The 55,012-nt window shown below is 44.5% G+C and overlaps 1 long non-coding RNA gene across 6 annotated transcripts; it reads left to right on the top strand.

Annotated features, from left to right (window-relative positions):
* Nucleotides 1–26,761: 26,761 nt before the first annotated feature.
* LOC125507911 lies at nucleotides 26,762–29,822 on the top strand. Of its 6 annotated transcripts, XR_007283126.1 has the most exons (4): nucleotides 26,768–27,400; nucleotides 27,580–27,861; nucleotides 27,940–28,160; nucleotides 28,602–29,822. It is a non-coding gene; the product is annotated as an uncharacterized LOC125507911 (long non-coding RNA). The 6 variants fall into 6 exon arrangements; XR_007283130.1 differs by having other exon boundaries at nucleotides 26,762–27,400; nucleotides 27,930–29,822; XR_007283129.1 differs by having other exon boundaries at nucleotides 26,764–27,400; nucleotides 27,543–27,861; nucleotides 27,940–29,822.
* Nucleotides 29,823–55,012: the final 25,190 nt, after the last annotated feature.

Genomic DNA, 55,012 nt, shown 5'->3' with positions numbered 1-55,012 from the left:
GAAGCAGTGTGATCCCACCATTCTCATCTCTCAACAGCTTGATGTTTAAGATAACATCAGCTACTCCTAGATCCTTCATCTCAAAGCAGCGAGATAAGAAATCCTCAACCTCCTTGATTAAATCAAGTTTGGTTCCAAAGATCAGTATGTCGTTGACATACAGACAAAGAATAACTCCTTCGCCCCCACCATGGCGATAGTACACACATTTGTCACCATTGTTTACTACAAAGCCGACAATAGTTAATGTACTTTCGAACTTCTCATGCCACTCCTTAGGAGCTTGTTTAAGGCCATATAAAGACTTTAATAACTTGCACACCTTTCCTTCCCGACCAGGTACTACAAAACCATCTGGCTGATCCATGTAAATTTCCTCCTTCAACTCTCCATTGAGGAAAGCCGTCTTAACGTCCATTTGATGAACGAGAAGACCATGTGAGGCAGCTAGTGATAGTAGCACCCGAATTGTGGTCAGTCTAGCCACAAGTGAGTAAGTATTAAAGAAGTCTTCACCTTCTTTCTGGGTATAACCCTTATCCACAAGCCATGCCTTGTACTTTTCAATCGTACCATCAGGTCTAAACTTCTTCTTGAACACCCACTTACATCCTACAGGTTTGCACCCATAAGGACGGTCAGTGATCTCCCAGGTTCCGTTAGCTAAGATGGAATTCATCTCGCTACGTACAACTTCCTTCCAGTAGTCAGCATCAGGAGATGCATAGGCTTCTGAAATAGTCCTGGGTGTGTCATCCACGAGGTACACAATGAAATCATCACCAAAGGACTTTGCAGTCCTCTGTCTCTTACTCCTCACAGGAGTTCCATTGTCACCCTCAACAGGATTCTCAACGTGTTCCAGCGCAATGGTGGGTTTAGGAATTACATCGAATTCCTCACTAGATGGAGTAGGTATCTCCTGATTTGATGAACTCGACATATCCTTCATAGGAAATATGTCCTCAAAGAAAGTTGCACCATTCGACTCCATAATCGTACCAACATGCATATCGGATACCTCAGATTTTATTATCAAAAATCTATATCCGATGCTATGAAAAGCATAGCCCAGAAGAACAAAATCCACGATTTTTGGTCCAAGCTTGCGCTTCTTGGGAATTGGTATATTGACTTTCACCAAACAACCCCAAGTACGTAGGTAAGAGAGTTTCAATCTTTTCCTTTCCCATTCCTCAAATGGAGTCATGGTCTTATGCTTTGTGGGAACTCGGTTTAGGACATGACACACAGTCATTAACGCCTCCCCCACCATTCCTTGGAGAGACCCGAAGTGTATAACATGGTGTTAACCATATCAATTAGAGTTCGGTTCTTTTTTTCGGCTACCCCATTTGACTGGGGTGATTAGGGAGGTGTCCTCTCATGGATTATACCATGTTCCGCACAAAACAAATCAAATTCATTGGAAAATACTCTCCACCACGATCAGACCTAAGCCGTTAATTTTTTGATCAAGTTGGTTCTCTGCTTCAGCTTTATAGTTTTTGAAGAAATTTAAAGCCTCATCTTTTGATTTCATAAGATACATGTAACAATATCTAGTGGAGTCATCAATCAACGTCATGAAGTATCTCTTTCCACCTTTTGTCAACACGCCATTCATCTCACAAAGATCAGAATGTATGAGCTCTAGTGGCGCCAAGTCTATTGCCTCTGCAGTCTTATGGGACTTGCGAGGTTGCTTAGCTTGCACACATACTTGGCACTTGGAGCCTTTGACAGTAGAGATTTTCGGAATTAAATTCGTATTGGCTAGCCGCGTCATGCAACCAAAGTTAATGTGACAAAGTCATGAATGCCAAATATCAGACTCATTATTGTGGCAAACATTATTAATAAATTTAGTGCAAATATCTAACAAAGACAGGCGGAATAAGCCTCTGCTCTCATAGCCTTTTCCAACAAATCGTCCATACTTAGAAATTACAAATTTATTGGATTCGAAAACTAACTTAAAACCATATCGACATAAACGGGAACCGCTAACGAGATTTTTATTGATGGACGACACATGATGAACGTTCTTCAGACGCACGGTCTTTCCCGAAGTAAACTTCAGATCGACCGTACCAACACCTCGAACGATGGCATGTGACCCGTCCCCCATCAGCACGGGAGAAGTCCCTATGACCTGGTAAGAAGAAAACATGGAGGCATCAACACAAACATGTACATTGGCACCAGTGTCAATTAACCAACCAGGAGATTGAAATACTGAAAGGATGGTAGGAAGAATACCATACCCAGATTCCTTCATATCAGTATCACCGATGACAACATTAGCGGACTTGCCACTCTTCTCATGTTCGCGCTCCTCAAAGTGGTTAGGACACTTCGGAGCCCAGTGATTAGGATCACTGGAGACATGGAAAAGTCCCTTCCCTTTCTTATGAGAATTCTTCTTGAAGTTGGTAGAATGCGACGGCTTGTTCTTTGTATCAAACTTGCCTTTGCCCTGAGTTTTGTTCTTGTTGTTTTTGAACTTGTTGGGCTAGAAGTTCTTCTTCTGTACCATGTGGGCACTAGAAGCTCCCTCAGCAACTCGAGCACGCGTGTCCTTTGCTCTCACCTTCTCTTCAACATCAAGAGTACCAGTGAGATTCGCAACGGAAAACTCTTGTCTCTTGTGTTTCAGGGAAGTAGCAAAATTGTTCCACGAAGGTGGAAGCTTGGCAATGATGCCTCCGGCGACAAACTTGTCCGGCAGCACACACTTGAAGTACTCAAGTTCTTTTGCGGGCGACTGTATCTCATGAGCCTGCTGTACAACAGAGCGCTCATCAGTCATCTTGTAGTCATAGAATTGCTCCATGACGTACAACTCGCTGCCGGCGTCCGAGGCACCAAACTTGGCCTTGAGCGCAGCCCACATGTCCTTGCCGTTGTCAAACGACATATACGAATCCACAATGGAGTCATCAAGAACACTCAGAAGAGCGCCTTTAAAGAGAGTGTCGATCTTCTCAAAAGCTTCCAGCTGTGCTGGATTAAGATCGCCCTCAGGCTTGCCCTTGGTGACGTCATAGCAGCCCATGGTCTGAAACCAGTAGACTACTCTCGTGCGCCACCTCTTATATTGCACCCCCTTAAAGGCAAGCGGCTTCAGATGCGCAGCAAAACCACTCGGAGTAAATTGCCTATAATCAGGTTTTTGGATTGTTGGAAATATGAGCAAATTACTACGAGATTTAATCCGAATGAACAAAAGATAAATCATGACAGCAATAACAGAGATTAAACTAATCATGCGAACTAGCATAGTAGATGAACAGATCACATCTAGGGCACATATTAGAAACATGAATTCTACCATGATCTCGAACGGGAAGGATAGAATCACATACGGTGCAGCGGGAGTAGCACCGCCGACGTTGACTTTTTCGCCCATGTCGTCGAGGATGAGGTTGCCGAGGTCGGGGAAGAAGTCATCGTTCGCGAAGTCATCGCTGCCAGCAGTCGTGCGAGTGCGCTCCCCAAAAATTTGATCGCCCCTCACCTGTACAGGATCACGAGAGGCGGGGTTCCGGAGGCCCGCTGTCCCTTCTCCCGGTGCACGCCGAAAGAAGGGATGGAGAAGACTTGCTTGGCGGCGCAATGATCTGGAACGGTGGTGAGAAACCATACGAAGCAGCGGTGGCTAGGGTAGACGTCTGCCTGACTATATAGTGCGGGCAGGGTAGGTCGTGGGAGTAAACCCCACGTCCAAGTCGTCATGATCCAAAAGAATCGGAAACGGTTCAGTAATTAGCGCGTCCGTTAATTATTAATTAGTGACTCATTAATTTTTTCCGAGCAGCAAAAATTAGACAACGTGCATAGCTCTGTCCTCGGCTCGGCTCAATCCCGCAACCCGTGGAGCGGCGCGACGCGTCGTGACGAGGCGAGCGAGGAGGAGGAGCGCGCGTGTAGGTCTCCTCTTCTCATGCTCATACAAGTGGTAGAAGAGCTCACCTTATAAAGAGGTGCAACTCTCTCTCAACTTTCAGGATGGGACTAAACTTTAGTCTCACTCACTCCACTCACATGTGTGCATGAATGGGCCAAGAAAATTTCAGAATTTTAATTGGGCTTTCGGCCAAAGGCCTACTAGCAAAGTTCCAACACCGACGATCGATGACCTCAATGAAAGAAGCAAGAAAGGTGCTGGTGCCAATGATCGATGCCTTCAACGAAAAAAGCAGCAACAACTGGCCGCTGGCCTCACGAGGACGTCGTCTGCCTCCCGTGCGCAGTGGCGCCCAAGGCCGTCGTCTTCCTGCTTGGGATACAGTTGGTGAGATGCCGAGCCCGTCGGCCTTCACGGCTGTTTTGGCCACACCAACGAGAACGATATGTGTTAGAACGATCTTGTGAAGTGAGTCCATTCGCCTATCTATGTGCGATTGAGGACGCCGCCATGTTCCGTTTCTTTCCCTGACTGCTGTGGTGGCTTGCTGTGTTACTGACTTCTTGATTTGGGTGCATGGTTGTGCGCTCTTGACTTCTTGTGCATGTGTGTGCTGGGTGTTTTTACTTCCGAAAGATGCAAGGCCATATTGTGTGTTGATGCTTGCATGACACGTCCCTTTTGAATTTTTTTGTAGAGATTAATCCCTTGCATGCATATGTTTATGGTTCAACAAGCTTCAAGAAGTTGCCCACGCAATCGCCTTGGGATTCGGCTAAAGCATCCTGGAGCATGTGCGCCTCCGTCGATAGTGCTCCTGCTTGTCCCGTTGAAGTTCCTAGCATGATGGCCCCAATGCCTTTTTTGACTATTTACTGTGAAGCAATAGCTCCACATTCTTTTATTCAAATAAATAAAGAGGAGTCCACATATTTACAAAGGGAGCCAAGGAGGGAAAGAATGTACAAAACTTACCTACTTACCTATGAAACAAACTACATTAGCTAAGGTAGGTTATTAACCCAAGACAAGAATACATGTTTAACATTCTCCCTCACTCTATGATACAACAGGGAGATATCATGAACAAATTTACTCCTCCAAACACCAAAAGATGCCCTTTCTGATCTGGAGATCTTTCCATTCCTGGTAGTCCAGATGCACCAGGCAGCAGTGAGCATAACCTCAAAGAAAAAAGGGTCTTGGAAACTCCTCTTAGCATGCATTAGGCAGGAGGTCAAGTCATGGCCCCCCGACTAGTCAATCTGGAGGTAAGACCATACCCGGTGGCTAAAATTGCAACTGAAGAAAAGGTGAAACCTATCTTCATGCAGATGTGTGGGACAGAGAACACATAAATTATCATCTTAGTCTGTCCTCCAGTGCCTCCGGAGAAGGAGATCCCGTGTATTCAAGCGATCAAAGAACATCAACCAACCAAAAACCTTGATTTTCAACGTGCAGGAACTTTGCCATAGCCAAACACATGGTTGAATGGTTGGTAGGTGGGTATGCATGATGGTATAGAAACTCTTTGCAGAATATCCAGACTTGGACGGCCAAGACCACACTTCTGGTATCGAGGTATCCATATGCAAAGATGTAACTCAGTGGAGGAGATGCTGTAATTCAGAAGCAGTTGTATTTGAAATTGGCAAGTGAAACATTGATGCAACATCCTCAGACTCCAGAAACTCCATGGCAGAGATCTTATCATCTTTGACAAAAGAGAACAAATGAGGCAGACGATATCTTAGAGGTCCAGTGGAGTTATTCAGTATCCAACTGTCTGACCAAAACAAAACTGAATCTCCCTGATTAACTGTGGCTGAAGAGATAGCTTTATAAGAGTCAGCAAGTTTAAAGACATCCCTCCACCAAATAGAGCCAAATAGAATAGTTTCTTGGGGTACCACTCCATCATAATATGTATTCCAAATGAGTGAGACCCAAGGAACATCTTCCTTGTTAAAAAACTTATGGAGGTGCTTGATAAGCAAACCCTTGTTCTGCAAATGCAAATTCATAATGCCAAGACCACCCTTGTCCTTGGGTCTACAAACCAAATCCCATCTGCAAGGGACTGCCTTGGGTGTCAGAATTACCATGCCAAAGGCATTGCCTCTCAATTCTTTCCAGCTACTTAATTGTGCCAATTGGGATGTCCAATGTACAGAGGAAATATATGGGCATGGAAGACAACACAGAAGTAAGCAACTGAAGTCTAGAACCGTGATTCAACATGGCAGAGCTGGCTGAAAGCCTTCTCTCAACTCTGTCAACCAAGGGCATAAGATCTTGAATCCTTGGCTTGGTAGTTCCCATAGGAAGGCTCAAATATGTGAAGGGAAGTGTTCCCAAGGAGCAGTCAAACACAACAGCAAGCCTAGTGGCCTCAGCATCATCCACATCAAGGGGCACCATTGTGGATTTTTGAAAATTTACCTTGAGACCAGTTGAAGCATAAAAAACATCAAGCATCTCCTTGAGGGCAATGAGTTGAGAATCCACTGCAGGTACAATTAGGATGGTATTGTCTGCATACTGAATGATAGAAAATGTGGATCATGGGATGGTATTGGCAGGGTTAAAACTCCATCAGCCAACATTATGTTAACCACTGATTGCAAAAGATCAGCTGCAATCGCAAATATCAAAGGAGATAAGGGGTCCCCTTGCCCAACCCCACACTTGCACTGAAACTATTTACCTAGCACACCATTCAACAAGACAGAATAAGAGACAGAAAAAAGAATTTCCCTGACCCAAGCTAGCCACTTAACATCAAAACCCTTATGTTCTAAGATTTGCAAGATGGCCTCATGCTCAATAGTATCAAAAGCTTCAGCAAAATCAAGCTTTAGGATCAAAATAGGTCTCTTAGATTGTTGGCACTGGTGAATGTACTCAAAATCCCATGCTAGACAGTCCAGAATGGATCTCGACTTCAAAAACACATACTGATTTTTGTGGATGCAATTAAGAATTACAGACTGTAACTGATTGGCAAGCAACTCGGTTAAAAACTTCAGACATGTGTTAATCAAGAGATTGGTCTGAAATCTCCCGGGCCTTGAGGAACAAGCATTTTAGGTATAAGGGTAATCAAAGACCCATTAATCCTCTTGAGGCTAAGAGAACCAGTTGCAAACTGATGTATCAGATTCAAAAAATCCTTTTGAATAATGGGCCAACATTTCTTAACAAAAAGCCCATTAAACCCATCAGGGCCTGGTGCCCTATCCATTGGCATTTCCTTCAGAACCATGTCAATTTCTGTTTGTGAGGAAGGCCTTGAAAGATCATGCAGGCCATCAATGGGCTGGATCAAATCAGATAGATAGAAGCCCATTTGCATGCCCCTAGTTTGGCCCATCCTAGATTTGAACGAGTGCCAAAGGACTCCCGCCAGTTGGTGGTGATCATGAACAGTGACACCGTCATCGGACACCAAGCTAGCAATACTTTTTTTGAGCCTTTCTGGCGCCATGTCATGGAAAAACTTGGAGTTTTCCTCCCCCACCTTGATGTATCGAATGGTGCATCTTTGCTTCCAATAAATATATTGCAACCTTAGCAGATCCTCATGGCGAAGCTTCAAAATTTTCCTGAAGTTGAACTCCGGAATGGTGAGGGGTCTGCACTCTTCCAAAGTATCCAAACAGAGAATCACCTTGGAGCAGTTGAGAATAACTTTTTTAATGGAGGCAGGGTTAATATGCCATCTCTTAAGATCACTCCTAAGACGCTTGAACTTTTTTGATATAACAGCAGTTGCCGATCCAAAGCAAGCTAAAGGAGTATTCCATGAGGTTGTGACACACTCCATGAAACCAGGAAAATCAATCTAGTAGTTTTCAAAATGAAAAACCTTAGCCTGTGGGATAGTGGTGTCAATGGATACCAAACACAGTATATGATCAAAGCCAGTGCGTGCCAGGGGATGAACAACCATATTAGGGTATACGGAGATCCATGAACTAGTCATGAAGAACCGGTCCAGCTGTTCAAGCAGAGGTTGTTGCTGCATATTTGACCATGTATACGCCCTTCCCTTCAGTGGCAGTTCTAACAAACCAAGATGTCCAATAATCTCATTAAACAGGAAGATATCATTAACATTACCAACTGGTAGATTTCTATTTTCCAAGGATCTGATAAAATTAAACCCCCCCAGCAACAGCCAGTTATCATCAGCGGGTATTTGGAGGTGATATAACTAAAGCACAAAATCATCTCACAGAGGGCCATCACATGGACCATATGTAGAGACCAGCGTCCAAACTTTAGAATTATGAACTGAAGTAAGCGAGACAACAACAACAACAAAATGCTGGATTTCAATGAGGGAACCGGTTGAGAAGATGGCAGAATTCCACACTACTAAAATGCCTCTTGATGCCCCATGCGAGGGAGAAAACGCAAAATTATCGAATCTCCTCAGGCAAAACTGACGGATAAACTTGAGGTCGAAAGATTCACACTTTGTTTCTTGCAGACAAATGATAGAACAATTACTTTCCTCAATCTTAGCACGAACATCCATCTGACGTTTCTCAGAATTTAAACCACGCACATACCAACATAAAACTTTCCAATTACGAAAATGTGGATTATCCATAAAAACTAATAAGGAGGTAGCCAAACATCTCTACTACATAACAGGGGAGATAACTATCGATAGTGCCATACAGGACAATAAAAAACTGAAGTTCAGGCATGGACCATATAATAGTTCTGACAGAGCGAAGTTTAGAAGATATAACTAATGAAGAAGCAACACAGAGATAAACAAAGGAAAGTTCACACTGATAATATAAATAAAGCACTGACGAACACCAATCCCAATGCAAAAAAGGAATGACCAAACATCCCCGCCCATAAAACTGCTTGAAGCTTCACTTATCATCATGGTCCTTGGGTTGGACTTCTTTCTCAAGACTTGCCATAAGCTTGTCCTTTGTAAGCTTCTTTGGTGAGATCCCTAGGACGCCCCAATGTTCTGCATGAGACAATCAGTGTTGGTGGCAGAACTACTGGGTCTGGTCCATGGTCTTGCATCGTCGCTGCAGTCAAGCTCTCCTCCTGTGATGCAGAACCATACCTGGGCTTTTTTGCCCTTGGTCGCCGAAGAGCAGATGGTTTGCTGGGAATAGCAGAGGTAGGTTTAAAGCCAGATTTCTTAGCACAACTACATGTCATCCTTCTAGTGGAGAAATCCTCTGGAGTACGAACCAGTTTAGCTCCCTCACGAGGACCACATTTATGCTTTCCCAACAGAGAAGGTGTTTTTGAGGTGAACTCAAATTCATCCTCCTGCACTGAATCCACAGAGAGGTACACATGGTTTGCAAAAGAATCCTCAACCGTACCAGCTCTGTCCTTGCAAATCAAATTCTGCATAGATTGCTCGAACTCTTGTGGCCAAATCCTCATGGGCAGAATAGCACGTGGAAGCACAGAGAGACAAATTGTCCTATGTATGTTCTGAACCTCAAAATCTGGCAGAAGGTTTCGGAAGCTTCTCTCCCACACCATGGCAGGTGGCAAAACAGGGCCAAACACCACCCTAACAATACCCAAGTGAATTGGATCAAGATTAACAACTAGGGGAGGGTGAACAATTGTAGGATAATAAGGAACAATTGCCCGCTCCAAATTCTCCTGGACAACAACCTGCTAGACAACTTCAACGTTAGCTTGCTGGCTTTCAGAGGAGCTGCTGGAATCCAAGGGGTGTTTAACACCATGGAGTTCAGATCCTGAGCAATTTGCACTTCAGGCTCTTGAGGTTGATCATTCTGAGCAGCCATAGGTACATCCCAAGGGCCCCATCCTTCAACATTTTGATCTGGATCATGAGGTTGCTCTGGTTGTTCCGCACCCCATGCATTATGCTAATTTGGAACATGGGGGGGGGGGTTGGCCATTTGCCGAAACAACGTCCCATCCCAAAGCGGGAAAAGGCGGCATTCCCCAGAAGGGTTGTGGTGGTACATGCCCTGTCATAGGATGAGGGTTTCCATCCAAGGGCATGGGATCTTCATCAGCACCCAACATTGCTTCAGCAAAATTATCTGTGAGAATGTACACAGTAGCAGACCAAGAGACAATAATACCTCCCCAATTTGCATATTCACGAAAAACCACTGATCGGGGCACCATAATGTTATTTGGAAAAGAAGCATAGACCAGGGACCTAACAAGACGCAGGTCTGGTTCAAGTGCTAACAACATTATATAGGTATTGGGTATTTCTGTAATCCAATGGCACACCGATGAACATTAACCAGCCAGTTCTGTGCCCATGAATGGCCCTATAGCCCTCCCTTGATTGTGTGGTATAAAACGCACAAAGAACTCATTGCCGTCCTCATCTAATCCAAGAGGAAATGGGGGATGTCGAGTAAACCAAGATCTCATAACTGGACTAGCAACCTCAGACAAACCAACTCCCTGGAACCAGGTCTGAGCCGAGTGGACAATTACCTAAAGATCAACTTGCATGAAGTGCAGCACTTGCTCTCGTCTGATAGCCACCAGATGCGCCAGTGATAGAGGTCTGACGATGGCTACCATGAACTGCTCATGAACTCTGGGGGGAGCCTGCATAGGGGTGTAGTAGTTCCTTGGCAGGCGCTCTGCCCCCCCCCCCCGTCGATGATGTCATGGCCAGCAGGAAGGAATCGCCGGGGATCGAGCTTGTAAACTGCCATCGATGGGGGTGGTGGTGTGTCAGCTGTAGTCGGTGATGGTGGTGGCGATTGAGGTTTTTGAGGGGATTGCTTCTGCGGAGGGGAGGCAGGGGAGGTGGGCAGTGAAGGCAGCGAACCCGAAGCACCAGGAGGGTTTTTTGTCAAAGCTCGAGGCTCGAAACCTGGCGATGGGACTTTAGGGACCCAAATAGTGGAACCGGTATTAATACCAGGGCAATCTTTCTTAATGTGTCCGGACCGGAAACATAATCTGCAACATACATGATTCGTGCACGTATCGAAGAGGTGTCCCATGCCAAGACAATGCTGGCAATCCCAATATTTGGCAGCCAAATCCTCAATCATCTCATTGAAACTCTATAAATCATCCACAATCTCCTGTGGTGATGGAAGGTAAACCGGAGATTGAATATCAGGTGAGCCTTCATCAGATAACAGAATTGGGCTGTCCAAGGAGGATCCATGGGCCAGGCCCAAAGTACGTGGTGGAGTGCAAGGGTTGTCCGAAAGGATAGTTGCCGTTGGAATGGGCCCAGAAGATTTTGAGATCCCGGGAGATCCGGAGTTACCGCTCAACGAGCCAACAGACCGCGGGGAAGGCGGAAAAGATCCAAACTGAATGGCCACCGGCGGTGCGATTGGAGTTGGGATGGACGGTAGCAAGGATTGAAGTGGGCGGCTTCCCACAGCGGGAAGGCCGGGTTTTCATGAGAATCCACCATGTAGCCAGCCTCGCGAACAGTCAGTACTTCATCAGCAGTAGGGCAATAGCGATATCCCTTACAAGCATCATACACTATAAAAAAAAGATACATCCATGACATTTTGGGCCAAACGAATTTTTTTCCTGTCATGCTTATGACACTTCTATGACGATAATTGTGACAAAACTCGGTGTCATCATAGATGTGGTGGGCTCCTACTTCTATGACAAAAAATCATGACAGAAAATGGGCTTTTCATCCTGGGCGGGCCGGAGACGCAGCTGCATGACATTCTTTGGGCCATCCATGACGGAAAAAACCATGGTAGAAGCGAGGGCGAGGAAAATATCAGGGAGTTCCTGGTTACGGTGGGTGGTCAAGGCCGAGCGATATGTGTTTCTCTCGTACACGTACGCGCGTGTGTGCGAGGCATTGCGCTCTATCTGAACCCAATCGAGGCGTTGGGCTCTATAACTGAACCCGAGCGATTGCACTAGCTATGTTACTGAACCCCGATCGATCCCTTGCTGTTAACTGAACCCGAGTGATTCCTTCGCTACTGCTGCTAACTGAAGCCGATCGATGCTGCCTCTGGATGAACAGTGAGCGTTGTGGGGGGGGGGGTTGGATGAACAGTTCCCGGTGGGGGTTGGATGAATAGGACCCCGTGGTAGTAGAGGCCATTGCCGCTGGATGAACAGGACCCCAATCGAGCCGGTTGGGGGTGGATGAACAGGCCCCCGTGGAGGGCTGGATGAACAGGACCCGTGGAGGACTGGTTGAATAGTAGCCGGTGGAGGGCTGGATGAACAGTAGCCCGTGGAGGGGTGGTTGAACAGGACCCCGTGGAGAGGGCTGGTTGAACAGTAGTCGGTGGAGGAGTGGTGGAGGCTGGATGAACAGGAGCCCGTGGATGAACAGTCGCAGGTGGAGGCTGGAGGAGGTCGACGGTGGATGAACAGTAGCCCGTGGAGGCTGGAGGAGGTCGACGGTGGAGATGAACAGTATCCCGTGGATTCCTGTTTTGCGGTACGCCACACCCCTCCCGATGAACAAGACCGCTGTTTCGACCGTAGCGCTCCAACAAAAGTCCGTTTCCTCCGTTTTGCGGTACGCCACACCCCTCCCGATCAACATGACCCCGTTTCGATCGTAGGAGGTCCAAGAGAAGTCCGCTTCCTCCGTTTTGCGGTACGCCAGACCCCTCCTGATGAACAGGATCCCGTTTCGACCATGGCCGGTCGAACACAAGGCCGTTTCCTCCATTCTGTGGTACGCCAGGCCTCGTTTCGATCAGCTGTTCCATCCAAGCCGGTTGGCTCCCAATGAACATGAAATATTCCGTTGCCTCCTGATGAACACGACGCATTCCGTTGCCTCCCCATGAACACGACGACGATGCAGTTTCTCTATTCTGACCTAGCCGGTTGGCTTCCGATGAACAGGATTAGTCGTCGTATGCGTTAGAGACCCCTCCCATATGTACGTACGTAGCCGTATTTACTATGTTGCTGCGTGGTCGTACGTATGTGTACACGATATAGACGGGACTGCGTGACATGCTACGTCGGCGCCTCTACTTCAACACGTGCCGCTCCTTACTCGACCACGGTATGTCGCTGCAGAGACACCGATCGACCGCTATGTACGTACACATTCGCGGCCGGACAGATAACGCTACCTTCGCTTCAACCTGGTGATGTCTACTATGTAACTTTATTCTTGTAGACACGTGTTGGGCCTCCAAGCGTAGAGTTTTGTAGGACAGTAGCAATTTTCTCTCAAGTGGATGACCTAAGGTTTATCAATCCGTGAGAGGTGTAGGATGAAGATGGTCTCTCTCAAACGACCCTGCAACCAAATACAAGAAATCTCTTATGTCCCCAACACACCCAATACAATGGAAAATTGTATAGGTGCACTAGTTCGACGAAGAGATGGTGATAAAAGTGTAATATGGATGGGAGAAATATATTTTTATAATCTGAATAATTAAAAACAAAAAGGTAGCAAACAGTAAACGGGCACAAAAACGGTGTTGCAATGCTTAAAAACAAGGCCTAGGGCCCGTACTTTCTCTAGTGCAATCTCTCAACAGTGCTAACATAGTTGGATCATATGATTATCCATCAAAGTGTAACGACGAATCACTCCCGAGTTTCTATTAGCGGAGAACAAAAGATAGAAATTGTTTGTAGGGTATGAAACCACCTCAAAGCTATTCTTTCCGTTTGATTTATTCAAGAGTTCGTACTAAAATAACACAAAGCAATTGTTTCTGTTCGATCTATCATAGAGTTCGTACTAGAATAACACCAAGCAAATTCATATTCATAATACTCAATCCACACAAAGAACCACAAAGAATGCCCCAAGATTTCTACCGGAAAAACAAAGACAAGAACGTGTATCAACCCCTATGCATAGATTACCCCAAGGTCACCGCGGGAACCCGCAAGTTGAGTGCCAAAACATATATCAAGTGAATCAATACGATACCCCATTGTCACCACGAGTATTCAATTGCAAGACTATCAAGTGTTCTCAAATCCATAAAAGTATTCAATCCAATAACCACGAAATCTCAAAGGGAAAAACTCAATTCATCACAACAAGATAGAGAGGGGAAAACACCATATGATCCGACTATATTAACAAAGCCCGCGATACATCAAGATCGTGACATATGAAGAACACGAGAGAGAGAGAGAGATTAAACACATAGCTACTGGTACAAACCCTTAGCCCCGAGGGTGGACTACTCCCTCCTCATCGTGGTGGCCACTGGGATGATGAAGATGGCCACCGGAGATGATTCCCCCCTCCGGCAGGGTGCCAGAATGGGTCTAGATTAGTTTTCGGTGGCTACGGAGCCCTGCGGCGGCGGGACTTCTGATCTAGGTTAACCTCGAAGGGTTTCATAATATTTGGGAATTTATAGTGCAAAGAAGGGGTACGGGAGGCCACCGAGGTGGGCACAACCCACCTGGGCACACCAGGGGGCCCTGGCGTGCCCTGGTGGGTTGTGCCCCCTTGGGGCACCCCCCTGGTGCAGCTCTGGCCCATTGGGTTCCTTCTGGTCCAAAAAAAATCTCCGTAAAGTTGTTTGGACTCCGTTTGATATTGATTTCCTGTGATGTAAAAAACAAGCAAAAAACAGCAACTGGCACTGGGCACTGGGTCAATAGGTTAGTCCCAAAAATGATATAAAGTTGCTATAAAATGATTGTAAAACATCCAAGAATGATAATATATTGGCATGAGTACTTCATAAATTATAGATACGTTGGAGACGTATCACCTGGTGGGTCCCAGCTATCAGGGGGTAAGAAGGAAGTTCCTTCCGTGCGAAGATAAAGCCGGTGGGTCCCAACTGTTAGGGGGGAAACATTTTTTTCACGAAATACAAAGGCCCTTCTGGTAGGTCCGAGGTGTCAGGTGGAGGAATCATTATTTTGCGCGTAATAAGGAGGCACTTCCTTGCATGCGGCCATGGACCCAGCTGTCAGCCTCTCCACTTATAGTCCTCTTCTGATGGCTGTCGTTCATTGGCTGCGTTGACGATGCTGTACCGCCCGAGAGCATCAAGGTGGTGGACGATGGCGTGACCTAGGAAGGGAACGACCCAGAGCCGGGGAATTCGCAACAGTGGATGCCCACGCGGAGGGTAGTACGAGGGTTGACTGCTTCGGCTGCGGTTTGAGGCTGCCGTCTCTGGAGAATAACAAGGGGTGTGGGTGAGTAGAGGGAAGGCCTGGCCAATAGTAGTATGGTCGGGAGGTGAGGCCTGCGCGGCAGCACAGCCGGCCACGGGAGGCTGGAGCAGGCGGTACGGCGGGCGCATGTTTGGGTGGCTGGAGAAACAAGACCAGAGGTTGAAGACGCAGCTTGGCCGTTGGATTAACATCGAACGGTCAGTGCATCTAGAATCGTTTATTGACTAAGTTGACAAAGCCCTGTGTACGCATTAACTGAGTAGACCCACAAGTTAGCCTACAAATCTGATGGGTCCCAGCTAGCAAGGGGAATCAATTTTTTTTGCGTAATAAGGTAGCACTTCCTTGCGTGCGGAGATGTTTTCTGGTTTTTTTATTTCTTATTTTTCGAGTTAGAATAAAAAGAAAACAATTTAGGATCTTCAGTACAATCTATATTTTCACAAGCTGGTGGGCCCGAGCTGTCATGGAGAGGAAACTTTTTATTTCCGCCTAATAAAGGAAATAATATATGGACTGGATATTTGATCGACATCTGTGGCAAAGAACATATAGCCCATTTACGATTTGTAATAGTGTACAAATATTTTTTGAATTCTAATGGAATTTACTACAACCCATTTACAGTCTGTTAAAATTACATCCCATTTTCTAGCCAGGACAATGATTAATAATTTAAACCAACCTCTCAAAACAGAATTCAACCAAAAAACCCACATTTTGATGGGATCCGAAAAAAATTATCTCGAAATTTTGAGTCAGATTAAATATAATTTCAAAATGAATTTGTATTAGGTAAAAATCTAAAAAACACTGCGGGCGCAATAAGTAATGAAATGAAAATTTCAAAATTCAAACAATAATATTTTTGAAACTAATTACCTGCTTGGTGCATTTTTGTATCTTTATAGCCCAGTTTTTATAATTACATCCCATTTATTATTTCTTAAAGCCCATTTTCTTGTTAGGCCTAATAGGAAAGATTTACATCCCAACGGGGCGGAGAATAACAAGTTGACCTGGGTTGGGTATTCCACAAAAAAAGTATAGTTGGGCTGGCCATTTTCACCTTGAAAAAATATTATCTGGGCTGGATATTTAGTCGACATAAAATAATAGCCCGGGCTAGACGGGACACAGCCCGCCCAGTTGATACCCTACTCCTTTGAATAACAACAAAAACACCGCTCAAGAAAAACTCCGCTTACACCTAAAAAAACAAATAATGCTCTAGCTGCTAGGTCCCAACTGTCGGCCGCTCCTTGTGCAATTCTCTCGTTTATTGACTATATAGGTTGACGATGGTGTGGGACCGTGATGTCAGGAAACCAGGAGGAAGCAAAAAAATAGTTGTATATAATAAGGCCGTGCTTGGGAGCTCTGGTTTATTTCACACCTGTATTAAGATACAAGTGTAATTTACTCGTCATCAGAAACAACACATAAAATACAGGCGAGGCGTAATGAAACCGAGGGCCCGAGGTCTATAACGAAAACTGGCGTGTTACGCGTGTAATTTGAGAGACCAGTGTACATTTTACTAGTCGAAATCAACTAACCAAGCGCTTCGCCTGAGACCATCTGCTTTTATTTACAAGCGTCAGTTTTACAAGCGGTTTTGGTTGGAAAACGACGATCCAATCACGGCCTAAGATGATGAGTTGATCGAAAGATCATATGGTTTCACCTCTAACCTACCCGAGTTGTCATATAGGCTATGAATGAAACATAAGACAATGAACTTCTTAAGCATAGAAACAACAAAAGAGGATGATCTTCTTAACATGCAAATCACAGGCATTAGCTCAACATGAAAAACAATATGAAGAATTATTTCAGAACAAATTCTTAAAATACCTTACATAAGTCAACATTCATGTGACTATGCATCTCAGCAGAGTAAATATTAACTTCTGAACTGAAGACAGGAATAGGAAAAAACGATCGATGTTGCTCACAGCAAAGGGCGTCCCACTCAAGAATATCAAATGCATGTCTTCTGGCTAACATCAATGAGCAAAATTTGACAAGGTTTTCCAATTCCAGTATATTAAACTAATGTCTTCTTGCTAAGATCAATGATAAACTTTGACAAGATTTTCCCATTCAAAATATGTAATGCCTATGATTGTGGAACAGGCAGGGTTTGTTATCAGTTTGTCATCTGATAGTCCGGTGGCTCAAGGTGACAACGAATGATTAGAGAAACATTTGATGTATTGTGCATGATGAAGTATTATGGAGGACACGAACCATCTGAACATTTTGTGCAGTTCCACTAAAATCAAGCTGAGCATCCCTGTGGATTTCATATTTATATGCTGCAAGAAAACAAAGACACATCAGCACAGCCATGAATATTGGCCCCAATGTCAACCCACCAATCGGTGGACTAACAAACTAAAAGTACGGTAAACAGATTACAATACCAAGATGCCCCATCATTGTTGCTTAGAATGACATTGACAGACTTGGAGTCCTTTCCTGGCTTCTTGTACTTGTTTGGGCACTTTTTGCCCAGTACACTCCACGTGTTGTAGAGTTGCCTATGCTCTCTGCAGACTAGTCATGTCACCAGCGTCTACTAATACTCTGCAAAACTTCTCGATCATTCCTTCTGTAACGTAGCACAAACAGTGATTGCTTCTTTATGCAAAGTGGTAAGACCAACTGGACCCACTAATGTAGCAGTTTGCCTTAGACAAATTGGCTCCTTTTGTGCAGTTCAACTAAAATCAAAGTCGGAATAAAACCGAGCTTCAATTTTGATATCCCTGTATGCAACAATAGGTATAAGGGAAACAATTATTGAGAAATAACGGTTGATGACTTGTACTCCTAGAAGAAAAACATCTACTGATCTACCTTATCTTAATGGGAAACAAAGCAGGAGAGTAGCAATTCTCAATCAGTGTGATTCATTCATATTAACTGAGACATTATCTTAACAATGCCTTGTTTCAACATGTACAAAGAACGACAAAGCAGAAAAGTACCATTCCTAAAACAATGCGAATGATTCATTTTAACAGAGACATTATCTTAACAATACCTTGGTGAAACATTTAGAAAGAACTACAAAGCAGGATAGTACCATTTGTAAAACACTGTAATTGATATATAATAACAGAGACATTATCTGAACAATACATTTCTTAAACATGTACTCCAACCGATCCCTAACAGAAATGCTACTCCCACCAATCCCTAACAAGTGTTGCAGTTTTGGACTAATATTCAGTAGTTTATTCTGAGGAAAGTCGGTACTGACCTTTCAATACCAAGATTTGAAACAACTCATGAGGAAGACTGAAGGAGGATGAAACATGCGGCCAAAAAATGGTAATCCCGCCAATCCCTAACAAGTGTTTGAGTTTTGAACTAAGATTCAGTAGTTAATTCTGAGAGTGGCATTGCTTAATTTTACTAGCGGCATTAGATTAACAAAAAGCATAAACAGTTCCAGGGGAGAGTGGGCACAACAACACCATGTGCTTCCATGTACTTATAAACTGGGTGATGCAGAGTTTGTTGTAACAAAGCAACAAGCATCTGAAGGAAATATGCCCTAAAGGAAATAATAAAGTTATTATTTATTTCCTCATATCATGATAAATGTTTATTATTCATGCTAGAATTGTATTAACTGGAAACACAATACATGTGTGAATACATAGAAAAACATAGTGTCACTAGTATGCCTCTACTTGACTAGATCGTTGATCAAAGATGGTTATGTTTCCTAACCATAGACATGAGTTGTCATTTGATAAACGGGATAACATCATTAGGAGAATGATGTGATTGAGTTGACCCATTCCGTTAGCTTAGCACTTGATCGTTTTGGTTTACTGCTATTGCTTTCTTCATGACTTATACATGTTCCTATGACTATGAGATTATGCAACTCCCGATTACAGGAGGAACACTTTGTGTGCTACCAAACGTCACAACGTAACTGGGTGATTATAAAGGTGCTCTACAGGTGTCTCCGATGGTACTTGTTGAGTTGGCATAGATCGAGTTTAGGATTTGTCACTCCGATTGTCGGAGAGGTATCTCTGGGCCCTCTCGGTAATGCACATCACTACAAGCCTTGCAAGCAATGTGACTAATGAGTTATTTATGTGATGATGCATTACGGAACGAGTAAAGAGACTTGCCGGTAACGAGATTGAACTAGGTATTGAGACACTGACGATCGAATCTCGGGCAAGTAACATACCGATGACAAAGGGAATAACGTATATTGTTATGCGGTTCGACCGATAAAGATATTCGTAGAATATGTAGGAGCCAATATGGGCATCCAGGTTCCGCTATTGGTTATTGACTAGAGAAGTGTCTCGGTCATGTCTACATAGTTCTCGAACATGTAGGGTCCGCATGCTTAACGTTCGTTGACGATATAGTATGAGTTATGTATGTTGGTAACCGAATGTTGTTCGGAGTTCCGGATAAGATCACGGACATGACGAGGAACTCCAGAATGGTCCGGAGATAAAGTTTGATATATGAGATAATAGTGTTTGGTCTCCAGAAGGGTTCCTGAATTCACCGGAAGGGGTTCCGGATGTTTCCCGAAATGTTTGGGTACGAGAACACTTTATTTGGGCCAAAGGGGAAAGCCCACAAGGTTTTTGGAAAGCGCAAAAGGAAGTTTTGCGGAGTCCAGGGGCCAGACGCTAGGGTCCCTGGCGTCTGGGTCCAGATGCCGGGAACCATGGCATCTGGCCCCGAAGTCCGAGAAGGACTCTTGCCTTTCGGGTGAAACCGATTTTTTGGAGGCTTTTACTCCAAGTTTCGACCCCAAGGCTCAACTTATAAATAGAGGGGTTGGGCTAGCACCCAAGACACATCAAGAAACAACAAGCCATTTGCCGGCAACCCCATCCCCTCTAGTTTATCCTCCGTAATAGTTTTCGCAGTGGCGAAGCCCTGCGGAGATTGTTCTTCACAAACACCGTCACCACGCCGTCGTGCTGCCGGAACTCATCTACTACTTCGCCCCTCTTGCTGGATAAAGTAGGCGAGGACGTCATCGAGCTGAACGTGTGCTGAACGCGGAGGTGTCGTACGTTTGGTACTTGATCGGGACGGATCATGAAGGTGTACGACTACATCAACCACGTTGATAAATGCTTCCGCTTTCGGTCTACAAGGGTACGTAGACATACTCTCCCCTCTCGTTGCTATGCATCACCATGATCTTGCGTGTGCGTAGGATTTTTTTTTGAAATTACTACGTTCCCCAACAACATCATGTCTGGGTTGGTCCCATTTTTGTTCACTACTTAATGGGAAAGGAGAGCAATTCAATAGCTTCAATTCAACATTTATTTAAAACAGTACCAATACAAGTAGCACAACATCTCAAAGCACACTGCACAATCATGTGGATGAAGGCCTGTACTGACCTTTCATGAGACAGACAAGATAAAATACAAATCTACCAACACGAATAGGAATTCCAATCTCGTTTTGTGCAGTTGCACTGAAATCAAGCAAAGTTGCCGGTGTGACATTTAAGTTCGCTATAACAATTAGTTGAATAGATATCCCTGTTTTAACAGAGGCAAAAAAGGAAACATTTACTGGCCAATAAAGGAGGATGAAATATACAGCGACAAAAAGAAGTTTCTAACTTATCTTGATGGAAAACAAAGTAGGATAGTAGCATTTCTAAAATGGTTGCACTGATTTATATTAACAGAGACATTCTCTTAAAACAGCATTCGCTAAAAATGCAATTTACTTTTAATAGTGGCATTGCTTCAATTTTCCAGCACCATTTTTAGTTTAACAACAACAAAATAGTTGTATGCGACATGGGACATGGGACATGCCAGCACCATGTGCGTCCACACGTATAAATGGGTGATGCAGAGTATGTAGCCAAGCAGCATATTTGTGTTGGTCCCATATTTTTTCTCTTTGAACCTTTTTCCTATGTGAGGGCAGCAAATCTAGTCCTGCACGAACTACCCAACCCCCCCCCCAGTTTCTTTCCTTTTTCAACAAGGAGATTGGTTCCTTACAGATGTGTGTACTGGGTTACCCCCTTTTCCCTTTTCGACCAACAAAGCGGCTGCATAGCCAGTCTATGCTACTTTCCCTCCCTCCTTTCCTCATTGAAACCATGTCCTAGATTCATGCTCCACCCCACCGCGCCCTTCTTTCCTCTTTGAACCAAGACCTAGATTCGACTACAGAATCGAAAAGGATCCGCATGCAGCTAGAGCAATGACGGTTTCAAAGAAACTTATACCTTAGGGTCATCGGGATGTGGCAAGGCGTGCAGCGGGAGGCCGAATCTGCCCACACTACATATGACAGCGAGGAAGAAGGGGTCGGTGGCCCTCTCGCACAGGCACTGGGTGAAAGAGAACAACGCAGCCGGTAGTGGATTGCCTCCCTCGCCGAAGGCGATAGAGTGAATGCTGCACCTCCTCCCCTTCCAAGTGCGACGGGATCCAGATGCCTCCTTCACCAGCTGTGAGGGGGGAGAGAGAGACAGAGGCCAATGCAGTCTTGTTTAGATCTGGTGAAGAGGGTGAGAGACCATGAATATAGCAAACCCTAGCAAAGGAACGCAGAGCCTCCAACGTGTATATATATATGTAGTGCGGCGAGAGTGTGGAGAGTGCGAACCCTAGCGAACAAGCGCTGAGGCTCCAGCTCATATAGTACTCCTACATATATACTGTAGAATGGGCTGAGCTCCGGTGCCTTAACTGTACCTGCCTTTGGCTGTATGACAGGTGGGCCAGCCACATTTTGGGCCCACCTGTCATACACCCAAAGGCAGGTGCACTAAGTCAATGAAGCTGCGTCCATATTGTACTCGTGTATACTACTAATATATAGTGGAGTGGTTTTCTTATTCTCTCCATAACAATCGTTTTAAATTGTATAAGTACGAAACGAAACTCTTTATTTAACGCACTAGTGAAGAAAACTACTACTTCCGATGAACTAACGATCCACGCGTCCTGATCGCACTTCCTGTCCTTCATGTGCGGTACACTACCCTCCCTTAAGTGAGCAACCACACATGTGCCAAATTATCGGAAATGTGTGAGAGTGTACAAATAAAGAATTTCAATTTCAATTATCGGAAAGGTTTGAGAGTATGTACAGTTTGCCCTCTCTCAATAATTATGGTTTTTTATGTTCGGCCTAAACTTGGTCAAACTTTACAAAGTTCGACTTCAGTCAAATCTAATATGCGGAGTAAATAAAAATGGAGGGCTACTACGTCCATCCGGGTTTTTAGTCCACACCATTTTTTAAATCAAAGTTAATAGCTGGACAAATAAAATTACAGGGGAGCTGAAGACAAAGTTGTGAGAAGGCTTTGAAATCAATACAAAACTTATGCTCTTAGTACCAACGTCGATCCTTCTTCGAGGAAACATTTGGTTCATAGCCAATTGTGTGATAAAATTGCACCAATGTGAAAGACGACTGCGTCTCCAACGCAACCAAGGTGAACTGATGAAGGATATCATCTTTGTGGGTAACAAGCAAAGAGCACTTATGGAAGACATCTTGTTTTTCATTGAAAATCGATCAGCTTCATGAACCAATGCAACCATGTGGCGCAACCATGAGCATCGATAGGTCATCGTGGTGATGCATCATCCATTTGGCATCAAGTTTGGGTGAGGCACCTATGAAGTTCGACAAATCCACACTATGGTCTGTTCTTCTCAGTAATCAAGCTTGAGGAAGGAAGAACCACGTGGCAAAGGATAGTGAGGCGGAACAACAATGGCCATCCAATTTTGTGTAGTTCCACTAAAATTGAGGAAGACATGCCCGGGTATGGATAGATGCATCGCTGTTTGCAAAAATATAAAAAAGGGATATAGCGTTGTTACTTTGTTTTGGAAGTGGTACAAGATTAACAGCAACATCTCAATTGTCAATCAGAATTAATGAAAAGTACACCAACAAACAGAAGCATCATGATTATCTTGATGGGAACTAAACCAGGATACCCGAGAAAAAAACATTTCTTCATTTAACCAGTGATAGTATTAGATTAGCAGTAGCAATAGGAGCATATGGACAATGACCGCACAACCACCATTTACTTTTTGTCGAAACAACATGTATACCTCCACCGAGGCATATACCAGGACAACTTTTCGAGTGGCATTTCCTCTATAATAGTAGGTGATGTTGGACCAGCCGACGAACCCTAGTTATTGTACATGGGGAGCTGGGGAGTAGTCGCATAGAAGAAAACCCGCATGCAGCGACCTGGGGAGCTGGACCAGTACAAGGAGTTATACCTTAGGTGGGCGAGATGTCGCTTAGGCGGGCGGGCGGGATCTGCCCATGCGATGGCAGCGAACAAGGGCGCGGAGGACCTTCGTCCGCGCCAGCGCCGGCTCAGAGAGGACGGTGCACATTGGCTTCCTCCAGCCGACGGCGGCAACGTCAACGCTGCACCTCCTCACCTCCCACATCAGACATGATTTGGCCGAATCTGTGACCACCGGTGAGGAGAGAGATAGAGTGGTGATAACCCACAAGTATAGGGGATCGCAATAGTTTTCGAGGGTAGAGTATTCGACCCAAATTTATTGATTCGACACAAGGGGAACCAAAGAATATTCTTAAGTATTAGCAGCTGAGTTGTTAATTCAACCACACCTGGAAACTTAATATCTACATCAAAGTGTTTAGTAGAAAAGTAATATGATAGTAATGGTAGCGGTAGCAAAAGGTAACGGTAGCAAAAGTAATGTTTTTGGTATTTTGTAGTGATGATGGCAATAGCAACAGAAAAGTAAATAAGCGAAGAACAATATATGGAAAGCTCGTAGGCAATGGATCAGTGATGAAGAATTATGCCGATGCGGTTCATCATGTAACAATCATAACATAGGGTGACACAGAACTAGCTCCAATTCATCAATGTAATGTAGGCATGTATTCCGAATATAGTCATACGTGCTTATGGAAAAGAACTTGCATGACATCTTTTGTCCTACCCTCCCGTGGCAGCGGGGTCCTAATGGAAACTAAGGGATATTAAGGCCTCCTTTTAATAGAGTACCGGAACAAAGCATTAGCACATAGTGAATACATGAACTCCTCAAACTATGGTCATCACCGGTAAGCATCCCGATTATTGTCACTCCGGAGTTAACGGATCATAACACATAATAGGTGACTATAGACTTGTAATATAGGATCAAGAACTCTCATATATTGATGAAAACATAATAGGTTCAGATCTGAAATCATGGCACTCGGGCCCTAGTGACAAGCATTAAGCATAGCAAAGTCATAGCAACATCAATCTTAGAACATAGTGGATACTAGGGATCAAACCCTTACAAAATTAACTCGATTACATGATAGATCTCATCCAACCCATCACCGTCCAGCAAGCCTACGATGGAATTACTCACGCACGGCGGTGAGCATCATGAAATTGGTGATGGAGGATGGTTGATGATAACGATGGTGACGGATTCCCCTCTCCGGAGCCCCGAACGGACTCCAGATCAGCCCTCCCGAGAGGTTTTAGGGCTTGGCGGCGGCTCCGTATCATAAAACGCGAATGATTTCTTCTCTTTGATTTTTCTCCCGAAACACAATATATAGAGTTGGAGTTGGAGTTGGAGTCGGAGGAGCTCTAGGGGGCCCACGAGGTAGGGGGTGCGCCCTAGGGGGCAGGCGCGCCCCCATCCTCGTGGACAGGTGGTGGGCCCCTGGCCTTCATCTTTTGCAGGTATTTTTTATATTTTCCAAAAAGTTGCTCTGTGAAGTTTCAGGTCATTCCGAGAACGTTTGTTTCTGCACATAAATAACACCATGGTAATTCTGCTAAAAACAACGTCAGTCCGGATTAGTTCCATTCAAATCATGCAAGTTAGAGTCCAAAACAAGGGCAAAAGTGTTTGGAAAAGTAGATACGACAGAGATGTAACAACTACCCCAAGCTTAAACCTTTGCTTGTCCTCAAGCAATTCAGTTGATAAACTGAAAGTGATAAAGAAAAACTTTTACAAACTCTATTTGCTCTTATTGTTGTAAATATGTAAAGCCAGCATTCAAGTTTTCAGCAAAGATTATAACTAACCACATTCGCAATAACGCTTAGGTCTTAAGTTTACTCATATCAATAGCATAATCAACTAGCGAGCAATAATAATAAATCTCGGATGACAACACTTTCTCAAAACAATCATAATATGATATAATAAGATGGTATCTCGCTAGCCCTTTCTGAGACCGCAAAACATAAATGCAGAGCACCTTTAAAGACCAAGGACTGACTAGACATTGTAATTCATGGTAAAAGAGATCCAGTCAAGTCATACTCAATGTAAACTAACAATAATGAATGCAAATGACAGCGGTGCTCTCCAACTGGTGCTTTTTAATAAGAGGATGATGACTCAGCATAAAAGTAAATAGATAGGCCCTTCACAGAGGGAAGCAGGGATTTGTACAGGTGCCAGAGCTCGGTTTTGAAATAGAGATGAATAATATTTTGAGCGGTATACTTTCATTGTCAACATAACAACCAAGAGATGGCGGTATCTTCCATGCTACACACATTATAGGCGGTTCCCAAAAAGAATGGTAAAGTTTATACTCCCCCTTCCACCAACAAGCATCAGTCCATGGCTTGCTCGAAACAACGAGTGACTCCAACTAACAAGAGTCCCAGGGAGAGTTTTGTTTGCAATTATTTTGATTTAGTTTGCATAAAGCATGGGACTTGGCATCCCGGTGACCAGCCACTTTCTCGTGAGTGAGGAGCGGAGTCCACTCCTCTTGAGAATAAACTGCTTAAAATGGAAGACACAAAAATCCCTAGTTGATACATGAGCTATTCGAGCATACAAAACATGATATTTATTTGAAGGTTTAGAGTTTGGCACATACAAATTTTCTTGGAACGACAGGTGGATACCGTATATAGGTAGGTATAGTGGACTCATGTGAAATAACTTTGGGGTTTAAGGGATTAGATGCACAAGCAGTATTCCCGCTTAGTACAGATGAAGGCTAGAAAAAGACTGAGAAGCGACCAGCTAGAGAGCGACAACAGTCATGAACATGCATTAAAATTAATCAACACCGAATGCAAGCATGAATAGGATATAATCCACCACGAACATAAATATCGTGAAGGCTATGTTGATTTTGTTTCAATTACATGCGTGAACATGCGCCAAGTCAAGTCACTTAAATCATTTAGAGGAGGATACCACCCTATCATACCACATCACAACCATTTTAATAGCAAGTTGACAGGCAAGATAAACCATTATAACTCATAGCTAATCAAGCATGGCACAAGAACTATGATCTCTAGTTGTCATTGCAAACATATTTATTCATAATAGATTGAATCAGGAACGATGAACTAATCATATTTACAAAAACAAAAGAGGTCGAGTTCATACCAATTTTTCTCATCTCAGTCAGTCCATCATATATCGTCATAATTGCCTTTCATTTGCATGACCGAACGATGTGAATCTTTTCCTAATAATAAAGCACGGATTGACTCCGTGGGTTCACCGTCACAATATGTTTCTTCCCATGAATTTACGTTTTCAGTTTTTTCATCTATATTATTTTCGCTATCCGAGGTGATACTATTTACGTGGAATTTTTATCTGTCGTTCGTGCACTAAGAAAATTTAATACGTTTCGTTTTTCTTGTTCTTACTGACGTTGGTAAGCGGCATGGGCTTCGGGCACACATCGTTGGCCTGCACTGCCGCCTTCGCAGACCCACGTTTCTCTCCCCGCTTTGTCTGGTTTCCTCCAGAAAAAAGAAACAATTCATTTACACCTCGGACTAGATTCGTTTGGCAGCCGGAGATTTGCAACAAAAAAAAGGGAGACGAAGAGGATAAGGTGAAATCGGCGGCACCGCTGCCGCCGCTACAGGGCACGAGCATGGAGGCGGCCGGGATGGTGTGGTGCCGCCGCCGCTACGGGACACGAGCACGGAGGCGGCTGGAATAGTGCGGTTAGGGAGTTGGGAGAGAAACAGGGGGGGGGGGGGGGGGGGGGGGGGGGGGGGGGGGGGGGGGGACGATGGCGGCCTGAGGGGCGGCGCTGGGCGCCATGGGGTTCAACATCTCGCCGGCCTTGACTCGCGCACGTCCCGTTTCGCTCAGAGCACATCCTGCCTCAGCAGCCACACCTCTCCCTCCAAGCACAGAGCTTGCTGCCCCACCCCCGTACAATGAACGAGCATGCCAAGGAGAGGAGCTCCATGTGTATGGGAGACCAGCCGCTCCCCAATCTTCAGATCTGACCAACGTGGGAGGAATTGTTGGAGAACAACCAAATCCAAACGCCTCACCGGTGAGCACCATCATTGCCTGAAGCTTGGAGAGTATTACGAATTGCTTGCTATTCATTATTGCCTGAAGCGAGAGAACAATTTAGTTATTTCTCCGGTAATTGATAGTTTTTATATTATATACTTGTGTTTTCTTTACTGTAGAGACCACTGATTATTCACCCACTGATTATTCACCCAGAGTATAATGTTTGTGACTAACACCTATTTATCAACACATGGGATGACCATGTCGTGGGTGAAGAAGTTTGCGTGGGTGAAGAAGTTTGCAATGGATCAACCTTGAAGACACTCGGAACATTTACTTCGAGTGAAGACTCTCGCGGCGCAATTGCCACTGCCCCGACCTCGCCGATTGTTTACCTCGCTGGCTTGACAGCGGCCTTTGTGATTTTGAACATATGTGCTACTCTCCTGGACACCATCGACTCAGGTCCTACTCTCCCGGACGCCGCCAACTCAGGTGCCATCTCTGCCCAAGATTTCATAATAATTTTTTATGCATCAAGACATTCTTATATCTACATGTAGCTTCTATCAGGTTATATCTACATGTAGCGTTGGAGAATATTATGCTGAATGGGCCATATCGGTCTTTTTCTGCACGCATTATTATATCCTCTTCTTATCTCCCCCGCTTGTGCCACCGGAGAATATCAAGGATGTGGCGTCGGCACTGAGCCGCCACTGGTAGGCAAGGGCATGTGGCCTGGCCATGAACGATGAGATTGGGGTCGGCACACACCAAAGCGACACACAGAGGTAGAGTTCTATAAAAAAAAAGAAATCCATCTAATTCTACTTGACAACCTTCCAACACGAGGTAACATCATTTGTGGCATGGGTATATCTTATATCTACTAAATATCACTTCTAGATATTGGTGTTACGTACCAAGTGCATCTATATTGCCAATGCTTCTGCGCTTTTGATAATTAGTCAATATTTTCATGTATTTGTTACAACAGTATGGTGTTAGCAAGCGTATTGTCTTGTGAAAAATTGGTGATTGCATCTGCACTTCGTATCTAATTGTGTTATTTCAGAGCTAATATTTTTACTAATTATTCTATTCTTTCCACTTCTTGTATAAACAGACCAGGACCAGTATTCTGAACCTCATACCATTAAGATAATCAGCTAAGTTTTTTTATAGATGCACTAACTGATTGCTAATTTCAGCTTTGTTCTTCATTACTGCAGGGCATATCTGTATTCTAAAGAAAATTCGTACACCTGGTAATTCTTTCTTGACATGGCTATTCCATCGAGGTTTAATCCTATGATACACAACTAATAGTTTGTTGGTATGCATAACTATCTTGCCAAAGGTTTTGCCTCACTTTGTAGTTGAAAGTGTTTGCTGCAATCATTATGAGCATCATGTTTGCCTTTTTGTGGAAAAATAGTGTAGAACTCTTCTTGCTACTATCATCAACTCTCAACGAGTTAGTGATGGACAGGATTATTATTCATGTATTTGAACAATTGATTCAGGGTCTATTCATAGATGCGTTAATTTGTTTTTGCATGACTCCTTTCTTCCATCAATGTTTTTACATCCAAATGAACTGCACTAAATAAATGATTATCCACGGTTATCAGGGAGGGAGGGAGAGGGAGAGCGAGATGGAGAGATAGATAGAGAGAGAGAACGCATTTAATATTTGATAGCTTCCCTTACTAAATCACCTCTCTGATGGAGCTGCAGTTTTGCATGTTTAAAATGAATGAGTATGTAAAGATTAGCGACATTTTCTTACAAGCACCTGAAATATTTGCATAAAATGCTTTCCCAGGGCTGGTCAACTCTTTTTATTTCTGTCATAGTACACATGTCTAACACCACAAATTGCCATATGGTTTTCAACGGTACATGAGCTATGAGTTGCCCTATTATTTTAAGAGTTCATAAGTTGGGTTGACTGTGAGACTCTAAATACATGATACATGGTCTTGTACAATTTATATTACTGTCCATCGAAGTGTTTTATACTCGGTATTAAAGTTGCAGGCTATTCCTTTGAATGATCTAAGAAATATATTTGGATTAGGGAAGCATGAAGCACAAGCAATCACCTCAGATATTGAATCTCGAGCATACAGAAATAAGCTTATAAAATCCTTTAGTACTGATTTGGCTGCTGCTCCTAACAAAGCATCATTCCTCCAAAATCTCTGTCAGGAGTTACAGTTTGATCCTGAACTTGCTAGCAAGATGCATAAAGATACCAAGCTGACACTTGTTTTTTGTATTACATCATTAATTTTACAGCATAGTTCTATGTTAGCTCAAAATTTGATCTTGCTCCTGCTAGCAAGATGTGTACCATATTAGCTACAGTTTGAAGGATATAATCCTTTTGTTTCAAGACTGATGGTTAAACATTCCTCCAATGTGAAAGTTATTATTTTCTGTTCAAATTTCTTCGTTACATTCCTTCTGTGTGAAAGTTATTAGTTTCAGTTTGAAGGATATAATTTTAACTATATGTATTTGGCTATCAAACAGCTTTTCTACTATCCGATTTTGTTTTTGCAAAAGTTGCTTCTGTTCTATATAGGTGTACAGTTTTCATGCTAACTGGAAAGTACTAAAGTACCAAAGTGAATACTAGGGATCAAACCCTAACAAAACTAACATCTTGTTTTGATATGGAGAGGGTGAGAGAGGGAGACGCGAGAAACCCTATCAAACAAGAGGCTATATATACAGTGGAGTAAAAAAAATCTCTCCATAGTTGTGGTTTTAAATAGAATACATGCGTTCTTGGAAAAAAGAAACAAAAACCGGCGGACAATTTTTAACGTATCAAGAAAGAGAACTCGATCAAAAACATGCCCCCGCTTCCAGGTCGCGAGAGTCATCGCGCACACAAACAGACATAGGCATGAATATCCGTGTTGATGTAAAATTCCATCTCCATCTCCATCTCCAATCATATTTGTCCAACTAGCACATTATTTATGTTGTTAATTATATACACAACAATATTAACCTACATCATCTCTTGTTTGCGGGCATCCGGACCGCTGCCACGCCCGCTCCTGACCAACCCGAACCCTCTTCATCATCTGCGCGTGCTTCCCGCCCGAAACGGTCAGTGCCGCATTCATGCCCGGCTAGAGTGGATGCGACCTCTCACTGGCGCCGGCATTGAAGTGGCGTGCCAGCCAAGAGAGCGTTGCCCTCGCCGCTTCCCGGTGCACGCGACTGCTTCGCGTTCAAAGGTCGCAATAGCCGGCCACAACACGCATGTAAAAAGTTCTTGGGAGTCCGTGCTACAGCTAGCTGTCCTCCCCCAACTCGCCAATCTCTTTCAGTAGTGCTAGTACTCCATGGCGCGATCCATTGACAAGCATACGGGAAAGTTATCATATACTCGGTTTGCGGTGAGTGGCATGCCGAGCGACCGTGTGGGGTGGAGCCGTGGAGGGGGGTGAGACACGAACGCGACAGGCGTGATTTAAACATTGGTTTTGCTCGATGGCATGATCCAACGAAACGAAACGTTGGTTTCTCTCCGTTTCCATTTTTTCTCCGGAAAAATGGAAACTTCCCACTCCATTTTCATTCCTACTCCAAGGTTGCCCCATTACAACATTCCATCAAATACAAAGGAAAACTAACACGCATGCTGATGCATCTCAATGATTCACAGATCATAGCCAATATTTACTTCACAACTAAAGACAAAAGTTGTGAGAGCGTGTACAAAAGATAAACTACTGATGGGGTCACTACGACTTAAACCCTAAACCCTAAACATGATTTAATTTCCTGGCTAGGTAGAACCTGTCGAACGAAAGACGGCTGGCACCCTCGGATCATATGATGCTTTTCTGCAGTTCCACGAAAATCAAGCTGAGCATCCCTGATGGCAAAGATATTGAAGAAGTGTGATTAGAATAATAGTACTGGCACTAGTTCATGAGACATAAACTCATCACAAACAGAAGCCGGTAGAAGTAGAGAAATATCAACATGAAGATGGAGCTACGACAGTGGAGCAAGCCGAGTCCAAAAGGAAGATGTACCTGGGACGCCGGGCTGTAGCTAGAAGGGCGGTTGGGACACGGCATCAGCCCATACCGCGGGAACCCCCGATTGGGACGCACCGACTGTGGTTTTCTCCCTCGCTGATGTCGACCGCGTCTACACAGAACATCGTTCCCTTCCCCCAGCGGCGGGATCAGGCCAGATTTGTGACCAGCGGTGTCGGGGATATACCCCGCGGCGTAAACCGGCCGGAAGTATAACCCGGCCGGACTAGGCGTTTCATTGGTAAACCGCCAGAGGATTGGCGGTTTACATGATTGGCGGTGTAAATCGGCCGGAAGTTAACCCGACCGGACTTGGCGGATTATCTGAAGACCCCGCTGACACTTGGCGAGTTACTGGCGACCCGCCTTGACCTGGCGGTTTACAAGCAACCCACCTGGTCATTATGACTCACTGGTGATCCGGTGTGCGGGACAAACAGATGACAAGGCCCAAGACCCAGAAGGCCGGTTCACGTTTAATGGTGGGCCGGTTTAAGAGGAAAGGCAGGAGGAATATTATCTTACAAGGAGCTAAGACGTGGACTTGTATCCGGTTTGTATTAGAGATAGACTAGTCCTAGTCCTAATAGGACTCTACATGTAACCCGCCCCTTCAACATATATAAGGAGGGGCAGGGCTCCCCAAAAGGGACAAGACTCACAAGTTCCGCAAGTTGGACAAGTTAGGTTTAGACAATAGCTCTCGAAACAGAGCACTCTTGTAACCGTGATCATCATCATCAATATCAATGAAGCAGGATGTAGGCTTTTACCTCCACCGTGAGGGGACGAACCTGGGTAAAACATCGTGTCTCTCGTCCCGCTCAACCCCTCTCAAGCTACCACATAGATGCATTGGCCTCGCGACTAAGTCCTGACACTAAGGACATCTGCCGTGACAATTCCACGACAGTTGGCGCCTACCGTGGGGCCTGCGCACGGTGGTGTTGAGTTCTTGGAGGGCGCTATCTCAGGGATCGAGAAGCTCCGTCCGGCTCAATGAAAAAGTTCCGGTCGGTTTGTCGGAGAGTTCCAGCCGGCTCGCTGAAAAAGTTCCGTCAGGCTCATCGAAACGTTCCGCCGGTTCGTCGGAAATTTCCGGCCGAATCATTGAAAAGTTCCGACCGTCTCGACGAAAGGTTCTGTCTGAATCATCAAAAAGTTCCGATCGCCTCGACGAAAAGTTCAGTCCGAATCGCCGAAGGGTTCCAGCCGCATCGCCGAAAGGTTCTGTTCGAGTCGTCAAAGAGTTCCGACTTCAGTTACAGAAAAGTTCCGAATTATCAAATACTTCTGGATTAGTAAAAAGTTCCGGCCGGATTATCAAGAGGTTCCAGCTCAAAAGGTTCCGGATTATCAAAAGTTCCGGCCGGATTATCAAGAGGTTCCAGCTGAAAAGGTTCCGGATTATCAAAAATTCAGGTTGGATTATCAAGAGGTTCCGGTTCAAAAGTTCTGGATTATCAAAAGTTTCGGCCGGGTTATACAGAGTTTCCAGCTCAAAAGGTTCCGGATTATCAAAAATTCCGGTTGGATTATCAAGAGGTTCCGGTTCAAAAGTTCCGGATTATCAAAAGTTCCGGCTGGATTATCAAGAAACTCCGGTTCCAGAAATTCCGGTTCAAAAAATTCCAGCCAGGTTATGTGGAGACCTCAGGCATTACAAGACACAGAACCAATCAACTCTTTTGTCAAAACAAAAGCAGCACTATGCATTATCCGGCGCCAGCGTCCGGCAAAAAATACCAGGTGCTATCGTTTCTATGTATTTTATCAGTACATGTTAATTCATCCGACAACAATTACTCTGGCCTGTAATATTTTTACGCAGGCAACTATTAAAAGAAAAAGGGGTGGTGTTATACCACGGATGCACGTTCGACTGTATCGCGAGGCTTCACGGACAGGGTGTCACGGTCCGGTTTACATCAACGTACCGGCTGACTCGCCCGTCTGCACCACCTTACAACACCACAGACGACTCGCCCGTCCGCCATGGCCACCGGTTCATGCGTCCACGCCGGCTTACAACGTGGAGGACAACTTGCTCGGCCGCACCGGCTTACAACGCCGGGCCGACTCATCTGTCTGCTCCTACGGTTAACTCGGCCGTGATTAATTTTAGCATCACTATGGTGATCATCAACTCGATGGCGGATAATTTCCGGCCTAGCACATCAGGTGATATCCATCTAAAATATATTTTATTAGCACATATTATTTTTGTCAAAGAACAATTTACCTTTGCCTTGGTCTGCAATATTGTTTATGCAGGACAATTGTTCATTGCAAAAGCTATGGCTGTGTCATGGATGTATAAACTCGCGCAACCATTATGAATGCGCTAGTATCTTACCATGCCATCAAGCTCGGTGAATATATGTGCAAACCGCCATTCTGTAGACCGGTTTACATCAATATGACGTGGCTAATTCGCCCGTCCACGCCGGTTTACAATGCCGACTCATCTGTCTGTGCCGCCTTTGAAAGCCGCGGTCGTCTTTGCTATCCGTCTCTCACGGCCTGGTCTACATCAACATACCAGACCGCACCTGTCTGGAGGAACTGTTTGAGCAAGTCACATCTTGGGTAGCCCGGTTTTCTTTCAACAAATTGGAGGCAAATTATTATATACTATCAACTGCCGTCTGCACTGATGGTTCAATGGACATGCGCACAAATCGCTGCCACTACAGTTTGGTCAACTTCAAATAGCCAGTTGGAAGGAACCATTGGCCGAGTTGCCGACACGGCTCATACGAGATCATTTATAACCCGCCGCAGTCACCTCAATCTTCTGTGGATTCATATCACGTTATCAACACCAATGATATACAAGTTATGCCGGTTTATATCACGGTTAAATCTGGATAATCTCAAGCCAACTCCTCGAGTCACCTTGAGACTTGGGGGCTACAATGATATGACTTAGCAAACGTTGCCGGTTTTCAGTGAAGTCAAGAACCCCAATACGTTGGAGGGAAAGATAACCCGGTCCCGGATTCACATTGTGCTGTCAGAAGATTTCCGGATTAGAAAGTATATGACAGTTACAAAATCCCGGCTCAATGAAGAAGTTTCAGGTCATCAGAAAAGGATTCCGGTTTACAATCCGGTACAAGGGAAATTTGTTCTCCGACAAAGCTCTGAAGCTCTCAAATCCGGTTTAAGAAATTCCGGTTCAAAAAGGAATTAACTTCTCGCAAGTTCGAGTTTAAAGGCCGTCAGAAAATTTCCGGCTAAAAATGAAGATTCCGGTTTAAAATCCGGTTCAAGGGAAAGATGTCTCCCACAAAGCTTTGAAGATCTCAATATTCGGTTCAAGAAGAATTTATCTCTTGCAAAAAGTTAAAAATTGCTGAAGAGGACCTGCTGCCATGATGCGCGGTTCAAACATGGGTATCCCGCCTTACTGGCCTGACATATTATTGATCACATGGGGGCTTCTGCTTCATAAAGCGGGGTCTCTGTTCTTTTACATCATGCATGGTTACACGGAGTTGTTCTGTTTTAAAGCGGCCTCCGGTTTACCCCTTGAAAATTTTATAAACATCACTTGGGGGCTTGGTCGTGTCCGAACCAATGCAATACCTCTTGATAGGCGAGAGCCACCAGATCACTTGGGGACTTGGTCACGTCTGAACCAGTCATGCCTCTTGATCGGCCTAAGGCCACAGAATCACTTGGGGGCTTGGTCGAACCCGAACCATTGCCATGCCACTTGATCGGCATAAATGCCACTGTTTCATTTGGGGACCTGGCTGACTTGAACCATAGCTACACCTATCGGGAGCTTGGTCGTGTCCGACCATGGTAACGCCATCTGATCAGCTCAAATAAGCCTCTTTTTGCAAATGGTTTTATCGTTGCCTTTGCTTCAATATTTTCCTTGGTAACTGTTTCTTTTATTTTTGTTGCGTTTTTAAACCGACAAAGTTTTAAACCGGCCCAAACTGTCAATTACAAATTGACGGAACACAGTCAAATCTTAATCCGGAGACTATCTGCCCGGTTTGATTTTCTGTTACCATCCTATTATGGAGTAAACCGACGTTTATCACAACCCGACACAGTTTTATCATAAACCGGCACAATATGGAAGGAGTTATCAGTACTCAAGATTTGGGTTATCACCCTTACTACAAAAAGTTGGTAAAGCCAACAATGTGATTCAGTGTCACAGGTATGATATATTTCATATTTGATTATTCTTAAGTGCAGCCTTGGTTATAAATCCAGGTTATATGTTGGGCATTATGACCCGTCCGGCGGTAAACCACCAAGACACTTCAAACTTGTTGTATGCAGAAACAGGTTTGAATAAAGTATGAGGATAAATTATCCGGTTTTTATTAAGCCGGCCTGGCTTTGAGACAATAAGTCGCCAGTATATGATGAGAAATTATCCGGTGTTTGTTGAACCGGCCTGGCTTTTTACTATAAGTCGCCAGTTTATGACAATCATCATCTATGTGGAAGCATTGGCTTCTAAGGATTGGGTTATCACCCTTACTACACAGGTTATGTAAGCCGGCAGCACAAATTCAATATCACAGTAGTTATATGTGAGATATTATGACCCGCCCTGGTTTTGACGCTAAGTCGCCAGGGCATATGTTGTTTAAACTCTCTGCAGGATTTGCAGAAATATGACATGTAAATGAGTAAGTTCAAGCTCATTACCAAAGTTGATGCTTCAAAATGATTGTCCGTTCTGGATTTTTCTCAAAAGGCTATAAGCCGCAGGATCATGAAAATTCCGATTTACGATGAAGGCGTATTGAATCGCCATCGGCTAAGAGCTGCCGGGTATTTAAACTCCGAATTTACTTGTCAACAGATAATGTATTTGAATTCTTTAAATAGCCAACATGGATGGATTTTCAATGATGATATTGAATGATTGAGGTTTCATACCGGATTATATTATTCAAATTTTGAATAGCCAACATGGCTGGATTTCTATTATGATTATCAATAACCAGTATTATGATTGAGGTTTCCAAAGTCGCTTTAGCTCCACAACTATTATCTTTATCAATGGGCATGATTTATTTTACAATGAAGGAAATAGTCCCGAGTCACTGCAGGCTTAGAACCCGGCACTTGGGGGCTACATTATTCAAATCAAGATTACATGCAAGTCTCATGTCGCTGCAAGCATGCATCATGACACTTGGGGGCTAATGCAAAGTCATTTTTACTAGTCTTATTGAAGACCCGACTCATCATATTATAATGAGCCGGCCCTTGGGGGCTACCAATTGCTCATGTCAACAATTCAAGGTACACAGATTTTCATCTATTATTGAAGGATCCACGGCTCAGTTGGTAAAGCACAAGGCTCTTAACCTTGTGGACGTGGGTTCAAGCCCCATGACGGGGGTTACATCATATGATGTTATTTTCATTGAAGAATATATCAAGTCCCAGCTCAATATTATCTTATTGAGCCGGCCCTTGGGGGCTACATTGATTGAAGTTTTATAAGCAATTACAAGTCCCAGGTTGCTGCAAGCATGACAACCCGACACTTGGGGGCTACATATATGGAGTATTCAGTTTATATGGTTGAGATGAACTAATCAGATTTCTTCAAGGTTGAAACACTTATTGGAGCAAGTCTTAAGTTATCACTATATTCTCTTCTTAAGACTTGGGGGCTACAGGTATTATGCATATAAAGGAGGAACATCTTCATTTTATTAGTTTTGAGCAAATCAGGAAGATCAATTACATGACCCGGTGTCGACAACAATTATGACCCGACACCATCAATATTTATAAACCGGCCATTTTGGTAATATTAAACTGGCAAGTTTTATATCTTCAAACCGGCTGAATATCAGATAAGTATTTTCAGACCCATATTTCTTAAACCGGCGCTTTGGGAGCCGAGTCAAAGGACTTATTCTTCACAATATTTCTCGGTGACAAACCAATGTCGGTAAATTGATTATGAAGCTGGTCTGTTGACCCGGATTTCCCAGAAGGAGGAAATAACAAGGACTTAAGGATGATCAGGTACCGGTTTACAAAAATTCTTAACCCGGAGCATAACCTGTCAAATTTGTTCTTGTGTTTATTTTGCAGCATAAGTTTACCATGAATAAATCCAAGCTAAACTTGGGGGCTAATGTCGGGGATATACCCCGCGGCGTAAACCGGCCGGAAGTATAACCCGGCCGGACTAGGCGTTTCATTGGTAAACCACCAGAGGATTGGCGGTTTACATGATTGGCGGTGTAAACCGGCCGGAAGTTAACCCGGCCGAACTTGGCGAATTATCTGAAGACCCCGCTGACACTTGGTGAGTTACTGGCGACCCGCCTTAACCTGGCGGTTTACAAGCAACCCACCTGGTCATTATGACTCACTGGTGATCCGGCATGCGGGACAGACAGATGACAAGGCCCAAGACCCAGAAGGCTGGTTCACGTTTAATGGTGGGCCGGTTTAAGAGGAAAGGCAGGAGGAATATTATCTTACAAGGAGCTAAGACCTGGACTTGTATCCGGTTTGTATTAGAGATAGACTAGTCCTAATCCTAATAGGACTCTACATGTAACCTGCCCCTTCAACATATATAAGGAGGGGCAGGGCTCCCCAAAAGGGACAAGACTCACAAGTTCCGCAAGTTGGAAAAGTTAGGTTTAGACAATAGCTCTCGAAATAGAGCACTCTTGTAACAGTGATCATCATCATCAATATCAATGAAGCAGGATGTAGGCTTTTACCTCCACCGTGAGGGGCCGAACCTGGGTAAAACATCGTGTCTCTCGTCCCGCTCAACCCCTCTCAAGCTACCACATAGATGCGTTGGCCTTGCGACTAAGTCCTGACACTAAGGACATCTGCCGTGACAATTCCACGACAAGCGGTGTGGCCACCGTCGTTCTATGCTTGTGAAGAGAGCAACCCAAGCAAGTAGGCTTGTAGCTTAGGCTCCTGCTAGTGTATATATATAGTGGTTTTCTTTTTCTCTCCATATCAACCATTTTATATTGCGTACGTGTCATTGAAGAGTGAAATGATGGTTGCTTCTTCCGACTAACTTACTGTGTGATTTGACTGCTCCTTAGTGGCCCCTACACGTACTCCCCCTACGTGTATGACCGTTCGTGAGTCTCACTTGTACTTATCTCTATTTTCTTGCATGACACGTAGACATGATGCACATAGAGGAATTTTGTTACTGCATGTTGTTACGTAGTATACTACCAGTACCTACTCCCTCCTTCAGGTTCACTACTAGTACTCCCTCCATCCTGGCTTATTGGTCCCCTTTGTACTCAATTCATGGACTCGTTTTCCTCAGGAATTTGTCTTTACCAATGTATTAATATCGTGAATGCATGCGTGAACAACGAACGATTAAACCTTGCATGCAACATTTTGACAAAGCATTGACTTATGAACATGTGAATGTGAGGGACTACAACCTCGTGCATGCATTCAATAGTCACACGTACACATGGACGCAAAAACGCGCACGACGCCCTAATGCATGCATGTCCGAGCACATGATGGAACACACACGGTCACGCTCAAGTGCTCAACCTACACGTGCATGCACACACATACTCAGCTAGGGTGAGCTAGTGACCGTATAAACACCGGAAAATGTATATATATACTGAGCGCAATGAGCGTATTATGAAGTCCACTGACCGTATTTTTACAAATATACAGTGACAGATAGTGTATTTATCTCGTTTGAAATTAAGTCATATTAACCGGAAAGGAGGCAGTATGGACTAGCATTACTTTGCTGTGTCCCGTCAACTTGCCGAACGAGGAGAAGCTTGCAGGACAGGAGAATCTTGCGCGCGGTGGCTCGTAGGACAAGGAGAAACTTTTGACTAATGCAAGCTCTCCCTCGCTCAGGCGGTGGACGTGCAACAGTTAATTCGGTGTCAGATTGCCAGAAGCATACACTATACTAGTACTATTATTGTTCGACTTCCCGAAGAGGCGAACAACCAAGCGCAAAGTTTACTAGTACTAGTAGTACTACTATAGAGGTATGTACTACTACTAGGAACCGGATGGACGAGTGTCTGCACTCTGATTTTATTTTAAAATGTGATAAAACAATATTCAACACATTTGGTTCTTTTCGAGGGTTCTCGCATGTGATAATGGGAGTTGATTGCATGAAACACTCACCACAATTCTCGCTTAATTCTGGATCATATCCTGCTACAAATAGGAGCGCTCGGTAATATTTTCTTTTTTTTGTTATTCAACATGTAAACAGGTCAGCAAACCTTGCGGCGCATTTTTGTGCGAACCGTGCTTGCTGCACTTTGAATGTGGCCGAGAGCTGGCTTAATGAAACACCTCGCTTCCTTTCTCTTTTTTTGCAGGGTACCTCGCTTCCTAGTGACCAGTCTCTTGTCTGATCGTCGTAAGAATGCTTATATATGAATAAATCTCTCTCATTTACCCGCAAAAAAGAATAAGCCATATTAACCGGAAAGGAGGGAGTATGGACTAGCACTACTTTTTGGCGTGTCCCGTCAACTCGTAGAACGAGGAGAAGCTTGTAGGACAAGGTGAAGCTCTCTTGCGCCTTTTGACTAATGCAACATACCCTCGCCCAGGCGATGGACATGCAACAGTTCATTCGGTGTCAGATTGCCAGAGGCATACACTGTGTACCCAACATGCGGAGTACCATAATTGTTCGACTTCACGAAGAGGTGAAGAGCCAAGCGCAAGGTTTAGTAGTACGAGTAGTACTACTACTAGAACCGCATGGCGGAGCATCTGTACTCTTATTTTATTTTAATCTATGATAAAGTACACATTTATTCAGGAGAAGGGCGGAAAATGGCAGCCCAATAGTAGTATTAAAAAACATCAAACATGTAATGATGATATTGATCAACCATGTTCGAATATATCTTGGCCTCCGTGCGAGCCCGTCTGTGTGTTCTCGCTCCTCGTCTCTCTCAAGAAATGGCGGGTTGGCCATTTTGCCATCAATTGAGATCGGTTTGCTCACACTCCGGTCCCACATGTTAGTGATATGCCAAGAGGAAGTGCGTTGACTGGCTGGCCATACGCGTACTTGGTTTTGCACCTTCATACTACTCCTCCCTCTGTCACAGTTTACATGGCGCGCTTCATTCTAATGCATTTCTCTCCATGCATTTCCACCACCAGAGAGACTTTAGACATGTTTGGTTTAATGCTCAATTAATTAGGGCATGGTAACCGCAATCAAGTCCACAATTTTTGTTCGATGTACTTTGGAGTGGAGTAAGTGCATGCATGTGTGTACCTGGGGTGGAAGCACTGCAGCATGTGTGTACGCATTATTTCCTCTAGTAATAGATGCCATGCTGTAACTACCGGTGCTATTTTTCAGGCCGATCGCTAGTCGCCTTGGTCCCAGAGATTTTTTTTGAAGCGCGCTCTATAAACAGTGACAGATCGAGTAGTATGAGCGGATTCAAAGAAGAGCATATTGATTGTTGCTTCTTTCGAGCAACTTACAGTGGGAAAGGTGGGGCTTATGATTTGACTGCTCATTACTCACTATTAGTGCGGCGCAATGACCGGGCTGAGTCTCCCATGTGGTTGTGCACTACTCCCTCTGTTCTTAAATATACTTCGGAGTATTTTTCTTTCTAGAGGTTACAACGGGTGACTACATACGAAGCAAAATGAGTGAATCTACACTCTAAAATATGTCCATTTGAAATTTGTAAAAAGACAAATATTTAGGAACGGAGGAAGTATAATTTTGTGCATGGCACATGGACCCGGATGCTGAAGAGGCTTCTGGCAATGCTATCAAGCTTCCAACATTTGTTTACATAATTGACATACTATACAAATAATTTTCCAGCGACATGAAATTGAACAATGCTCTAAGCTTTCAGCTTTTGTTTCGTGTGTCTTGCCATCCATGCTCTTTCAGAAACAATAAAAAACTAACTTCCGTGCTAATGCATCTCAATGATTAGCAGATTAGAGCTAATATTTACATCACAACTGAAGACAAAGTTGTGAGAAGGTGTTAAATTAAAATTGATCCATGCTTTCATTGGCAGCAACATCCCCCCAACTTTGTCTAAATCAACAAGGCATGTTGCGAAAAAAGTAGCTGTCTGGAGCATGCAACATTTTGATCATTTTGTGCAATTCCACTAAAATAGAGCTAAGCGTCCCTGTTGTAAAGATATTAAGTGTGATTACAATAATAGAGGACTGCTGATGAAACAATAAACAGACAAATAGAAGCCGGTTACCTTTGCAGTCTCTCTTAAGACTAACTAGTTGGAGAAGATTAAGCAAATAGTTGGAGAAGATTAGGCTCAGAGTTGGATGAGGAGGATAGAGAAAAACCAATCTCCCTTTGTGCAGTCGCACTGAAATGTAGAGACGTTGCCCGTGTGACATTTTAGTACAACTGCACAAAACACTCTTTAAGAAAAAAGTGATTTGTGCAGTTCACCAAAGGGTCGCAATAGCAGCGAGGTGAAATGGATAGCCCTGTTTGCAAAAAAATAGGTAGAAAGGAAACAATTACTGGCCAATAACAGTTGATGACACATACAACGACAAAAAAGAAGCATATTCCTTGTCCTAAGGGAAGATAACAACACAACTATGTTTTTCTAAAATGGTGTGAGGACGAGATTGCAGTATGGAAAGTACGCCGGACGAGCTACGTTTTGGGCAAAGAACTATGGAAAATCCACATGCAGCGACGTGGGAAGACGGGCAGTGGAGCAAGGCCGGAGGGGATACCTGGGGGTCATCAGGATGTAACTAGGTGAGCGACAGCGGGCGGGATCTGCCCATACCGCGACAGCGAGTAGGTGGCGTAGGCCCTACCGCGCCGGAGCTTGGTCAAAGAGAACGGCGGGTACCGCAGATCGGGACATGCTGCCTTGGCGCCGTCGAACGGAGAAACGATGCACATCCTCCCTTTCCGCCGATGGACGGGATGCGACCGGATCAATGACCAATGGTGAGAGAGAGAGAGAGATGCCACCGCCGCCTTGTGTGAGATACTCTGAAGAGAGACAAACCCAGGCAGGCAGGATCCATTGTATATAGTGGATCAGACTACTTTTTTCTCCATAAAAATTGTTTTATATTCTGTGTACGTGCCATTGAGCGATATAACTTTATTTAAAAATAACGCGCCAACGCATCAAGTCAAACTTTGTTTCGTGCACGCATGGTACACGGCCTCCGTAGGTAAACAACGGCTACACGCATTCAAATTAGCATGTGGGCTGCCATTTCGTACAGAAATGAGCTCCACCGTGTACCCGCGCGGGTGTGGCTGGGCACGAAGCATGAGTACGTGCACCTATTATCTTGGTGTACGTACACCACCTACGGTGGGTTGTGTGAGAGAGATACAAACATAGAGAGATATAGTGTGTGGGTTCGTGAGTGTTTTTTTGGGGGGGGGGGTTGAGAAATAGACAAGCAATATATGTGGATGTTCAATCAAAAAATGTAACATATGCAATGTTTGTGAAATAGAGTCCTGGATATATCATATATATAGAGGGGGCGATCCACGAGAAGAGAGTGGAGGTATCATTGCCTTGAGGTATCCATAGAATCGAAGAGGGGGATGATGTGTGTGTGTGTGTGTGTGTGCACGCGTGCGATCGATAAAGAGTGCCATCAAATTTGTGTGTGCCCACGTCAAAGATATAGGGTGGTTGGCCTTCTGGAACGTGATAGGGGACAGGTGCAGTTTGTCACTGTGGCATGGATACCTACCTACAACACTCGACTATCGGTGTGTGGTGGGGGGGGTGGAGACCTAATTAACTATAGAGGTACAATGGCCGGTATATGTGTGGAGGAGGAGAGAGTCCTACCTTATGTATTGAGGGAGATCAATCGGCATCCATGCATATGTGTAGGAGAGGAATAAGGTTGGGAGAGAGACAGAGCTAGAGTGTTGGAGGGGGTGGTGGTGGAGTTGCTTCTAACAAATGGTGGGAGAGGCTTGCTAGACAAATAGAGGGCACACCTGCAATATCAATAAGAGAGGGGATGGCTGCCTGTATGTGCACGTGCATGTAAGAGATGGGTCATGAGGCATGCACGAATGATGAGGGGGGACGATATGGCTGTGGTAAGCAGACATAACTACATAGGAAGATCAATTGTCCTTTGTCAGAGAAAGGAGAGACATAACTTGTGAGGTACGTCGATCGATGGGTGGGGGAAAATATTTAAAGTCGACCTAGGTATATGTAGGGAGATCGATCGGTATACATGCATGTATGTGTTGGAAGCAAATAAGGCCCGGGGAGAAGCATAGAGAGAGATGGATGCATCTAGGAGGTGGTGCGAGAGGCATACTATATCGAGGGGGAAGGAGTGTGCGAGTACGAGATCGATGAAAAGAGGGGTGGGAGTGAGGCATGGACGGTGAGAAGAGAAGAGGGAAAGCTTGTGTTTGTGGCAGGCACACCTAGCTAGAGAGGCATATTGACGATATGTGCCGTAAAGAAGGATCTAGGGGGCCGACACACACCGTGGGTGAACGACCTAAAGTGAAAAGATGAATTTGTGTGATGGAGCTAGAGAATGCCGAGGGAGGATGAGAGGGATGCGGGCGTGTGCATGCACGAGAGAAAGTTAGCGCTAGCTACAAAGATAAGAGGATTGTGTGGATGTAAAAGACGAATAGAGATCATAATTCATTATAAAAAGTGAATTCGGATATTTGAAGAATTTATCATAGTGTTTTAAACCGATGCATGCGTGAATATATATAACAGTGATACACATGGTGTTGTTATGAACATGCTATAATACATATAATATATTTATCTCTACCCTTATAAAAACAGAGTTGTTGATGATGGTGTGCCTGCCATCCTGCAATATAGGCCGTCCGATTTATATCTGACGGATAGGAAGAAAACTATTGCAATTTTGAAAAAATATACCCACACCCCTCTTCATATTTGCAAATAAGGCCTCCTCTCGATCATCTTGATGTTCCGTGGAACGCATGGGTATCTTGCTAGTACTACATATAATATATAGAACATTGATTATAATTTGGGCTAATGTGTGGCTTTTGCAGCTCAGGGCTAAATACTTGTCATAATATAGGGGGCGGGACACTATACTTTGTGTGATAAACACGTTGTACGCATGGAACATGGTTTAGATTATGAATATATAGTTAGTACATCAAATGTACTATTATTTGGAATCAACATCAAGTGTATTCAAAAAATTGAATTCGAGTTCATATAGTACGCATAGTTCATATCTATCTCTATAGTAATCATGTGGTGTGTTGTTAAGGTAATACATGAATGATGGTTGAAGTTGGCAACAATCATGATTGTAGATTCTTATTGAAATAGAGAAACGAATTAAAATTTAGTTCGAATTGCATGTCAGGACCCCGATCCTAAGTCACACCGATCTAGCATGTAACACTTCATATCACTTTGCGGCCTCACGCACGGTATTCCCACGGGTGCCACCTTACCTGGCCCGGGACCATCTGCGCCTTTTGGCTCACGTATATGATAGTGTCGCCAGCATCCATATGACAGAGAACCCGGGCCGACATGACTAGTCGTGAACCCAAAGTGGCACTAACTTACGGGGACAGGCATACATGAAACAACATCGAACATGTCGGTCATCAGCGTGTGAATCCGGGCTGTAGCAACTGGGCTAACAGGACTCCGGGAACCCGGGCTGTAGCAGGCTAGCAGGACTCCGGAAGTCACCGTGTGACATTTCTCCGAAGGGACAGACACAGGAACGAAGTGAATCACATGCCGACCAGTCTAAGTGTTCCGAAGTAGTAGTACTGGGCTAGCAGGACTCCGGTAAACCGGGCAGTAGCAGACTACCAAGGCTCAGTGGAAACACCAGACTACATTTCCCCATAAGAGAGGCTACCAAGGATAAACAACTAGATTGTCGGATTCCACACATACCAAGCATTTCAATAACATACACACAATATGCTGGATATGTGCAAATACAACATGGCATCACAACAAAACTCTACAACTCAAAGTATTTATTCATTAGGCTACGAGGAGCGAGATATACAAACATGGGTCTCATGACCCAACATTCAGAGCATACAAGTCAAATCACATGCGGAAGCTTAACATGTCTGAGTACAGACATCTACAAATGAAAAAGGCTGGGAAGCCTGACTATCTACAAGACCCTACCGAGGGCACAAGATCGTAGCTGAGGTATCAAGCTAAAGGTCGAAGTCCACATGGAACTACTAGCGAGACTGACGTCTCTCTGCAAAACATAAAATAGGCAAACGTGAGTACAAATGTACCCAACAAGACTTACATCAGAGCTATCTACATATGCATCGGTATCAAAAGGGGTGGTGGAGTTTAACTGCAGCAAGCCAGCTTTGACTCGGTGGCTATCCTAAACTACGACTGCAAGAACTCTTTTGAGGTGGCGCACACGAGTCCACATATTCACCATATCAATACACCACTATGGATCCGCTCCCATCTCCCTACGAGAACGCCATCCATAGCACTCACGCTTATCTTGCGCATTTTAGAGTATCCACTTTCACTTGTCTATGAACTGTATAGCACGGACGCAGCTATTCGAATAGATGATGTTAACCCTGCAGGGGTGTACTTCTTCATACACGCTCTCCCCACTTACCGTCGTTTACACGACATGTACTCAACAACCTTCAAGCGGAAGCCCAACGAGGGTGTCGGCCATGGCCTACCTAAACACTCAAGTCTCTAGTCTAGGTTTATCGCCTATCCAGGTTCCATCCGCAGGGAGTCCGGCCGAGGTTTCCACATACGGCCCTGAACGATGTGTACAGGGTTCCGAGACACCAAACGGGCGCCTAGCATGCCCGACCATGGTGTATCTACCGCATCATAGCCCACCCCTAGGGTCAGTGCTACGCACGGCCGCCAGCACATATCCTATAAACACAAGAAACTAGTTGCAACTCTTGGACAGAGAACTAGGGTGGTTAAGAAGCCGAGAGGGTCCATTGGTTTCGGGCCCAATGCATGGTAGTAGCTGGTTCTTAAATCACATATACAGATCTCGGTGCTTAAGGACGGTTCCAATGAAACAACCCACCATGTACTCCTACATGGCCTCTCATCGATACCTTTACAAATTGTGTTCAACACACTTAGCTTACACACAGTAGGACATGTTCACAACTTTCTAATTCATCCCCGATGAATCAGACCTGACACAACTCTAAGCAATAGCAGGCATGTTCACAACTTTCTAATTCATCCCTGATTAATCAGACCTGACACAACTCTAAGCAATAGCAGGCATGACAAACAAGCATGAATGAATAGGCACATTAGGGCTCAAACAACTCCTACTCATGCTAGTGGGTTTCATCTATTTACTGTGGCAATGACAGGTCATGCAGAGGAAAGGGGTTCAACTACCGCAACATGTAACAGTTGAATCATTGTTGTCCTAGTGCAGTAAAAGAGAGCAGGAGCGAGAGAGTGGGATTGTATCAGAATGAACAAGGGTTTTTTGCTTGCCTGGCACTTCTGAAGATAGCATTGAGTCTTCATCAGTGTCAACGATCACAACGTCGGAACAACGTCTACCGAGGGGGAACAACACCGGCAACAGAGAAGGAAAACACAATCAATGCAATGCACAATATGATGCATAATCATGACATGTCAATATGCTGTGTTTTGAGCTAATGCAACTAGAAACATGTTAAATGGAGTTGGTTTGAACCCTAGGTTCAAATTCAAACTCCATATGTGAGGGTCTAAATGCCATTTATATGATTTGGCCTAAACAGCAGCCATAAGTTGTTCTAACATGCATGAAAATGGTACAGATGGATAGATTGATTTTTTCTGATCATTTTTCATATATAATTTATTTCATTTTGAGTTACGGTTGAATTTATATGAATTTTAGAAGTTTAGAACATTTTCTGAAATTTATAAATCATTTCTGATTTATTTTAATTCCAGAAAATGTTTACTACGTCAGAAATAGGTCATGCTGGCCTCAGCAGGTCAACAGGGCTGCCCCAGGTCAAACCTGACCAGTGGGTCCCACACGCCAGTCTCAAAGTGCTGGCTTGAGTCATAGACAAGTGGGACCGGTCAAAAGCCATGTCAGCAAAGTCAATGCTGACAAGTGGGTCCCATTGGGTTATGAACTATTCTAAACAGAAAATTAAACTAAACTAAATAGGCATAGGACCCACATGGTAGTGGCACTAAGGGTGTTTAGTCGGGTCATTAGTGCTAACTAATCCGGCGCCACGTCAGCAGTTGACGCCGACGACCAAAGGCACGACGGTGGCACGCCAGAGTTGCTCGGGACGGTGCTACAGGCGGTGATTTGCGGTGCGGTTTGGAGCTACGACGAGCTGGCGTCCGCGCGCATCTAGTGGAGCAATCAGTTTCACTGGGGGCGACCTAAATCGACTGCGGTGAGCTCAAAGGCGGCGGTCGGAGTTCGGACATCGATGGAAATGGGGCTACAGAGCACCAGGGGAGGAGCTGGTGAGTGCATCATGCTCCTAGGGGTGCGCTGAGCGCGCTAATGAGCTTGGACACGAGTGGCAGCAGCTGTGGCCGCGGAGGCGCCATGGACGGCGGCAGCGAGCTTCGGCCGAGGTGGAAAAGATGGCTAGAGGACGAACGCGTCGACGGGGAGAGGGGCGTAGGAGCTCACAGCGGTTCCGTAGGGCTGGTCAGTGGGCTCGGGGAGGGGCCGGAGCAAGCGGGGCGGTGGTGGAGATCTCCGGCATCGGGAGGTTGAAGAAAACGGCGTGGAGGCGCCCGGGGGCGTCCGGCGTTGCACAGCTCGACGAGGAGGAAGAGGGGTACTAGGCGGAGCTCTTGGGCATCTCAGGGCGTCGCCGGGATGGCGGTGTCCGCGGTGGTGGCAAGCGGTGGCGACGGAGGTGTTCGGGCGGAAAGAACAGAGGAAGGGGAGAGCGTTTGGGGGAGAGAGAGGGAGAGCCAGACGGCTCTGGGGATCGCGTGGCGTCGTCCGGACGCGTCGAGGAGGAGCCAGGTAGGCAGGGAGGGAGGAGGTGGCCGGGCGTGTGCCGGTGCACGGTGGCCACACGCCTCGCGTCCTTCTGGCGTGAGGTGGGAGACGGTGGCGGCTCTGGTGGGCTAGGCTAGGTAAGTGGGCCACCAGGTGGGCTGTGCAGGTAACCTCAGGTGGGTTTTCTCTCTCTCTCTCTCTCTCTCTCTCTCTCTCTCTCTCTCTCTCTTTCTAATTCTTAATGTTTTCTATTTCTGCAATTGGTTTTGATTTGATTTAAAATGTCAAATCATTTTTTGAACTTTCTGTAAATTGTTATGTGAGCTCAGAAACTAGTCCAAGGTCACAAGCAACTTACAAAAATATTTGAACTTTATTTCTTATATAGTAGAAATAAATTCAACTCAAATATGTCATTGATTTAAGTCAAAGGCCCAAAATAAATATTTCTGTGATTCCAAAAATATTGGTTTGAATTTTACCTCTTACCAATATTTTCTCAGAGTAACAGGAACATTTCCTTGGACTCATTTGATGAGAATTAAATGTTGATTATTTTTGAACTGATTCTGAGGGTTTCAACAAACCTCAATTCAACTTTCAGAAATTTTAGACTTGATGCAACACAAGACTAGCTAGCTCAGAGCATGCCAGAACTAGGGATGTGACAACTCACCCCTACTAAACAAGAATCTCGTCCTGAGATTCTAGTCGTGAGGTAAGAAGACAGAGGGACACAAGCTAACATATTCTTCATGATCCAGATGTCTTTCTCGAGGAGGTTGATTTGATAACTCAAGTCGATCTTGACATCTTTGCTTTCGAGATCTTCATCCAACACAAGGACAAAAGAGCGAGACATGTCTACATGGATGGATCATCCTAATGATCACAAGATCAACTCACGGAATGAGACGTAGAAACATCTCTCGATCTGAGACACGAAACATACATCTAAATGGATGGAGAAACAATTTGACGAGGGTTTCAAGATAGCGAGGAAGCAATTTCCATGATCCCATAACGGGGCACCTTAGAGGAGGTGACTCGTAGGATTATTCCCTTAAGTGGCAAAAGGAATTACTTTTGATATCTAGATCATTGAAACTCTTTATACCAGCCTAAGGAAAATCACCATTGATCATTTGAGGGAGTTTGGAAGAATGGCATACTCAAAATAGGATGGATGATGTGGACTACCTTGTTGAAGACAACCCAATGGATGATTTTTTGCTTATCTTCGGAAATGGATGGAACCCGTGGTAGGACCACTTTGAAGATGATCCTGGTCAGTAATTACTGAGAAGGGTAGTCCGTAGTAGGATGACACAATGACGGTGCAAGCTGGGAACAAAATGCAAATGCTGGGAATGATTCTGGTAACTGGGGAAGAACTCAACAGTCGAGAGTGTTTCCAACGTTCCAATGCTTATAGAATCATCGAAGAAACTGAGAGCACAAGGATCCCTAAGGAACAACTTCAAGAATAAGTCATGCGAAATCCTCATGGGAGGTGACCAAACGGCTTAATCAAGATACTACAACAATAGGCCTTCCAGCTAAGTGTGTTGGCCACGACATCCACGTTACCGGGTTACCGAGAGACCAATATTATAATTCTTGGGACACATTCCAACCATCATATCTGCCTGAGATTCAGATCTGGTTGGTGTCAAGATGTTCCAGACTCGTCGAATCTAGAAAGAAAAGTGAAAGTTTGCAACACAAATAGACGAGATGACGTTGCGAGATTCTCGGGAAATGAACTACGATAGCAAGCTTCAAAACATGAGCTAGCCCTGCTAAACACATGTGAACATGCTGTCCTAGACAAGCATGGCCACATAGTAGTCTTATAATAAAACACTACCGAGTTCAGGTTGGGAACCATCATCGAGGATAACGAAGTCCTTGATTAAGCCCGGGTTAGCTCTTAAAAGGAACTCCTTCTCCTAGAACAAATCAGTCAGTGGCTTGGTGTGCTAGGAACACATATGGAATGAAGGTTGCAAGTCTCCAAACCACAGAATACTTCGCACGTATGCATGATCGATTTGGGATGATTCCAAGGAAGCAACATTGACTTTCTCGAATTCACAGCAGCAACTTGCATCAACTGCACATGATCTGGAGGAAGTCACTTCTTACATCCGAACATATGCTTCATGAGCTAGCATGAAGAAAATGCTTACACAAGTTTCGAACACTAGCTGGATGTTCAACACAAATCATGGAGGAGATAAAATGCTGCTGATGGGCTCAACAACGACTCATCGGAATTTCCATATCACTGGACTTCCACCATTATGTGAACAATGTGATAGTGTTGGTCAGACTAAAAGATGTAATGCTGTATGCTCGAGGAGTCAACCACGAGTAGACAACATTACGAATATCGTTGGTTCTGATTTGATTTGAGGATAGCCCGCACTCAAATCAAGGTTGGACAAGACGATAGATTCAAGAACTAATCACGAGGATCAATCGATGAAGATATCATCTTTCTTCAACACACCCACAACACAAGGATATCCCTTCCGAAATGAACTAAGTGGGAAAAGCTTTCATCTTCCAACTCTAGAAGTTGTTGTTTAGCTTAACCAACTAGCTCAGGGGTATCCAACACAGATTCTTGGAGGATGGCTGGTTTAGCGAAAAACCAACATGATCACGAACTCAACATAGCGGTCAGGGAACAACCTGGTAATACTTTCGAGAAGATATTCGGAAAATCACGAACCACCGATATGTCACTAAGCTCGAGAACAATCTTGATTTTCAGGGCAAGACGATATGATCAAATAAGCAAGGGATTTAGTAATCCGAACTCATTGATCAAAGTGTGCACCGGAAATAAGGACTAGGTAGCACGATCAATCTTAGGATGATGATTCAATAACCAGCACGCTAAGAGTGAGAGTATTGTCCATTAACTACCAAGCAATGAGGTTGCTAGTAGTACTAATTTCACACATCACAGTTCACTTGTCGGCATTCCGGTTACAACAACACGGGACCGAGGAATGAATAATGATGGCGAGAAGTATCACTCCATCAAGAATTCATAAGAGGTGGTGCAATTCTCATGACATTCTTGACATAAAGATGGTAACACTCCAAGGTAGAACAGAGCAAAAGCTGGATTGGCATTTTGATCTGCGAAATACAACTACTTTGACCAGTCCAAGAAATGGATGAGGTGCTAGAGTTTGTTTCTCCTAGTCATTCCGGAATAGAATGGCTTGTCGGACCACAAGAACAATAGGCATCGATAACACGAATGCACGACTACTCCTGACTACAAATTGATAGTCGGAGATCAGAAAACAACTAATGAGGGACAACTCAAAGAACATATGATTTTCTGAGTTATGGATGCATGGATTAGTATGTTGAACAAGTTCAACATATTTCTTTCGGATAACCCATGCAGAAGAAAAGGAGCTGGCAGATTCATAATATGAATGGAGTACTCCTCAAGAGCACCCTGGTTGTGATCTTTTGGTTCAAAAGAACTTCTACCATGATGGTTCATGGTATTTGGAAGAATGATATACCACAGACCTCGAAGACTATCACAAAGATTACTAATATCCTAAAGGTATGAGCAACACTATCAACATGAGATAAGTAGAGTGGATCTTGGGTCAAGAACCCAGGAGTAGAATACCCACTACTAAATGGCATCACGAGATGCTTTCGAGAATGGTGGCCAGAATCATCACACCGGGAACACAAAACGTGGCTAGATTACTAGGTGACTCCCTAAAACACCTAGGGTCATAATAATAGCCCTAACATATATACCGAGGCAATAGAGTACCTCAACACACCGGTTAGTGTGCTTATTCTGACCAAAAGGACATCGGGGACGAAAAGAAAGGATTTGCAAATGCATCAGACTATTTAGTAACCTGGGATGACTTGGACAGCATAACGGCTGTAAATGCTCAAAAAGAATTGAGACATCCTGCAAAATGGTGGCATAACCACTCAACATCACAATATCAAGGTTCTGAGGCCAACTATGAACATACGGAGGTAGTAGAAACTGAACTAAGACTGGAAACTATCAATCCTATAAGTCTATGGATTAGTAACACGTCATCCTGATAGATAGATGAGAAGGCCTAGTTTCTTAACCCTGTAGAAAAGAAGAGGTTGACTCGGATCAGAAGGGCATAAGGTAAAGGAGTAAAAAGAGCCTTATGTTCCCTTCCACAATCAATTCCCTTATATAACTAAAGCATTTCTAGAATCAACTTCGACCAGTTTGGATTGGTAATCCTACAGGAAGTCAGGCTCTGATAACAAAGCTGTCAGGACCCCGATCCTAAGTCACACCGATCTAGCATGTAACACTTCATATCACTTTGTGGCCTCACGCACGATATTCCCACGGGTGCCACCTTACTTGGCCCGGGACCATTTGCGCCTTTTGGCTGACGTATATGATAGTGTCGCTAGCATCCATATGACAAAAAACCCGGGCCGACATGACTAGTCGTGAACCCAAAGTGGCACTAACTTACGGGGACAGTCATACATGAAACAACATCGAACATGTCGGTCATCAGCGTGTGAATCCGGGCTGTAGCAACTGGGCTAACAGGACTCCGGGAACCCGGGCTGTAGCAGGCTAGCAGGACTCCAGAAGTCACCGCGTGACATTTCCCCGAAGGGACAGACACAAGAACAAAGTGAATCACATGCCGGCCAGTCTAAGTGTTCCGGAGAAGTTGTACCGGGCTAGCAAGACTCCGATAAACCGGGCTGTAGCAGACTACCAAGGCTCAGTGGAAACACCAGACTACATTTCCCCATAAGAGAGGCTACCAAGGATAAACAACTAGATTGTTGGATCCACACATACCAAGCATTTCAATAACATACACACAATATGCTCGATATGTGCAAATACAACATGGCATCACAACAAAACTCTACAACTCAAAGTATTTATTCATTAGGCTCCGAGGAGCGAGATATACAAACATGGGTCTCATGACCCAACATTCAGAGCATACAAGTCAAAGCACATGCGGAAGCTAAACATGTCTGAGTACAGACATCTACAAATGAAAAAGGCTGGGAAGCCTGACTATCTACAAGACCCTACCGAGGGCACAAGATCATAGCTGAGGTATCAAGCTAAACGTCGAAGTCCACATGGAACTACTAGCGAGACTGACGTCTCTCTGCAAAACATAAAATAGGCAAACGTGAGTACAAATGTACCCAGCAGGACTTACATCAGAACTATCTACATATGCATCGGTATCAAAAGGGGTGGTGGAGTTTAACTGCAGCAAGCCAGCTTTGACTTGGTGGCTATCCTAAACTACGACTGCAAGAACTCTTTTGAGGTGGCGCACATGAGTCCACATATTCACCATATCAATACACCACTATGGATCCGCTCCCGTCTCCCTATGAGAACACCATCCATAGCACTCACGCTTATCTTGCGCATTTTAGAGTGTCCACTTTCACTTGTCTATGAACTATATAGGCAACCAAGTAGTCCTTTACCGCGGACGCGGCTATTCGAATAGATGATGTTAACCCTGCAGGGGTGTACTTCTTCATGCACACTCTCCCCACTTACCGCCGTTTACATGACATGTACTCGGCAACCTTCAAGCGGAAGGCCAACGAGGGTGTCGGCCACGGCCTACCTAAACACTCAAGTCTCTAGTCCAGGTTTATCGCCTATCCAGGTTCCATCCGCAGGGAGTCCGGCCGAAGTTTCCACATACGGCCCCGAACGATGTGTACAGGGTTCCGAGACACCAAACGGGCGCCCGACATGCCCGGCCACGGTGTATCTACCGCATCATAGCCCACCCCTAGGGTCAGCGCTACGCACGACCGCCAACACATATCCTATAAACACCAGAAACTAGTTGCAACTCATGGACAGAGAACTAGGGTGGTTAAGAAGCCGAGAGGGTCCATTGGTTTCGGGCCCAATGCATGGTAGTAGCTGGTTCTTAAATCACATATACAGATCTCGGTGCTTAAGGACGGTTCCAATGAAACAACCCACCATGTACTCCTACATGGCCTCTCATCGATACGTTTACCAAATCGTGTTCAACACACTTAGCTCACACACAGTAGGACATGTTCACAACTTTCCACTTCATCCCCGATGAATCAGACCTGACACAACTCTAAGCAATAGCAGACATGACAAACAAGCATGAATGAGTAGGCACATCAGGGCTCAAACAACTCCTACTCATGCTAGTGGGTTTCATCTATTTATTGTGGCAATGACAGGTCATGCAGAGGAAAGGGGTTCAACTACCGCAACATGTAACAGTTGAATCGTTGTTGTCCTAGTGCAGTAAAAGAGAGCAGGAGCGAGAGAGTGGGATTGTATCGGAATGAACAAGGGGGTTTTGCTTGCCTGGCACTTCTGAAGATAGCATTGAGTCTTCATCAGTGTCAACGATCACAACGTTGGAACAACGTCTACCGAGGGGGAACAACACCGGCAACAGAGAAGGAAAACACAATCAATGCAATGC

Source organism: Triticum urartu, chromosome 5 (assembly GCF_003073215.2).
Source record: "Triticum urartu cultivar G1812 chromosome 5, Tu2.1, whole genome shotgun sequence".
Lineage (NCBI taxonomy): Eukaryota > Viridiplantae > Streptophyta > Magnoliopsida > Poales > Poaceae > Triticum > Triticum urartu.
This window is presented reverse-complemented; position numbering and strand designations above follow the sequence as displayed.